Raw genomic sequence first — 72089 nt, 5'->3', positions numbered from 1 at the left:
CATAAAAATATATCACTGGAATCTAATGGCTGTGGGTTTGACGATATTGTTTTGACATTTTTAGTGATACAATGGATATATTTCAGTAGGAATTTATGTTTGAAAAGGAAGTTGTTCTACAGCACTGAGCTGTTCCCTCTTCCTTATCTGATGTGAAACATTCGGAATAGAGTTCAAGGAAGTCTTTTACTGGACTACAGACCCATACATCTAAAGATTTGGGTGAAAAGGTTTGTTATAATAAAACTGTAATACAGCAAAGCTTTCAAAATGAGAGACTGCTTTGTCAAACATAAACAGAAGTGGATGAATTAAGAAACATGGCAGGTTGATTAAGAAGCTTAGCAATATCAAGTCTACCTTTGACTAGCTTCACCAGTCATGTGACTTTCGCCTTGCAGGTTTCGGTGGTCTGTTGAGCACCTTGTTTGTTTGTTACATACAAAATCAAAGTGTAAACATGTTGCGTTATGGTTTTTACGAAGGCAAAGTCACTGTGCCCAGACAAGATTTAATCTGCACATTGACTCACCGTAAATTTTTTTTTCTCACATTTGGACAGAGTTATGCTAGCAGTTTCCATTTTTTAATGCTAAGCTAAGCTAACCTTAGCTATACATATTTTTAGGACAGGCGTGAGAGTGGTATCGCTCTTCTCAGCCAACTCTCAGCAAGAAAGAGAATGTGGTTATTTCCCAAAATGTCACTCTATACCTTTAAGAGTCAAAACTGGAACTGGTTTTACATAGTAATTAAATTCACCTGGTTTTCTCTCTATGTGAACTTGAGCAGCAACTTGTGCGAGTGTGTCATTATGACCCAGAAAGGACACGCAGATGTGAGGAGTCAGGGCTGAGTGAAAAGTGTGAGATTGGAAGGCAAGTGTGATGAATTAGCTATGGGAGGAGGTTAAGTTAATAATATACTAGATGTGGTGTTGGAGAATTAAAACCTGCTGGCTCCTGTGTTCCACTCCAACAGCTAGTGTAAATAAGTCCACAAACATCTGTAAACAATGGTGCACATGTTTTCTATCAAACAAACACATCTGTTTAAAACAGGGCCCTGGAGATCTAACAGGTAAGAGGGCCGGGATCCCGGGACTGAGCAGCTTATTTGGTCGACTTCCAACGCCAGACATGCTGTGTGCATTTATGTAAGGGCGAGGCTAACAGAGGGGAGACAAAGATAGTGAGAGCAGAGAGCGTGAGGACACCAATCACCCTGTAATTATCCCCCTGGTGTGTGAACTGTCCAACTCTCCGTCCTTGATAGATTCACCTGACCCAATAACACAACACACAGCCACAATGGACTGGAGGCGGGATAAAGACAACGCCATAGATCAGCCAGGGATCAGCAATGAGACAAAGACCTAACATCTGGGAGCTGCGGTGAAATTAAAGAACTGAAAGACTGAACCAATCCTGTTACAGCTTTCCATTAATAGCCTGGGAGCTGCTTGAGAAATGGCACAAGTGAGGTAATGCAGGATTCAATTTCATTTGATATTAAAGAAACACCCCTTGGCATCTCTCTCTCTCTCTCATACACTTTCCCTCTGCTGTTCACATCACTCTGTTACCTCAGAGTGATGTATTAAGCCATTTAAATTAACAATGGAATGACTTATTCTAATACGCCCGACCCGAGGAGAGCCTGGGATGATGCTTGCTGGAGTGGGACATCAACACCAGACACCACCTCTGAACCTCAGGCGGGGCAGCGATGCATGTCGCTCTTTCCAGATAGCCCAAACAATCTGGCCAGCCCTCCATCCGAAAGCAGAAATTCATATGATCATTACGATGTGGAGAGGGTGAATAACACCACTGAGCCTGTCATTACTGGACAAAAAAATGACATCACCCAAAGACGAGTAAATACATGTCCTTTCTGAGGTGGAATAGAGAGAAAAACAATCAGTAAATACACCAAAGTCCTATAAAGAAAATGACTTTTTTGGAGTTTGGGGCAGCGAAGCAGGTGCTTTGGTCTTTATGAACTTCAGCAGCAGCTTGTAAAATCTCATATTACTACCTCTCATCCAGTCTATGTCTGATATAGACTTCTAAATCATTCATGCTAAGGCCTTGGTCAGATGAATACAAATGAGGATACAGTGGGTGCTCCATCTGTCCCTGTGGGGGTGTGCAAAAATAGATCTGAGGGAAGCACAGTTTGATTGATGCTACTACACTCTGAATAATGATCGGTTCAGAGGTCAAACTACTTCAGTCAGACGCATTATATCATTAATTACAGACATCAATAAACAATAGGACACTGTCCATATGTGTTAAGTGTGCTTATGACTCCTCTTTTCCCTACTGGGTCATTTCACAATTAGTAACTGTTACGCAGTGACCTTAAAAATACAGAAAAAAAAGACACTCATCAGCTATTGATCGCATTCTCAGAACAGCACACTAGAAAAGTGTGGCGTAGTAATTACAAGTGATGAGAGAAGCACATTTCGATCTCACAGTTACATATGCAATTAAAATATTATTCATTACCTCTTAAATAAAAGCCTGGTTCTGAAATCCCATTAAATTTGGGATAATTGTGTGTGTTTAATTATAAGCCATGGCAGGAAGGAAAGAAGGAAGGAAGGAAGGAAGTTGCAGAGAAAGTAACAGAATGTGCTGTGACCTAGATAGAGGAGGAGACATTTTGTTTTAAAAGTGACCTTGCTGTGAAACCTCAGCTCAGAATAGCTCAGATAGTTTTCCATGGACTCTCAACACACACACACACACACACACACACCTATTTCTTCAGCTTCTGGTTAAACGGAGCTTTAAGCAGTGAACGGGGCCATCAAATCCTCAATGTTTGCTGATTGAAAGCTTATCATTAAAGTGAGAATATGACATTTTTAGGACTGTGATACAGTTAGACTGGTTACACTGCCACTTTTTACAGTTTGATGTGCTTAGAAAGGCAGAATGCCAACTACAGATGCTGGCTTCTTTCATTTGTGTGTAACTAAGTACATTTACTCAAGTAATGTGCTTAAGAGCAACTTAGGTAACATTAAGTAGCATTTTATGCTACTTAACGTCAATTCAGTGGGAAATATTGTACCTTTTAATCCACTAAATTTGTATGACAGCTATAGTTACTAGTTACTTTGCAGAAAAAAGGAACAGTTCGACATTTTGGGAAATGTGCTTGCACATTTTCCTGCTGAGAGTTAGAGGAGAAGATCGAAAACGCTCACATATCTGTCCATTAAATATGAAGCTACGGCTTAGGTTATCTTAACTTAGCATAAGGAGCAAGTTACCATCGCATTGCAAAAATATAAGTAACCGCCTCAGTTTTAGAAATAAAGTTAAATTGTGGCAAACTCAACATCTCAGCTAATTTGTATGTAATTTCCTATATATGAGTGAATGATATAGAGTGATTTTTTATTGTTGATTTTATATCTGATGATACACATTGCATTTGTTATGTATGATCCATAAACCCCTGCATCAGATTGGTGTATTGCTAGTTTTGCTTAAGAAACAGATCTGAATCCTTCCTCTACCACTGCATTTAAAAAAAAAAAATTCTTTAGATCTTTGTCCATAGGTTTACTCCGGCCTGCGTATAAGTTCATGTTTGTGCTGTCTGAAGCCCCAACCCAACATCCCCTGCTGGCTCCCTCAGAGCAGCTTGGCTCGGGCCGGTGGCTTCAACCTGCAGGCAGCCATAGGACAGCCCAAGCGGAGCTGTCTGCCACTCCTGTGCTTCATTAGGAAACAAAATATAAGGTTTCCACTCCATTAGGAATGACTTTAGGAGTGAAAGCACATAAGACGCCGACTCACCTCATCAACAATGCATTGCAATAACGGCTGAGGATGAATGAGAGTGAGCAGAGAGGGGAGAGAGAAAACAGCATTAGCCAGTATACAATGTCTTTACAGCAGAGTGGAAAGGAAAAAAAAATCATTAATGCAATAAAATGTGGCCAGATTAATCAAATGCCTCAAACTCTTATGAAAATATTACAGGGAGAGAATTTTCTATTACATCTAATGGTATCTAATCTAATACTGGCAGTTAAAAGCTTGGGCATCTATTTATTGTGAAACACAATTTAGGAAGTTTAAAGGGAAGCAGTGAAGCATGTGTGGAACATAGCCGACAGGAACATAGGCAGAGATCTTTTCCTGCCATTTTCTTTCCTCCAACTCATAAAAGCTTACCATTAAAGGCTGTAGGTTGCTCTGAGTTTGGGGGAAGAATACACAGAGAGGGAAGGCAATATGTAATTAGCGTGTCATAATCAAAATGACCCACTCGGACACTTTATGATCAGCAAGACAAAATTACTGCACCACTGGTGGCAATCTTTGGGCATGTGTTAACACCATTAACATGATGAAAATACACAAATGTTAATAGCCCACCTCTTCATACGGACGAGGAGCTGAAGCACAATGTTAATTTCACAGTGCATTTTCACTAACCTGCAGGTTGTGGGGAAACGCCAGGCTGAGAATACATACAATCTTTTTGTAAATGGCTTGGAAGCAGGAAAAAAAAAAAAAGTCTCCTTGTCTCTAAAACAATCTGTGAAAAGTATCATTCCCCTGTCGCACATCTCCAGTGAGAGACTCTATGGAAGATCTCATTTTCAATTAAAATCTCATTTGCTTGGAAGTTGAAATGAAATCATGTTGTGAATTAGCACATGAATTTACATACTGGGACTGCTGCCAGTGTGCAGGGAGACTAATTTACCCTAAAGACTGATTTTTTTTTAAAAAAGGATCTCAGTGATGTCGTGAGAGTAATGATGCATAAGTGAGATCTGAGAAAACATTTACCAACATCCAGCAGCAATGAAGAACTGGATTGTAAGATGTAACTAGTGAGGAAAAACACATTTTGCTTGTATTCCTGTACAGCTGAAAAGCTTCTCTTACAGAGGAAAAGTTTCTGCAAACTTTTAAATATGACAAAGAGAAAAAATTCCCTTTGCAAACTTTTGAACCTTCACAAAAATACGGTGGAAGGTTGTTGTTTTACTGTTAACGGCTGCATCGGCATGGAACACTTGAAAATGAAAAGGAGCTGGTCGAACTACCTACTCTTAATCATGGATTTAAAAGACATTTCAAGTTACAATGAGTGGCAAACACACATCAAGTTTTCTTGTTATCATCTAGTGAGAAGAAAAGAAAGCTTTGACAGATTATTTCAGTCTAGTAGTGAAACGAACCATCCATGGAAATGCTTGTCCTTGTCATTTCTTAAGTTTTTAAGATTCCCACCTGCATCTACCTATACTTCATGTTCTTACACCTGGAATACGCGCCTTCAATCAGCTATCCGCTGAGCCTCAGATTGTCCACAGTAAATTACTTGCTCATTTCGCAAGACCCTCTCTGACAAAGCACTATAGTTGTTATTGATTCATTCTTTCAATTAAATAAAGCTTTGCTCTCTCCACTCCTTGTAAATACCTAGAGACCCCCTATCTAACACAATATCCATTCTTTTTACACCGCTAACATTATCAGTCTGCACGCAAAATTAATTCCCCCACTATTGCTGAAATAACTATAATTGCAAACTACATAGAGAGAGAAATTGGAAAGGGGTTTTAATATACATTTCCAGGTGAATTCTCCATTTGTTCAAGTCAATAACATTTTTCATTAACATTTGTAATAAAAAAAAAATAATAAAAGTTCTGTCCCCTGCTCATTTCCTTTTTAATTCAGAGATGAATTCACAGCACACTTTGTAAAGTGCTATGTGCTACACTTTCTCACTTAATTTGGTTTAAGACATCCAAATGAGATTAATGTTGGCTATCAACTATAAAGCATTTTAATTTACATATTTATCAGCTGAATGAGCCGTGACTCACAATAGGTAAGATGTATTAACATGATTGCATGTTGATGCTACATTTTAATATAATAGAAAATCGATATGTGGATGAAAACGGATAGCAACTGTATGAGTGCAATTCTTGTCATTTTAGGTATTTATTCAGTTATTTCTTTGATAAACTAAGGATGCCTTGAAAATTTCATTCTCTGCTTCAAAAGAAGCATGCTGTTATGTGAACAGCTGTATTCTTTAAAGGAGGAACGAAGAATGAAAGCAGACGGACAGTGTGCAAGGACATTCAGGTGTCTCCGTTGACAGGCCAAGAAGAAAGGGAAAGGAGAAGAGAGAGAGAGCCCCGTCCATCCCCACGCCTTCATTGTTATCCCACTGATGATCCTGCAGGTGGGCAGAAATCAGTGTGGCTTGACCTCAGCTGTACTGAGGTCAGCTCTCTGCTCGTCTGTGCTGGAATTATAGGCTAGCCTTTTGCCCGCGGCAGTCAGATTTAGCCGTGACCCTGAACATGGCTTCCCCAGGGGTTGACAATTTTATCACCACATTTTCCCAACTTTGCTCAGAAAATCAACCCGACTCACCAACCCACAGCCAATCCCGCCCCACCAGTAGCTTCCCCTACCCTCATATCTCATCTCAGACATAATGGGAAAATCAGACCTCTGTGAACAGGAATCTTTTAGGATTCATGGAAAATAAGGGCACATGCTGGACTGACGAGGAACACTGAGTACTCACAGCCTTTACTATAGAAAATTAATATTAAGACTTGTAATTACCAAATTGTCACCTCTTTTAGAAAATAATTATTACAAATTTCCTAAATTATTTCAAATAATAATAAATAACGTAAAATAATATTACATTTGATAATAATTAAGGGATCTTTATTTTCTCTTTTGCTAAAAACTTTACACTATATTTTGAATATGCTAAGTAAAATAAAGTATGATTGAGTGGTAAGTCTGTTATTTTAAAAATTATAAACCACTGAAACTTCAATCTCACAATAGACAAACGGTTCGAAAACTACCATAAAATATACAGAATTTGTCTAAATACCGCACAGGAAAGTATACCGTCTGAGCACACTAGGTTTTGTTGTTCTGGAAGGTGAACAGGAAACTACTGTACAGTTCTATTACAAATATATGTCTCAGTTAGGTCTAATCTAGTCTGTAAAACAAAAATCATTACAAATATCCTAGGAGTCCTTACAATGTTTGCACCTGTCCTCTCTCTAAACCGAGAGCTCCTGGTCCGAACCAAAGATACGGAAGAAGGGGGAAAAACGAGCAAACGCACGAGACATAATAAATCAGAAAGCCGTTTGCTAGCGGCTGCATGCACATTAGACCACATCTTCAAGATTTTCAGAGTAAACCATAGAGCAAAACTCCATTACCTCCTGACACAGAATGCAAATGAATCACAACATGGGGTGGGATGGAATTAAAGACCCTTCTCTAATCAATGACAAGCCAGGATGAAACCCTCTCTTCCATGGCTCTGCCATAGGCAAACTTCAAGCCCCCCGAAAACACACACACACTTGTGTGCACACATGCATGCACATACTCAAAGACAGACTGACAGACATACACACGCACACATTTGGCAAGATCTCTCTGGCCATTTCCCAGCTTGTTTTTTGAAAAACTGGTGGGAGTATCTGGGCTTGTTGCATGAAGGGAGTCTTGTCTTAACCTGCTACCATGTTTCCATTTCACAGTATTTCAAAAATAGCATCTGAATTTTTCAGGTGGATGGGGCCGGACTCAGGCTGTGAGGTAAAGGCAAGAGCTGTCTCTGTTCAGTTGTGCTCTGTTCTGCTCAGACAGATGCACAGGCCTGTGTAAATGACAGCCTGAGCCCGAGGATGTCTGCTGGCTGCCGCGCGGCCTGCTACAGCCTGCAGGTGAAGTGTCTGTGGCGCCATATGGCGCAGGGAAAATTAACAACGAGAGGAAATTCTCCACAACAGCGGGAGGTCTTGCTAGTCTCTCCTCCAAACAAAATTTAAAGACGTAGAGAAACAAGAGAGGGGGAGTGATAAAATTAATGGGGTTCAACATTTTAACACAACACCGACGGCAATGTTTGCACAGAAAAACAAGAATTCCCTTTACAGTTTAGTCACATTGCACTCCTCTATTATAAATCAGTGCCCGGCTTAAGTAGTTTGACCTGTTCCATAAATGTACATTAACCCTGCTGGTGCTCCCTCCCAGGTTCTAGTCTGCTCCACAAGCCCAGCACTGTGGCAGTTAGTGCAGGTGAGCTGCCTCTGTCCCTGGTGGCTCCTTATGCTTGCCGCCATCATAGCGGAGGCACCCCATGTGGAGCCTCTCTTGGTTTGGGTCATTGATTACAAAGAGCCTCCTGGTTTTGTCTGACAGATGTGAATCCATGCTATTTAATTTGGAGAGTTAGCCTCAAAGGGACTACCATTAGCTATCCAATCTGACCACAAATAGTGTTCCATTAAGGAAAGAGTTTGAGAAGCTCTGGTGGTGTGTCTCCTGACAGCATGGAGGAAGTCTTGGCATATTACACTGAATGTTAAATGCTTGGTTGTTTAAACAAAAGGGAGATCTTACTTTAAAGAACGTCTTTGTTTTAGAGATACATAAAGAGTCCCCTCAGCGGGATTCTACAGGCATATTAGAGCTGAAACTGTCCTTGTTTAGTGTCTAAAGAGGGTGGGGTTGGTAGTTAAAATGTTAATAAGTGCAATTCAGTTTTAATTTAACAGCCCTCTGCATTCCTAATTACTCCACTAGCTGTGAATAAATGAGGAAGAGAGCTCATCTCTTGCCCTCTGCTTTCAACACAAAACACATTCTTACCATTTCCGATATGGAGCTAAAGAGGACTGTGAGGGAAGTGATCTCAACTCATCGTCTCCTCATGAACAAAGCAGCATGGCTCAGTTAGCGATTTTAGCTATTATTTTCTCAGTAGGCAGAGGCCTTTGTGAGAGCTTTTATGGATTTTGTTGATAAAGTAAAAAGTGTGAAAGTGTGAAAAGTGCAAGAAGCAAAGCAAAACAGTCCAGATTCAAAGAAGTAGAGAAAATAAAAGGAATCTGATGATCACAAATTGTTCTTTTTAAAACATTCAACAATAGGAGCATGCATCCCTGTGCAGCCATGGAATAGAACTGTGCATAAATTACTTTATGTAATCATACAATGTAGATTAGCATGATAATGGTGGGTGTTAATAGATGCCAGGAAGAAGGGAGTGACAGCACTTTGAAATGAGACATGCTTGGGGCAGTGGGCTCACACACACTCATGCATACACACAGCATTGGGGAATAGCCAGTGAGGCTCTCGTGCCATTACGACAAATGTGAGTGACGGGGAAGAAAGCCACATCTAGCCTGCTGCCTGAAGGCTGCTAAAGTATTTCCACAAGTCTATAGGCTCCTGGTCTCTCGGGAGGCCCTATTAATTGTGAACAAAATGGTCCACCATTAGATCTAATGCTTTTAGAGACCAGAGGACATCTTACCCAGCCACCAGGGCCAGATTTAAAAGCTTGCTGAAATGATGCCCTCCTCGATTAGCCCAAACATTTACCTAGAATTTTTAATCTTTTTCCAACACATGAATTAAACCTAGTGGATTTTAAGTGGATGTTTTCATTGAATTTTGGTTTAGTCTAGAGTTGGGCTCTAGAAAGAGGGAAGAACATGTAAGAAAAGTAATAAAAGTGGAAAGGATGTGATCAAAACACCTCTTGTATAGCCATCAGTGAGATGTAAGTGAGCAGATCAGGTGGACTGCTGGTCTAATCTCCTCCTGGAAAGCCAAGGTGAAGAGCAACCCGCTTGATGACAGGGCTTTGAAGACAGCTCTGCAGTCACTGCAAAACCCTGATTTCTAACAACAATGTAGCCATTAGTTAATCAGAATAAATTTAGCCCCTTATGGAGACAAAAGAGGGCTAACAAGGAGACTGGGATAAACCTAAGAATAGGTCAAGGGCACTTATTTAAAAAGCCCCCTTGAACACAGTTGGCACATTCAACAAAAAATAACAAGTCTCACTTCCTTTCATCCTCCAAAGCACTGGCAGACCACAAAGCCCAGTGGGGGTGCAAGGTGGAAACATAAGGACCTATAGATTTACAGAGCAAGCGGGTGTAACCACTCCTGTGGATTAATCCAAATCAGAATGCCTTTAAGAGAACAGCAATTTGATCAACTCTGATCCGGCTTATCCACAGGCCGCCCAGATTTGTACTCGTGCATGGTGAGCAAGAGCGGCACTAAAACTCTTCACTGTGTAGCCTTAATGCAACTTGAGAATGAGACAATATATTATGTCTTTCTACAGCTAAATAGGTTGTTTGCTTTGACGGTTTTTGCATATAACTGATATAGCCAAAACAAAGACAATTACTATGGCAACTGCCAAATTAAGGGCCACATACAACTGAACACTACACAAATCTTTGATATTCAGAAACAATTCTGTGTATCATGTTTAGCATGCGCTTACACAAGTCTGACTGAATCTCCTTACTGACCTCTGACACATACATATTCTCAAACACATGCACTTTACTGGTTAGGACAATGGTCGCAGCCTCCTGAGTCCAGTACGATAGAAAAAGGGGCTCCTGCTCTGGGAGCCTGTACTGCTAACCTTCTGACAGCCAGGGCTGAGGAGAAAGCTACATTCATGAGCAGATCTGGGGGTCAACATCACCACGCAAGCACCCCGAGGAGAGCTGACTGAAAATTAATTAAAAACGCTAGTGTGCGGTGAATGACGGGCCGCTTTTGTTGGTCGTATGCATTGACGGAGGAGGCAGGACGGTCCCGTGTCCCTGGTGCTGGTGAGCCCCTGGTGGCCTCAGCCATTGTCTCGCTGCCAAGCTCTTGCCTTATCAGCGGCAGCAAATCAATGAAGCTGCTGTCTTGTTTGTGCAAATGGTAATTACACCGTCCACATTTTTGTGCATTAAAACAATTGCATCTTAGTCAGGAGTAAGAAGGGTTAGAGGAACATGGTGGACATTTAAACAGACTTTTGGGATATGTGCCAAGGCAAACAAAGAAACCTCATCTTTGTTTCTATCCATGCATTCAGTACAAGAACCAGACACACAAGTTGTTGATAATTGTTAACCCACATATCAACCAAATATAAATTTCAAATGAAACCCAGCCCAACAGTCTGATGGATAAATCTTCGACGGCCGGTGGTCTTCCCTCAGTGATATAGCAGAAAAGATTTAGAGTGCAAAAGCATTTAAGCTCAGGATGAAGCTCAGAGTTTAATGTGGTCCATCAATCCCATTCACATAGGGTTGCAGCCTCTACATCTGTCCTGTGAGACCATCAGAGTAGTTTAGTGGCATGTTGCAGTTTAAAGGTGCAACAGAAGAGTCAGGTAACAAGGGACAAAATAGTCTCGCCAACTCTCAGTTTTAACTACCCAGGTTCCCTTTGGCCCACACTCATTAAATGCAGAATGCATTTGTCCTTGTAGCTTTTCACACACACACACACACACACACACACACACACACACACACACACACACACACACACACACACACACACACACACACACACACACACACACACACACACACACACACAGTTGTTCACAACTCACCACATCCAAAGGCAATGGCCATTAGGTGTAAATGGATGGTGTTCTGTCCAAGTCTCAGCTGAGTGCATGTTTCAGGAGCGAAGCAAATGCAAAGGCCAACAGATCCATTAAACTCCATCCAATAACTCCGGAGCCTGTCTCCACCACAAAGACTCCTACTTTTGCAAAATAACATCAGGCTCAGCCAAAATATCTCAGCAGATGAAGGTAAAAACTGTATTGTACTGTTCTAGAGATTATGAAGTTGTATTTTACACAAAGGGAATAGGCACAAAAGCAAAAGAAAAACTGGATAGACGATAACATTGTCATTATTCCATTGTAGAACCCAAACAGTTAGTGAATGAATCGATTACTCAATCAGCAACTATTAATTAGTCAATCAATCCTTTAAATATTTTTCTTCAGGCAAAAATGCCAGTGATTATCTGGTTTTAGCTTCTCCAGTGAAAATATTTTCTGATTTTCTCCTTTTTATATCATTGTAAATTCAGTATCTTTGGGTTTTAAACTGTTGACTGGGCAAAATATGACATTTGACATCACTTTAGGTTCTTGGAAATATAATGGGCAGGTTTTACTATTTCTTACATTTTGTAGACCAAACAACGAATTGAGGAAATAACCCGAAGATTAAGTGAAAAGGAAAATAATCATTAGTTACAGCCCCTTTTAATTATGCAACTTATACTTTTATAGACAAGATAATACATATTGCGCGATTTCTATGTATGTGTAGTCTGGCGCGTTTTGAATGTGTATATAATCCAATGGATACATTTTAATTCGCAGCCCGATTTTATGATCATATTAATGGTCAAACAAATCCTTGCACCACAGACTGCGATTAAAGACTTATTCTGATGCACAACATCAACAGTTACATTGTTACACTTAAAGATCCATAAACCTTGTCCACACAGCTTTGAAAGGATTGGTTCACATTTTTTCAAGTCGGTTTTAATACCACACTCATGTTGCCCCGAAGTGCACTGAAACTGTTTTTTGTCGCTGCAGTTTTTCCTCCTGTCAACACTGCCCGTAAAGAGATCCCGTTCTCAACACAAGTCCAATGTAAGTGATAGGGAACAAAATCCATAGTCCTCCTTTTGTGAAAAAACACATTGTAATGTTCACCTGAAGTTAATATGAGGCTTCAGTCCGAGGTAACCCAGTCAATTGAGTATCTTTCAACGCTGCAGTATTTTTCGTATCAAATTGCCGTTTTTTTTTGTTTTGTTTTTTTTTAAACAGTCTTTCCACCATAACTCACCATGTTTGGGGAAACACAAAGAGGGAGTCTGGCACTAAAAACACTGGAGCTTCAGAGGATATCCACTTCATTTGGCTAACACATATTATTAGCTTCAACTGAAGTTCTGATGAGAGTGCACTTTTGCACAGAACAAAGACTTTTGGATTTTTTCCTCCATCATATTAATTGGAATTGCATAGAGAGAGATTTGTTCTTGGCCTGTATGGACTTAAAAATATGAAACTACCCTTTAAGATGCACATACATTACATAAAGCAAAGATTTCAGACATACTGCAGCACATGTACGTTATCTTCACGCATATGTTTTCTGGCCAACTTGGAATAGCCTATCAAATAACACATAATATACAGAACTATATTCTGATTATGATAATGCTCATTGATGCAACAGCTCACCAATACCATGGCAAACAAATCCTTGTACTTCAGACTGTTTTTAAAGAGTTATTCTAATAAAAAACAGTGTAGCACTGAGAGTTCCATCAACTTATCTCAGACAACTCAAGATGTGCGGAAAAACAACTAATAAACAAGAGAATAATATCCTTTGGATGGCTGAATAAAAACATAGGTAGGAGAGTGTTCTACAGGGTCAAAAGAGCGGTGGTAAGCTCTATAGCCACAGTCACAGCGACTCAATTACCACATTTGCTCTATGTGTTGACCCCTCAATTAGTGTGGAACTGTAACAATCTGCCCACCAAATACAGTCATTCATCACCAACTGCCCAAACCACCAGCCTGCTTCTCCGAGACACCTCACTAGAGAAGAGGGCAGGCAGAGGTCAAATTAAAGTCTGGCCTTTGTAACTACCTTCCTTAATATCCTCAGCTCAACAGGATAAGCTCTGATAGCTCCACAATCATTACACAAGCAGTGCAACAAGCCACTGGGCAATAAGGTAACAAGGAGCAGACATGACTGCATTAGTCTACCTACAGTGCCGTTTGTCGAAGGTTGGGGATTCAACATCATTCACTATCTGATGGAAATATAACGGCGTATATAGGTTTTAGAAAGTGCAGGTAATCTACAGGTTAATAACTATATTTGCACCCTCCTTCTCAAAGGTAATGAACAATGTTTAAAAAGGAGTGCGGTAAGTAAGGGCAATGTAGGAGTAACTAAGAGAGCGATAGCACAGATATCTAGATAAGGTCTAAGCGGGTGTTTGGGGGGGTGGTTGTCGCCCCCCCAGCTCCTGCCATGCTACACCATTCAGAGAGGCTCTCAGCTCCTGGTTTCACTGTCATCACCGGCCAGCAGAGCCATGCACCCCTTACCCCTCTCCTGCTGTGGTTAGTGTTGCAGGCACAGTAAGAGCGAAGCGGTGATGATTTAATTATGATACTGGTTCAGTCACCAAGGTTGGGTTTCAAGACAAGGGTGAACTGATATAAGCCACATTTGGTTTCGGTTTACAAAAGCACACGTTGGATCCCAAGCAGATAACATTTAATCTCCCAGGGAGATTGGCCAGAGGGTGTGGGGTCTCTGGGGGGAAAATCTCCCATTCTGGAGTAACACTCGCTCTGTGTAGCCAGGTCTGTTGCTCTGCTCTCAGAGACCTAGCTTATGCATGACAGATAACTATCCACTGTCTTGTTATCTGCACCAGTTCATCTCCATCCCAGCAAATTGAGTGACGCACCTTACTCTGGGGGATTCAGTTACTCAGAAAAAACTGCTTCACTGGTTCCCGACTGACTGGCTTGATTAATGGCCAAAATTTGCACCTGAGTGGTAACTAGCATAATTGATATCCAACTCAACCTTGTCAGCTATAGTGCTACTTAACCTTACTTAACTTCATCTCATGTAAGATAAAGCAATGTAGCCACAGCGAGCGGCTGCCTAGCTTTTGTTTGTCAGCGCAAATCCCTCCCCACACGACTCCAGGGTCTTCTCTTCACTTTTTAGTTTGACAGCCTACTCTAAATTTAAACTATAATCAATACCTTTTAAGCAAAAATTGCATTTCTTAATTAAGGCAAGAGGGCGATATCAATCTGGAGCCATTATGCACCAGGCCTTATGGTGTCTGACATTTAGTTGTGATTATACCAGTGCCTGTATACTGTCATGGAAGTCATTAGGCTGCTGTCATCTCAACATGTTTTCCTGGCCTCATTAACACTGCTTTCAGTTTGCAACATGACTTCTATCTATAAACTTAAACTTGTACGAGTGGTTAATTTTTCTATTAGCATTTTTACTGAGGGATTATTTCTGATGGAGAGATTTAAGCCATGCTAGCGTTGTGACTCTCGGGATGGCAATGTTTGTCAGTCCACCACTTTGGTCCAGGCTGAAATAAATCAACAACTTTCGGATGGATTGCCATGAATTTATGCGCAGACATTCATGGTCCCCAGATGATGAATCCTGCAGGTTAACCCGCCATCACCAGGTCATAATTTGTGTACCGTAACACCTGCAAAATGAATGACATTACCATCAGCCTCAGAGGTACTGTGTGTTTAATATAGAAAGTATAGAAAGTTAGCATGCTAATATGCCTAACTTTGATGGTGAACATTTTGAGAATGTTAGCATGTTAACAAAGCACTGTCGTGCCCGAGTACAGCCTCTCAGAGCCGCTAGCAGGGCTGTAGACTCTTAACGGGTGTTCAGAACTAAATCAGCATCACCACTGAGACCTGAAATTTGATCGAGGAAGTCCAGTTTGAGTAACAGTTATAGTTCTTACAGTTCTTAAAGGTCCTACACACACACACACACACACACACACACACACACACACACACACACACACACACACACACACACACACACACACACACACACACACACACACACACAGTTATGTGGGGCACCTGATTCTTATTTACATTCACATCTGGGCCACAGTGAATGATTTTGACATCAGCTATTCATGGTGCTTTCCAATGATGACAGTCATGACCCTTAGTGAGAACAAGGGGTTGTGTTACAAATGCTGACGCTCCAGCTCACTTGGAACAAGACTAGTATCTCATTTTAATTTCAACTTTTTTGCTTTACGTGACCACTGTTGTCATTTTTTTCTTTTGTGAAGCCCTTCGAGGCACGCTTTGCAATATTGGACTATAAATAAATAAAACCTGACTTGTCTTTACTTGAAAGAAACACCATCTGCTAAGCATTTAGAGACCATACACACTATTCTGTTGAACACCACATCCCGAAAAGCTGGGGTCTCACTCTGACCTATGAATGAGAACACAGAAAACATACATCAAGAGTTTGACACAAGTGCCAGACTGGGAAATTATTTTTAAGTAGCATTTTGGTTCCTGAATGATTGCATTTATGTTAACATGGATAAAATTTTCACTTGAAACTAGCTTGTAAAATAAAGCAACATATTTCTTTCATCATCTAAGGTGCAGCCTGCAATATTACATATTCTTCTGCAAGCACTAGTACTCCCTTAGCCTTTTTTTTTGTTGTTGTTTTAATTAAAAAGACAGATGGGTGAGTAAAAAAAGGGTGTGTTTGTGTGTATTCAAACAGTTCTCTTTCACTGCGTAACTGCACGCGATCCTGCCTGACAGATACACGGAGTAAAGCCCAACTGACCACCTGGCAGAATTATTTTCTGGGAAAGCAATCTAATGTAATATCCCCCATGACCTGCTCCACACAAATAACCCACGCGTAGCGGTCAGCCTGGTTGGGTTTTTACAGGAGTTGCTGCATGTACATGAGGTGGAGCACAAAACAAATTATAAAGCAGGGAAATGGCCACAAGGCTCGGCCTCATGCTATACTGAACACAACGTCGCACAAACAGTGGAAACATCCCACACAACATCTATTCTGTGGAGGCTGCTGCAAGCTAAATTATATTGTTGGTGTTAATAATCAATTCTGTGGGATTAGTTAAAAGTGGAGGACAAAACACTAACAAATCAGGTGGCCTCCTCTAAAACAGCGCCATAAAGACACGGAGCAGCAGAGCATATAGATTTTCCACAGGGCTCAATTGTGTGAGAAGTTGTTGGGCTCGCATTATTGACTTTCTCAGTATGGTGGAACCATGGTAGTTAGATGCTTTTCCTCAACTCTAATTATGGTGTCATAAACAGGAGAGACCATTAATGAAACCCACTCATGGCTTTAAAACCACAGATAGGATTTGGAGAGGAGAGAGGAGGGGGGCTAAAAGAGGTCTTAGAGTAGTCATGGTATCAATCATAGCAAACTACTCCTCTGTTGAGTAACGAGCATGAGAGCTGGTCAATAAGTCAGCCAAAGAGCCAACAGACTGTAATAGAGACACAGCGGAGGATGGGAGACAGAGGTATTTGACCTGAGACTGCCTGTCATGTTCACAGGGCCGTGGTCGTGCATCATCGAGGCGAAAAAGTCACTCTGCCACGTGCTTGTCTGCAAAAATCAATATCATACAATATCACAGCATATCATGTATTTCCTATCTTCGTCAGAAAAAATGCCCTCTGAATAATCTGCTTTTAATTTTCTTTTACAGACCTGCAACCTTTTCCCATGCTGCAAATAAACTCTTACAGAAATTAAATGTAACTAACTAACAAAGGAAAGGCGTATGATTGAAATGCCAAGGGCACGTCTCCCCACCTCTAAACATCCGAGCAGCAAAGCAGGTCACCTCAAGTTCAGCTGCTATGAGAGGTGGGAGATCAATATAACATTTGCTGTACAATAAAACCATAATACCAGGGAGAAGAAGCTGATGGACAAATCTAATGACAAATTTGTTTGGCTAGAACTGTTTCGTCTGATTTTGATATAAGCTGTCAGAGGAGAATTGCGAAAACAAGGTCCACATACTGCCATTGTGGGACAAGAAGAATACTCTGATATAGCTCAGAGATAGGGTACCTTATTTTCCTTTACATCATCACATGGTGTTACAGCTTTCACCAAAAGACAGCATCTGTGGTGAGTTTTCAGTCTCTGGTCAAAGCTGTTTTATAAAAAACAGTAATCACTCTCTTGGACATTGACAGAAAGCAGCAAAAAGCATTGGCAGTTATGAATGTACTTTGTCTTTTTCACATATGAAAGAAGATAATACAGGCTCCAATTTAAAAAATGGTCATTTTGCACCCTTCCATGGGGACATTTGCATGACTTACAAAACAACAAGAAATAATTTGTCAATAATATGGTTGACGCGCAATAGAAGTTGTGCGTTAGAATAGAAGAGATTAGCAGAATTACAGTATGGAAAATCAGGATGACAATATTATAGATAGATGAAAAAGAAGAGATGGAAAGAAGATATCTAACAATAGCTAAAGCCAAATTGTATACATTTTTTAAAGAAAGAGCGGTTGCGTATTGAGCGTTTGTAACCCTGTAACTGTTTATAACCAGCAATGTAAAACTGTAACTGTTTTCCTGCAGCTAAATATTGATAAAACAGGAGCAAAACGTTTGGTGCTAACTGTCGCCAGTTAGAAGACGCACTCGTATTTTGGCTGCTCTTTTCCAGCTGCACAAACTTAGTATCTAACCAGTTGTTATGTAACGGTACATGCAATATTATTATGCCTGTATATTTCACACAGTCCACGCATTTTGAACAGTCATGTCTTCAAGCAGTATAAATCAGCAGCCACAGATGTTGTGCTAATTGGGGATGTGTAGCTGGGTGTCGTAAGGGAAAAGCGAGGGTTGGATCTTATGCATTTGCAATAAATATTGCTATTGTTGTAAAGGTCATAGAAAAGTGGCTCGGCCAATAGTGGGGTGCATTCAAACCATACTTGATTCTCTTTAAAGTTATAATTTTTTAACTGTTTTAAATTCAGAGGTGTCTGAAGGCTATTTGCCACATTATATCCCGTAGAAAATCAACTAAAATGCTGGTAAAAATTAAAAGAAAATATTTCACTATGAAAAAGTCATCAGTAGAGCTTTAAGTATAATGTTGAATGCAGGACTGTTACATTAACGGGAGTAATAGTCTATTAAGATATTTCTGTTTTTTCTTATGTTTGAGGGTTTGACTACCTCCTCCAGTGGTGGTGTGACATGTGGCACGTCTACATGCATTTACAATATGATGGCCTCAGTAAAGCTATTTTGATTTTCTAAAGTGAGAGGCTATAAAATATAATTACAACATGTTTTACTATTAACTTCAAGACGGAGTCACAACAGCCAAAGCAATTTCATGCTGCCTGTAAAAAGAGTATCCAACGAGAAGGAGAGGCAGTCATGGTTGAGTGGCATAGGAGCGTGAGCGAGGGGTTGATAGCCCTCCATGGAGTAACCAGAGACCAAAGCAGACACACGCGCTGTATACCTTAACTAGACAAATCTATTTCAGACACATATTAGATAAATATTTATATACCATAAACTGTATCAATGAATCCCTTGGGGAGGGGAAGCTATTCCACAGCATGTCAATAACTGATTTCAGCCGCAGATAATCATTTTTCTCTCAATGGTGGAGCTTGATATGACGTCGATACTTGCTGTCAGAGATCATTTTGGCCGTAGCAGTTAGAAAGAGCGTCACTGAGAGGATATGGCACCCTTCTATTCAGCACCATTGATCGGGAGGCAGTGTGTTAGTGGGGGGAGAAGAGCTGGCTGTCATGTCTAACGTCCTATGTTGTGTGCTGTATTAAGCAGGAGGGAGACCGTGGGCCGTGTGGAAGGTCTACAGCTCCATTTGACCACGGTGTTAGAGGACACAGGGGACTCAGGCCTTTTAATTGTCTCATTGAGACCTGGCTGCACACAAGCAGCCATGAGACACAGGAGGGGGAGTGCAGAGGCGGGTTCATGGGTCTGAAATGGCAATTGCACTACAGTACTCAGATGCGATGAACATACACAAGCAGTCAAGATAAAGATCTCAGCCTCGGCGGCGTGAAAGGGGGAAGTGAGCAGCGTTCAAGAGAAATCAATACGGAACCGCTCATTTTGGAGGGACATGTGTGTCACAGTCAATAGGAGTTAATAGGCTGGGTTGTTCAGTGAAGACAGGCGGCTTGGGAGAGCAGCCCACTCTGACAGCTTAATACATACTGAATGGCAAGATGGTTGCATGTAACAGTCACTACGGACACATCGAGTGTGGAATGGAACCTGATGGGCGCAGGCAAAAGTTAATTATAGAATAGAGCTGAAGTCTTACACACAGAAGTACAGAATTACCCATCCAGTAATCAAAACAGACACATGCAGCTGACCCACAGCAAAGACATACACACCACATACGTCTGTTCTCTGTTATTAACTATGCCTCTACTACGCACTGTGGAGGAAAGTTTGTTTAAAGCTGCCACTCTGACTGATGTTTTGAACCAGTCATTTGGTCACTTTTAAAAACTATTTAAAGATTTTACTGTCATTTAGTCACTAAGGTCTTCCTGTGTATTTGTACTTATTAAGACATTTAAAAGGGAGGATAATGGAGTATAAAAAACAATTAATCAGCCCAGGCTAAAAGAAAACATCAATTCAGAGCATTTTTAGCGAAGAAAAGACATCAAACTCAAAAATGAGTTATCATTATATTAAGAACTGAACTCCTATTTTTTCTCATAATGAGCTGACCGAATGTGTATGAACCTCATAAAACATTTCACATGATAATTTCAAGTTCAGAGCTAAAACTGGTAATGGCGTTTTATTTACAACGATGCTTCAAATGGCAACACAAAAGCTATGAATGTGATTTTATTTCGATTTTTATTTAAGTTTTGGAAATGTTTCATGAATTGGATTACATGCATTGCTTAATAATCATACTTATTTATCTGCCACTCATAAAGGTTTTTGACCAGTTACTGGTTTTAATGTTGTTAACGTTTTTAAATAGCCTTGTGAATGTTTTTAAATAGCCTTCAACAATGGATAGATCTGACATTGTTACCAGAACAAAAAGTAAAAATTCTAAAATATCCACTACATCTGTATCATGACATAAAAGAAAATTTGCCATTCATCCAAGAAGCTTCTTCATTTCTAACCTGCATCATAATTTCTGGATGACTGAGATGAGTCTACACGAACAATTCACTGTGTAGTTCCTTGCGATTCAGTGCACACACTGGGGGGAAAAAGGCAACAGATAACTGCTAAATACTCACGTTTGCTCACCTGAGGGCTTCTCCACAGCATCATGTGTCGATCTCTTCCCTGCTCTAATTAATCAGCGTTGCACCAACAGGCTCATAACAGGTTAATTGGCTCAGAGGACAGGTGAGGGACCTTGTGGCAAAACAAACAGAAACACATTTTCCAGGACTCTGAAACATATTTTGCCTTCAGTTGAACAAGATCCAGATCAGCCAAATACAGGGAAAATGGCTAATAATAACTTAATTAATTGAGGTCTGCAGGTCACACTGTTTGCTTCCATAAAGAAGGATTCTCCTCTTAATTAGTATCCATTAAGACCTAATTTGGATTATTATCATCTCTTAATTTTATCCAGCTAATTAATAATTAATTACAATTTCAGTATACAGTAGAGTCCAAATTATCTGCTACATTTTTATTTTACAAATGACAGGAAAGGTGCAAGTCATGGATTAACTCAGAGGAACATTAAGACGCTACTCTAAACTAGTACTACTCTGTTGAGTTGCTGTGAGATAATGCCTATTAAAAGAGTCATCGCAAGAACACACTGAGTTTAGGATTAAAAATGAGGAAATATCAAATTCAGTTTTACTCCTTTAGCAGTAGTTAGGGCTCAGGGAAGGAAAGGTGAAGCATTCATACTGTACTGAGGAAGAGTGAGAAGAGAAGTAAAAGGGTCTTGGCTCCAATTGACATTTCAATAAGTGGAACAGAGCGTTAGCAATCCATTCCCAACTTTTCTGAAACAATTATTGAGATGGTACCTCCAGGCGATGTATGTTCCTGGTCCCCAGAGTCCTGCTGGCTGAAACAGTAATTGACTAAATTGTAGAACACATCAGGGCCATTTACAAATTTGCCAAAAATGAATCGTTTAAAATGAAATGAGGGTGACTCTCAAATTAGCAAGGAGTATGATTGAGATGTGGCTCTGGGAATTAAGAAACACGATTTAGAGCTCTGCAGAAAGGAGCATCTGTGAATAGTCCAGTGTTACTCACCACCCTGCTCTGACTCGTATTTAAATATCACTGTGGTTTAACAGATGCTCAGTAAAACGCTACAATTTACATTTAAATGTTGGACAATTAATATTTAAATGTTCAAGGTGAGATAGATAGATAGACTGCTACCAATGTGTAATGTAGTCATATACTCATGACATCAAATGCATGATTGACTAGACATTAAAGTGAAAAACAAAGCCAAACAAATAACAAAAACCACTGAGCCAAATAACTGTGAAGAAATCTAACATTCAACCACACAGTAGACTGTATTGTAAGAGGAACTGACTTCAGGCTTGAGCGGAGTAATTTGAGCCCATGAAACAGTTCCTTAGCTAAAAATAATAATTTCTCTGAGAGCAGTGTGATGAATCCTACGACACAAATCTCATTGGCTTAAACATATTGTGCTGCAAGGTGTTTGGGGAAAGTGATCTTAGCTACATTTTACAAGGTGTACTCATTTCTGAAAAACACCAGCAAATTACTCTGACTGTTAAGAGCCTGACAGTTTTGATTGATTGTTGTGCAGACACTGTGTTGATTGTTGCCTGTTGTGCCATTCCTGTGGCTCCCAGCAGCCACTGCTTTCATCTCACCCAGGCTAAACTCTCCCAACCAGTGATGAGTAATTACTAAGTTCATTAGCCACGCTAGTGGCCTAGAGATTTATTAAAACAAGATTTGCCATCAGCTCTCTCCACCACTTTTGAACATCTTAACTGACTACATTTGGCATTTAAACGGGCAATTATTACCTTCTCTGTAAATGACTTTTTAGGTGAAACAGCCTAAAATAGGGGGAAAATAGGCTGAGGGTAAAGGTTAAATTGAAAACATTATAACATAGTGTCAGAGGGCCTGGATGATCCCCAATATTGCCGGCTTTAAAGAGGAAAATGTGTGATAACACTTTTTACTTGGCATGATTTAGTCTTGTCACAAAAAGGATAGTGCAAAAAAGTATCAGGTCAACACATAAACTGCCCTATAAACTCTATGAAATCTGATATCAGGACAACTCATTTTCATATTTGTACTGTAAGTAGTCCCTGTGAAACATGGGCTGGTGTTCAAATGATCTCGTCAGCTCAGGATCAGATTTTAACATACTGTATAAAAGACCTGTTTACCCCTGATTGTGATGTGGAGGTATTAATAATTAGCAGGGCTGCAACAAAACATTATTTTTATTACCAATATCTCTTGAAGTCATAATATTTGTTTTGACATAAAATACAAAAAAAAAACCCAAAACTTATTTTATTAAATACAATGGAAGCCAAGTTCAAGTCCAGGACACCACGTTTTCAAATCATGTGTTAAAAAAAAAAAAAAAAAAAAAAAAGCAAAACAAAAAACCAAACAAACAAAAAACAGAATTATTGCCAAATACTAGAATGAATTACACAAACCTGCGTTCAACAAGAGACCTTTCCACCAGACTTTGGTCTGAAGTGAAAGAGCCACAAGCTATCTTAGTGCAAAGTCCAAGTCATTTTTCTTTAATAGGAAAATTGTTACTTATTGATCTGCACTTTGAAAAAGCCTTCCAGCAATGCTCCAATCACCACAGCTGTCAAAACCATGGAAATACACTCTGTTCCTCTGCGATTTGATGGCACACCGATTCCCATTACTGGCACATTTCCAATGTTAATTACCTTCAACATAATATCATCTCCCTCAAAAGAGTCTCATACAGGCCACTACTGTCCCACCAGAGGACAGCAGGGGGCAAGAGTGATAGGGCAAGTGTGGAGATATCGTGCTTTGCCTGTCTAGAGCCTATGTTGAATCTGTGCACCACTGAGTCTGGCCATTAGGCAGCATGATGGGCTTTTCTTTTCCAGACCATTTCCCATGGTCAAAATAGCATAACAACACCATTTTGGTTCAATAGCAAAGACTTCAACTGAATAATCACAAGGGTGAAACTGTAACTATTACAGAGGCACCTCTGGGATAACCATACATAACAGGGGTGTCAAAAACACTGTAGGTTTTCTGGAGGGCAAAGTGTTTAAAGTGTATGCTGTTGGCTCTTGCTCCAACATCTGCTTTTAATTACTCAATTAGCGCAATCATTTAGTCTCCTTGACATTCATCCAAATGGCAAATCATAGCCGGAAGTTGTTCCGTTTAAACCGAGCGTTAAGAGGAGTCATGAAAAATGCATACGCGATAATGTATATGGATACTTAACTAATTGAACCAATTAAAGGGAGGGAACTGGTTTGTGTGAGAACAGCATCGACATCGCCCTCTGGGAAGAAGCTTTGACACCTCTGATCTACAGCCTCCCTTCTCCCTATTCACAGACCTGGGCCTGAGGTCATATTTCAGCAGACAAAGGTTTTTGACTTCAGTCAAACAGTAATAATGAACCAAAAATTTAAAAACCATGCAGATTGAAGCCTGTATTTCTATACAGGCTTCATCAGATGAGCCATTATAGTACAAAGTAATAGCATGTCCAGATTCCTAAGAAGATTTATATGGTATTTAAAATGCTAAATGTGTCCTCAGACATGGTAGAAAAACACTTGCAAGATTTCTTAATGTAAATATACACATTAAAATTCTGCCTTCATCTCTATGGGATCCAATGCCATTGCTGCCATTGTAGTGAGATATCAAAACTGTGACATGCACATCAAAGTATAAACCTCTCCTTGTTTGTACTTTCAGGACTTTTGTTTGTGCTTTAAGTAACAAAATGAGACCTCTCTGACATGTGGATATGTTTATTTCAGCACAGACATACCAACAGATCAACCTCAGGGTTAAATGAGTATCTGCTTGGTTTCAGACAAGCTAGCTTACCTCCTTCCCAAAGTTAAACCAATGCAATCCCCCCACCACAAAAAAGAATGATTGTACCCCTGCGGTGGTGATTTCCTGCATGCTATGGATGCATAAATAAACATAGGCATAAATACACAGAGGACACTGACTGGGACTAGCTGGCCAAGTGGGGCAGCTGTTATTAAAAGGGCTATTTATCACTGTCACCCCTCTCAGGTTCCATCCCTCTCTGCCCTCCAGCGATGTCACTAGGCCGCACAGGAACAATGTGGATCATCCAACCAAGCCTACCCCCTCTAACATATATTACACAAACCCCTGCAAACACACACACATGCTCATGGTTACAGTTACTTGCACACAAAGTAAATATGTACAGCTTTACCAGCTTGCATATGTATATTGCGTGCAGAAACTTGAATCGACTTCTCTTTGATGACTTGGCTGAAGCAAGCACAAAAACAAGAACCTCGCTCCTTTCGATTTCTGTCAAATATCTACAACACAGCTACGTTGCACACACTGTTCATTTTCTGCTCTGTTACTTTATTGATTGTGGCCACAATTATCCACTTTTCTGAAACACTGCATTAAGTGAATTCCCCCTTTGTTGGACAATAAGTACAGAAGGTTGGCTAAGTCATGCTATTCCTCAGCCTAAGGGGACAGACTACTTCTCCTGCACCCTCATCATCATTAGCAAGCCCAGATAAAAACCCACCTCAATTTGTCCACCTCTGCTGGGGGAGGCACGTCAAGTAAGGTAGACACTTCCAACTGACCTATGCCATAACTTCACTTACGGCAGCGAATGCCAAGTCCAAACTGAAGGCCAAAGATTACATTACTGAACAGTCACCCCTTGGTTAATGGATTCAGCATCCAAAGACAGCCTTTAATTGAATTAAATCCCTAAATTTTCAGTCTGTGTGTTGTAGTAAAAGTTAGAAAACAGTATATGTATACAAAGGTCCCTCAGGTACAGAACTGTAGACCTGGACAGTACACACGACACACAATCAGCACGTTATACTGCAGATCTGCAGTCAGCAAGGCTGGGAAAGAACCTGCTACAATCGTTTTATGTCACCCAGGTCATGGTGTTTCTAAGTGCTATATGAAGGCAACTGGACTTGCTTGAGGTTCTCAAAGACGTTTCACCTCTCATCCGAAAGGTTGACCCTCAAGCAAGTCCAGTTGCCTTTATAGAGCCCTTAGAAACACAAGAGTTTTTCTAAGTAATCTGTCCCTTAAACTGGATCCACACCAAAATTTAATGGGTTCTTCCCTGGCCCATGCCCCATCCCCCATCCCTCCACCAGCTTTGGTGCAAATCGGTTCAGTACTTTTTGCGTAGTCCTGCTGACAAATAAACAAACCAATGGACATGGTTGAACACATAACCTCTTTGGTGGAGGTAATAAAGACACATTAATAAACATTTTCCATAGCATATACAATACATTAGGTCTGCAACTACCCATTATTTCCTTTGTCGAATAATCTGACGATTATTTTTTCAATTTCTGGGTTGGTCTGTTAGGTCTATGAAATGTCAAAAAACACTTCAATCAAAACTTCCAAAAGCCCAATGTGACTTCCTCAAATGTCTTGTCTTGTCTGACCAAAAGCAAATGCTTCCATTTCTGGAACCAGAGGTTGGGTTTTTTTTTTTCATTTTTTAAAACTATTTTTGCTTGATAAATGACTGAGATGATATATCAGTAATCAACATAGTTACCAATAATTTTTCTGTTGATCAACTAATCGATTAATCAACTAGCCTTTCAGCTCTACATTACGTAGCAGAATTGGGATTTCTCATCTACATCTGCTGAGCACCAATCAGCTTTATAATTAGGAAATCTCCCCTTTTCTTTCATCTAAATACTAGCTTTCTACACAACCTATAACCTCTCACACACAGAAATCCAGTCACGATTAATGAAGTGCTTACTTAACCAATTTAAACCCTTAATTCCTATTAATTCAACATAATAGCCACCCTCTCTGCCAGAATTAGCAACACTCTAGCAGAAACCTACAAATCTCTGCAGGCCAGAAAGAGTCAACCCAGCAAATTCCATATTCTTTGATAAATATGTAACAGTATGTATATCGCTGTTAAAATGCATAACCCTCGTGTAAGACCCCTATCAAGTCTGCTTTACACCTGTATTACATTTCCCCCTCAATCAGCAGCTTTTTTGAGACACCGGCCTCCCACGAGGAGCAGAAACCATTACAAGGGACTGCAGCTCATTTGCAGAGAGATTGGAGATCACGCTGCATCAGAAAGTATGTGAAGCATTTCTCAGAGCAAAATTGATTTATTCCATCTATGTGTTTGTATGCAGCATCAGTATCAGTGTATTTAATATAAATCTCCAGTCTTGCATTGAGTTGCTGTGTAGGTTGCTGTTTATCACGCAAGTAAGAAGCAGGGCAATCAAATAACACAAGGGGCCTGTTCTGGTGCAAAATTTGGGTACATGAAGTATTTCTTGATACATAAGATACTGTGTTTTGAAGTGAATGATAAAACATATATGCAATATAACCAATTGTATCAATCAAACAAAACCATGCATTATCACCCTTTTCTGATCCACTGGTGCTGCTTGTTTAAGCTACAAAGACATTAGGCTGTTCTTTGGTGAGAGAAAAGGCATAAACAAATAAATAAATATTTCCGAGCATTTCTATTTTGACTTAGGAAAAACAGATCAAGCAGAGTCTGTGGCTAGAGGAGCCTGACTGCATGCTGGTGGGGGGTAAAAGACAGCCTGGGGTGTTGTGGAGGGTGTCTGTTTTTTAATGAGCTGAAACTTTAAATACTGCATAATATATAATAAAAATGGATAGTTCATTTAACTCTCCCGATAAGTCGTGGAAAAACTATTAAAATCCATTACTCTCTTAATGTCAACAGAGTAAGCATTAAGTATGAATGAAGTGAACATGATACCACATCATCAACAAGAAAGAAAAACAAAGCAATAATCAACTTGAACTGGAAAAAAAAAAAAGGGATTTGGCCATGAAGTTAAGTGCACAAGCGTAAGGGCATCAACTAAGCAAAGAGTTAGCATTGACAGTGATGTATTAAACTATATAAATTCAGATCCACCATAAGAATAAAAACGTAGCATTTTTATCATGCCAGTAAGTATAAGAGACCTTGATGAAATTGTCCGGCATTTCTATGCGTTGCAACTTAGCCCTGATGTCAGTTGGGAGTGGTCTTGAAGCAGAAAAGCCAGAAAAGATGACTGACAGACACTTCAGCCACCCACTGACAGTAGATCTGGCAACACGGTTTGGCACAGCAGGCATACTCTTTCAATTTCCCTTCCCCCTACACTCACATATACACAAGATGTCATAAAGATAAAGCAGGAAAGGGGGATGTAAAGAAAAGAATTATGGTTGCCCTTGTCATCCCATGGGTGAAGAAATACACTATAATAGATTTTTAATGGTATCAGTAAGCTATCCCTTTCCAACAGAAAAAGAAAAGGTAGTATTTCAAGTGTCAATGACAAGAGAACTAATGGAAATATATTTGAACAATTACAAAACAAAATGTTTGATGTATCTCACACTGCTTGAAATAATTAAGTATTACTCTTTTAAAGCTGATCAAAATGTGCATATGCCTGAGACTGGAGATGTTTCTAGTTGAAAAGTAATGAGCTGTATGTTTCAGTTGTCACATTATAATTCAAAAAATGCCATTTTGCAGAGGATGTAGCGGCAATGTTGGCTGACACCTCTGCATTAAGATGTAATACCAGCGTGATCCTTAAAGTGATCTGAGTGATGGCTCTAGTACCTTGGCTGTTCGTGGAGACAGTGCTGGTGGCCGATCCACAGGCTTAATAATGATAACCTCACCAGCATTAGCTGCAGGGGTTGTTCACACAATAATTGTTTCTGCCAAGCCATATATCTATATGACAGAGAAAAAAAACTGGTCTGACTTGCTTGCTAAATAATTGATTTAAGAGTCCGCTGCATCAACTATTTCAAGGAGATCAACATGGTTTGTACTTTTTTTTTTTTTTTTTACACAGGAAAAACTGAGAACTTATTGGCTAATTAGAAGATAATTACAAGTCTCTGCAAGTGGATTAGCAATTTCACTGTTTAACATTAACAATTTACAGCAACACTACACTCAATTTCAGCACTTGTTTTGCTTTACTTACCTAAATTCTAAATTGTACGAGTATTTAAAGATTTCACCTTGAGAAAACTTATTACCAACTCCAGCATGCAATTAAACTTGCCAAACAGGGATTAATTCTTTTTCCATTACCATGTTACACGTGTGTTGGGTGATTTAGACACTTTTAATACAGGACTAGACTTCCACAGCTATTGAAAGGCATCAATCTCACACCAAATGCAGATATGTTTTGTTAATTTACAGAAGTCCATTTGCCGTCCAGATACCCTAAACCTGCACTGTGGTGGTGACAGAGGTTCGATGTGTAATGCTAAGCCTTTCTCCGAGCTGAAGTGGTGCCCTCCCCTGCAGTTTAGAGTGACTCAAAGGTGAAGCCCTGAAAACAAATACAATGTACTCACCTGCTCCACAGTTTAGATTTCACCGACTCACATCATCCTGTAATAGCCACACACAAAGCTGCAGTCAGTTGCGACCCCATGCAATTGTGTCTGGCTGTAAGGTAGTATCAATGCACCTCGTGGGTCAAAGGGTCAATGAGTAATTAAGACATGGTTGCCTGAGCATTCCCCATGCACACTTTCAGTCCTGATGAAAGGATGGAAATGAAAGGAGGGGGATTTAGGTGCAGCCTGATACTATGGATCAGATTTCCATAAGTGTGTCTAAATGTTCCTTGTTCTAGGCAATTAGTATGATTACGAGATAGTGTGTTGCCATCGCACTGTTTAAGGGGATTTTGCACGTGAATTCTGCATGAGATTTAGAAATTTTGTGAATACGAAAAAGGTTATATTGCTTACAATAAAAACATATTTAAAAGAGTCTTCTTTTTGTAATGTAGTTGACAGGATGTGCATTTACTGTACATTCAGGGGCCTTAAAAGTCTGCTAAATATCTGATTTGGTAACTAAAGTGCTCGCTTCAGCAGAGCAGAGCAGTTTTTCTTTCTTTTGGGATAGGTATGCAGATGGATGCAGACTCCCATCTTAAGGCTGCAAGTAAGTAACATTTAACGATTCCTGATATTCTTTTATATGAAATTATCGATCCAATATGTTCTTGCATAGGACGGGCAAGTTTTTACAAAATACGACACTCGTGAAGAATCTGTAGGTCATGAGCAGCATGTAGGTGGATCTCATAGCCTTCAAGTGCAAAGGAGGTCAAAAGGTGCATTGATTTAAATGTACAACAAGAATTATTCGTTCATTTTCATTGTTGCTAAAAATGAAGAGGCCAAGGCTGGAAAATTGGGGTCGCTGATAAATGCTATTAGTAGGAGATGCTGAGGGGTGAAGAAATCAATATGGCAGTTTGTCAACCTGCCTCTCAGAGGGAGCAGGACTCTGCAGCAGAGGTAAGTGTGCCCTGTCAGCAAAGCACATTACCAGAAATCAAAGGCCAGAGAAGGCCTGAAGGAAGGGATGTAGGTGTCTCTATATAAAGGCCACACTTTGGTAATTAAAACCTATTTTATCAGACCTGTCTTGTCACTGTTTTTTCTCTAACACTATTGACTATCTGTTGCATGGAGACTGATCACTAATTTACCTTTACATAAATGAGCTGTGGTTACTTAAGAGTCCTGTATTTGTCACACAAAATGAGGCAAATGAAATGATGGTATCAAATAAATGATGCTACTTGAAAATTTTTGTATTAAGACTTGGGCGTTGAAGAAAATGTTGTCCGTCTTATTTATAATCGCATTTTTTTCAAGAGTCGATCTTGACAATCTTAAGTCAAAGTGGCGTGAACACCATTGCAGTCAAATCATCTCCTGCACTGTCCTTCTGTACACTGATATTTGTTGCAAAAATAAAACTTAAAGTAAAAAGAGGGCTAAAAACCCACAGACATATAGGAAAAGGCGCTGTGTCAAACAGTCTATTCTTAGAGAAATCCTAAACTTTCCATTAAATTTTAATGGAAAGTTAGCTCTCTGAATAAACACTGCCGGTATTGTATGTCAGTGCAATAACATGCACAACTTACTCCTCCATTGCAACTTTAAATCTTTAATAATTAAACACAAATGAACCTGTGCTGTCACACAATAGGAGCGCCAGTGACATAGGATGGCACTTTTGTCAATAGAACATCACCTGGGGAAATGCTGTAAATACAGCAGCTGTGTAGATAATACTTTCTTGAAGATGCATTTTAAATACTGGGATTTCTTGGTTTAATATTGTGCGCCTTCTTCTTCTTTGTAGGCAAAATAGACTGTGACAGGTCCAACACTTGTCTGCACTGTTTCTGTGGCTCCCACCACCATCCAGCAACCAATGCCATAGGCCAGACAAGGGATGCCTGCAATACAAAGTACACAGTGATTATGTGGTGTCTGCAGTGTTTAAAGATAAAGTGTACTTATTATCTGTATCTTATAGGAGTAAGGTAGGACACTAAATGCATTTACTGACCCAGATTAATCACTTTCAACACGGTGAAAAACCTGTCCTCAAAGTCCAGGTTCTGTGGAGGCGCTTTGGTACAGTGATATTTTATAAAGGGGAAGCAGCCTGTCCTCAGTATTTGGTAGTTGGACCCCTGAACCCTCCAGTTAAAGTTGGACAGTCCAAACTGGTCATTGTTGACGGAGCTGTATCGGACACAGTATGAAGTCCACGGCGGGAGTTTACGCTGCAGCAGGTGACAGGTCAGCACCTCCGAGGCGGCTGGCCGAGGGCCTGTCCTGCCGAGTGTGCTTGGGAACAGGGCGATATTTAGAAATGTGCTGTGTATCTTCCTCAAAAACTCCCTCATGACTTGTGGAGAAGGCACACTGATTCGCTACTTCTCTTATTTGATCACCCGGACTACCTGCAAACGACTCTCTGACTTGCCATGGACGAAATGCACCGAAATCTTAAATCAGCTCACGTACAACGCGTTTTTTTAAAAACGGTGCCGCACACTGGATAATGTAAAGAAAACAAACTAACCTGAGCTAAGGTTAGCAAACAAGACCGCCCCTGATTGCGAGCTTTAACAAGAGTTACACAAAACATCCCTCTACACAGGGCTGCACGTCCGGATACACGCGTTGAATACACACGCACGATTTATCCTAACCAGCAAAGAGACCTGAGAAAAAGGGCAGCTCTCCCCCGCCGTCGTGCGCCGGTGCTCCTTGCGCTGACCGGGTACTTCCGCTAAAGTCATCCGGTTGGAAACGCAGCGCTGCGTAGTTGTTCCTCTTAAACAGAATGAACCCCTGCTACCGGCATCTACAGTGTATGTACTCACCTGTTCACCGACCGGATATTCTTCCTTTGTCTTGTGAAGACTGGTCAGACCGGTGTATACTCAGACCAGGCCAGCGTATAAAACGGCAGAATGTGAAAATACAAATTCGCCTCCATCTTTTACAATTTTAAATTTATTCACAAGTGAACTTTCTAACAGAAACCCTGTTGCTGATAAACACGTATTCGTAGTTTTCACGTTGCTGTGTTTCCCTCTGCTTTGACCATTATTTACCACGAAGATACATTTGATAAACTAGTTTACCTGACACTAACTCACATTACTACAAATATTCCCTCTTTAAAAAAAAACGTTAAGCATGCACAGAACCCTGCGGTAATAAATGTGAACAACACCAGCGCATCCTCCTTTGAGTACAAACCAGATCCATTGAAAGAAACTGCAGTTCTTGCTGAATTATTTTCCAATCAGACTTCAGGGGTCTGCTGCAGATCAGAGTCATGGACAGCATGGACTTGCTGCAGCCTGACAACTAAAGCAACATTTCTTCATATCAGCCAGATTCAACCCTGAATATGGGTCACAAAAGGCAACTAAAAGGTTATCGCAAAAGTATGCAAACACATACTGTATATAATGCATGTTCAGATGGTTAAAGGATATACACACGTTTACACAGGTACTTAAATTTATACAGTGAGACATCTTTGATATTAGTTCAAAGCCCATCTGCAGGATCTGTAAATCATTGTCTCAGACATTTAGGACCAATTGTGTATGAATGCAAAAATGTATACAATCATAACTCACCATGTTAAACCAGAGTGTGTGTGTGTGTGAGTAATAATTGAATTTGTTATTTTTCATATATATATATATATATATATATATCTATATAAATATTTATATATATATATATATATATATATATATAAATGAAAAATAACAAATTCAATTATTACTCGAGTTCATGTCCCTTTCTCTGGATGTAGAGTTGCAGGGAGAATCAGTGAAATCACAGCCTTTAGCTTTCCATGCCACCTGAACTTTGCTACCTCACCAGGCCCTGGATGAAGTAAAGGACAGGTGCATCCTTGCTGCAAATGTTATACTAGATGTGTAAATTTATTCTAAAATATTCATATGCAATCTTTACAGTAGTGAATAATATGTGCTAATATATATAAAGCAAGGAACCAGACAATAATTACAAATCACAATGACCTTTGAACAGGCTAAAACACTAGCTAGTTCGCATTTTACTGAATTTTCAACATGATACTGTATTTCAGGAAACATTTTTATTATATTCAAACAATACAAACTATATTAGAGAAGTCAAGAAATAAATATAATCAACTTAACAAACATATCCTTTGAAAATCAGATTATAGCCAACATCAATCACTTTCTTCAGCGGTCCAAAGTAAGATATGGTTTGCAGCTGCAGTGTATTATGGGACTTCTCAGCATATCTAGTATCACTGAACAATATACTGATACTCATCTCTGTGGTATTTATTTGGGCACAAATTCAAGATACTCTAAAGCGCAAGATGAAACTGCTTTTTATGCTGTTAATACATGAATACGTCTATGAAGCCTAATCATTCCCCTGCGGAATTACCAAGCCCACAGTTTACTGTGTTTGTTTTCCAATATTAAAGGACTGTATATTTCGACAGTTTAAAAGGATCACAAAAATAGTTTTTATAAAGCTTCGTGTCACATTCTGACAATGTTTTTCAGGTATTTATTTGGCAATATGTTTTCTCCACATAGATTCATCTCCAAGGTTCACACATTGACAGTGTAATAAGGCCTTAAAGATGGCAAAGACATGATGTCTTAACTTGGTGAGAGTAAAGCCAGCTTATTGGTGAAGCGGCTGTCTAAGCAGCAGGTTTATCCCTCATCGCTTGCAGCTTGTTCTGAACAGTCCTCTGCAGCACATCTTCTATATCCTTGATACGCTCCTGCAACAAAACACAAGAAAAAAGAAGTTAATTTAAATAACTACTCATTATTGTTCTATGCGAACACAATCTTTTATTTGAAATTATATCCTTCTTATTATAATATATTTTCAAAAATTAACCGCTTACACTTAATTCAGCAAAGCATTCCAGCTGAAAACAACTTCACTGAATATGTAGGTTTCAGGATATAATGAGGAGAGATCGTTAAATCATTAACACGGTACCTTGAAATTGGTTTCTCCTTGCATTTTACAAGATGATATTTCCTGATGAATGACTGACAGATTCCGAGCAAAGGTCACTAGAGCTCCCCGGAGATCCTCACAGACCGTTCTATTGACGACACCCCAAACAAATGAGTTTACTAATGATCCCCCTGTTGCCAGCTAAGAAACAATCACCTTGTTCATCTGATGGTGGTGGCTGAATGAAACTTTCAGCAAACATCTTCAGTCTTTAGGGGGATGAGCACAGCTTGATTTAACTGTTACAGCACAGTGTGAACTGAAGGATTTGTTTGATAAATATATTAATAACCCTGTACTAAACAACTTGTAGAGTTTGTAACAACATTTACAAAGCCAGAGGTGGCATCTTAATCCTCTGAAAGAATTGTCTTTACTCTCAGTCTAGAGATATCTTTCATCCAGCTAATCCTCTATTGTTTTTTCAAGTGCTTGTCTATTTGAACAGAGAAATCAAAGCTTTATGTGCTCAGAAGTTTTTTATCCCGGAGATGAACCCCAAATTTAATTAATAAGTTTATGTATATGAATTTGATGCAATAATAAATACTTACATCATTCCAATGCTGCATCGCTCACTGCTGTCGTAAAGAGCGAACACAGTGCCCTGCTTCCTCTGCAATTTAGGAGCCGCAAACACACAGTCAAAAGAGGAGCTCTCATCATGACATAGTGTAATATAAATTAACCATACAGTATACTATGTTGAAAAAAAGAACAAGACATAAGAATGATATAAAGGTGAACAGGTTAACGGTGACAGTTTTTACCTTCATGTTAAATCCTATGCCATGAGCCTTGCACATCTTAAAGAACACATTATGGTACAACATGGAAAGGTTAGAGTGAAACAAGCGGCTCCCAATAACTGCAAAACGATTAACCACAGGAGGCTGTGAAAAGGTAAGAAAACAAGAAAGAGACACAGAATGCACATATATAATTGCTGGCATGAGTCTCTCTGTTAATCATAAACAGGAAAAAATCATTGTATGTTGTGTTATATTTGGGGCTTAAGTATAAGAGTGCAGTGTGTGTACAATGGGAAGAGTAGAGATGGCTGAACCCCATACACATGTCCTTAGGGTCACTGCTGAGTTTGGGGAGTGTGTGTGATTAGTGAACATGATGAGTGTGGGGCACATGCAGTAAACTGTTGGGCCTTTCTTAATTAACTGCAGGGAGGAACAATTAATGTTTAGAAGACATGCCAAACACAAGATGAGCTTAATTGTACGACACCAATCAAAGAAACTACCGATTCTGGACTGCAAATGTTTGCATTCAAGACAAAAAGCAATACAGAATGGACAATAGGACCCCTCAACACACAACACATATCACAACAAAAGAGGGGTTCTGAGTATGTGAGTGTCATAAGTAACACTAGAGAGGTTGATTATTTAAAAGTGGCAGGGCTCAAGAGGATAAAAATGTTCCTGGTTCTCTGGCACCTTTGGGAGACAAAAAGCGCAGGCCTAAGCCCCCGTGAGCTCAGGCGATAGCCCATAACTCGCTTTGATGGCTGTGTGTTTGCAGTTGTCAAACACTGGACCCTCACACAACAATAAAAGTGTCCAACAGGGATTTAATTGTGTTTGTAATATGCAGGCCCCTAATGATGGCCACTGCTAAAGCCATTAACCACTGCAGTGGCTCAACTGCTGTACTGAAGCACCAGGCCACCAACTAAATGAATGTTTGATAAAATAATACAAGTCGCAGATTAACAAGCGTAAACTCAGGCATACTGCTAATAAAAGAAGTCTATTGTTTAAGGCCTGGCACCACGTTGATGAGGTGTTCAAGCATGCATACACATGCATAATGAAAATGGTATGAATTATTAATGTGTTGATTATTTAGGCTCATCTATCAAAATGATAATGAATTCAGCACCTAAACACCAATTGAGCTCAGTGCGTAATTACAGTATTTAGTTGTATTTAACAAAAATGAGGAGCAAAACTTGATCTAGCTTCATGATTACTGTAGTGGTATAATAATATTCCCTCAAGTATCAGCTTGCTTTAGTGGTTTTTTCTTTTTGATGACAGAAATTAACGAAATAACTTGGCGGAAAAAACACTTCAAACCACTTCAAATATAGCATTTAAAATTGATCTTCTACTGTGTACGAAAAATTTAACATGATCAAAACTGTCATTATAAGCAATATAAAATGGTACTTTGGCAGCAATCTGGTGTTCGCAGCGTTTCTCTCTGATTGGCATTGGCACTTCTAAACAGCCTGCGCGGCAATTCAGCGTTCCTCCAGTCATCATCAGAAGCATCTGGGTCATGGCCAGCTGGTCACTGTATGTGAGATCCAGATCAATAGCCCACACCTTTAAACAAGACACCATGAACTCTCTGTCAGTGCAGAGAAAAAGAGACACCGTAAACTTCATAATTCCAATTTAATCATAAAAATGGAACATCAAAGTACTTCACCCACCAATCCTTATAAAGAGAACAGTCAGTACCTTTTAATCCTTCCAGTGTTATCCATGTTGAGAGGCAGCGGAAAGGAAGAAACGGTTAATGGTGTGTGCTCGACAGATTTAGGTAATTCAGTTGTGGAGTGACACGTGCACAAAGTAGATCCTTCCTTGCGTATTTGGATTCAGTCTGCCCTGGGCTAGTTTGTTTGGCTCAGGTCTGATGAGAAGCGAAGTTCAGATATGTATGGTAAATGGCGTCATTATAAGTATATTAAGGGGTCAGGTATGGTCGTAGCCTTCTGCTTAAACAGGGCTAATTTTCCCAATAATAACCTAATAGCTATGCCCTCTCTTCAAAAGTGGCAAATAAATCACTACTGAAGGAGTTGTTAATAACTAAGTGGCAGTCGGCTGCCTCCTTTTGCTGTTCCTATTTGTCAAAGTAAACGCTCCTGCCACTGAATGCAAATCGCTGCCTGTCTGAACCCCGCAGTCTCTGTAACCTGAGCACTTTATCTCCACTAACACATGAATGTCTGACCGTGTACAGTAATTCTTTTATATTTCATTTTGTAATAAATTCAAATATTTTGTGAAACATAAGTCATAGTCTAGGCTTGCAACTAACAATTATGTTCATTACTGATTAATCTGACAATTAATTTCTCGATTAATAATTATTTCAATTAAATGTCAGAAAATGTCCACAATCCCATTTTCCAAGGTGACGCCTTCAAATGTCCTTTGTCCAATCAGCAGTCCAAAACCCAAACATATTCAGTTTACAGTGATATAAGACAAAGTAAATCAGCAAATCTTCAAATTTGAGAAGCTGGAATAAGAGATAGTTTGGTAATTTGTTTTAAAAATAATCAAAATGATTAATCAGTTATCGTAATTCTTGCTGATGAGTTTATTTGTCAATTGAATAAACCATTAAATAGTTTATAAGCTCGGATCATCAAGTTCAAACCATAATGAATGAATTTTAAAGGGGCTGTCGTACAAAAAATCCTTCACAACACTTCTGATGAACCACTTGAAGAAATACTCTAAATAATGTATTAAAATATCATAGTGACAAAAATGTTTTTCTTTATGTTAAAATCATTTTAGGCAACATGTGACCTGATTTATGGGACAGGAGTTATACGATGATGTGTTGCAGTTGGTAATCTGGACCAGCTTGATAAACTGCAGGAGTAAATATTGTAATTTCAACATTTTTAATAAGCTTTAAAATTGCATACAAGCTACCGTACACGAGAATGCCATAAAAGAGAACATAATCACATAAAGTGTTATAAACTATACACGTCAAGACTATCAAAACAATTGCAATCTGTATACATTCGTGTTGAGCAACAGCTCAGCAGTATGTACTACACTCAGTCACCTTTACTGTAGGGGGTACAGTAGCTACCACTGGATAGATGCAAGTCTCTGTGCATCAGATACCTGGGCCTGAGTGATGGACACACTCCTCCGAGCCATTCACTCGACTCACTAAAAATCATACTCCAATGTCCCATTGTCGCTCTTAACAAAGCAGTGGGAAATGTAAGCCTGGATTGCACCTGTTTTCTATTGCCTTGAATTTTCATTAAAAACCCTGATGCTGCAGCTGGGGCCCCACCATTCCACAATGTGAGGAGAGACTGCAAGGGCAAACATATGTGACCCACTTCTTCCCATCAAATAAAGTAGGCAGCTTTTAGCAACAGGTTTGAATCTAAATTGATGTTTAAATCCAGACAGGTTTGCCCATGTGGCTCTCTTCTGTCTGAGCTGTGTGTGTGGGGAGATGGTTAAGAATCTGTCTTTAATGGTTCTGCCTCTATTGAAGCACATGCTGTTTATAGTCTATTCTTAATTATGCTGTCAGTGAATCACATTCAATTTCAGGTCAACATTGAAAATGAAAATTAATTTTAAGGCTGTCACTATGTCACTGTAAACAGTCAAGGAAAAGGGTAACTTCTGTCCCTATTATATACCTGAAATAGAACATTTTCTGATTTGAGTGTCACAGCTTTGTAAATGGAAGGACTATTTCGTTTGACTGTATGAAGTCCTGAAATGTGCCAATTTTTTTTAACCCGAAATCAATGTAATGTGGTGAACTACATAATCCAAATGAGGACTGTTCTGCTTACAAAAATATATTTGGCTGGATTTAAAATCTTAAAAAGGAAACAAAAATAGTAATGTATTAAATAAAAATTCAGTTAATTACAAAATATTTAAAGTTTTAAGACACAAATTGCATTGTCTAAACACTGCTTTGCTCACACTGTGTGTTAACATCTAATCCATAACATACTACCCTCTAGTGGCAAGTGTGCCCTTACCTACTGTCTACTCTACCTCCAGTTTTTTTTATTGGGAATCAATTATGAATGCAAACATAAATAAAGCTTCAACAGTGAAGAGGGAAAAAAAAAAACAACTAATAATAGAGATTTATTGAAATTTCCCGAATAAAACAAATGGTGTATTGCTATTTGGTGGATTTTTTATGAAAGAAAAAAAAATTTGAACACCTTCTCTGACCTTTTTCATACCGTGTGTAAAACTGTGAAGTAGCTCCAGTGCACTCTACACTGTTTTGCAGGTTTAGTATTTTATACACCATATTGTAAACAAAGCATTTAATTTTACAGCTTTGGATCAATAGGCAGTAAATGTAGCCACATGTTAGGAGCACAGCTTAAACCATCATAAACCAGTCCATTTCCAATATCATAAATCAAGGACATTTCAACAGAGAGTAATCCTGACAAATGAGATATGGCTTTTATGGTGTTTTGCTATAATAACGAGTCAAATTTCAGCAGACCACTAAATGTAACCAGGCAGGGGTTAAAACACTGACAGGGCATCCCAGTGAAGCTGCCAAATCACTTTAGAATGACCTATTGTCTGAAAGATAGGTGCCTCTGAGTTTCTCAGCATTGTAAGGTTAAAGGGCAAGCCTTAAATGGTAGAATCAGTGTATCGACAGAATAAGACCTGACAGTTTATTAGATGACCTTGTCAAGAATTTGGTCCCTGTGCCCACTGTTTGCCTTGGCTGTTTTCCAGATCCCTGGGGAGCAGTATGTGAGGCACCTATCTGCTCATATGGATCCTTGATCCAGCCTAAATATTGATCTCTTTCACCAATATGGTGAAATAGAGAGCTTTGTCACAATGTGTTGCAACAGCCCAGGCCATATTTATAGTGGTAGCATGAGTTAAGGCCTTGTCTTGCCCCAGCTGTGTCTCACCTTCTGCTCCATGGTGTTGTGGTTCAAAAAGGTAGCCAGGTCCACGGAGACATAACCTACGATAAGGCGCTGCAGACAAGCCTGGCCCACACACATGCAGATGGAGTGCAAGGTCTCTGGGTGTACAGAGGTCTGAGGAACAGTGGAAACTATAGCTTCCAGTTGACAGGACCCATGAAGCTGGTCTCCACAGGACAGCATGGTCACCTCACCCCCGGGCTCCAGAAGCAGATCTACTGTCAGACAGGTGACACTGTCTGAAGGGGGGTAGGCCTCCACCACACCGCCTGGACACACAGTGAGAGCAGAGGAACAGTAATAACCACAATACGTTAGCCGTGATCTCAAACTGTCCTACCAGCTGTTTAGCAACCAACAAAAGTAACAATTTTTTTTCAATTCGTCAGTTCACATAGGCAACATCTGGGAACTAGGAACAAAATAGGAAATGACTATTAGCATATTCAAACGGCTGTATTAGCAGGTGAATAGCATTCAGTGCCTGACAATAGGTATCTGACCTTGCCTGAGGAAGGTCTTCAGGAAGCAGGCCCAGTTGGGATAGCAGGAGGTTTTAGCAGGTTGGGCGTAACGGGCCAGCCACTCTGGGATCTCATCTGAATATCTGAGCAGCAGAGACTCCTGCAGAAAGAAAGTTAAGGTGCATACATTAGGAATCTACTGAAAATGAGTTGTTGACAGATCTGAAATCATCATGTACATATGTTTGTTAATTCAAACATAAGTCAATAACAAGTCCTGGCTACTTTATTTTGTCCCATTGTCAAAGCTTTCTAGGTGTCGCGAACATTATTGGAAATGCCCTTGTGTTTTCCGGATGACTCAAGTGACTGCTTGTTATCCTTGAGACCTTTGGTGGCTGCTTCAATTTCTGTGGAAGTGTCTGATGGATACTGCGGGAGGGTCTATCTGTGAGTGACAGCCTATTATCAGAAGGCCTCAGGAGTCTAATGGCTTTAACTCACAGCCACAGAGACAGCACCTGCCCTCAATAACAACTCTCTCCACTGGGCAGCTGATGAATACCTAAGCTAAACCCCATCTATCTGGGGATCAATCAGGGCTTGACTTGGATCGATATCACTCTTGTTTCTGTAACTAGGAAATGCCATAATGGTTTCACCACTTAATTATGCTGTTAATTTCTAACTTTTGTTTTAGGTGTCTTGTAAACAGTTTAGCAAGTTTCCTCTGACAACGCTTTTAGGTTTAGGTTTATTGACAAAAATCCAATAAATTTTAAAATACAACATATCAGATTTTGTCTGGGATAGAAGGATAAAGTCCTTGAATTATTTCCATCATTATCCCTGATGTTTTCAAGTTTTGACATGGTTAAAGTAACAACAATGGCTTCACAAACCTTTAGTTGTCATTTTATCCCGTACACTTGTATTATAAAACTATAACTGAATGCTTATGCAGACTGTATGAACCAAGTGCTGAGTTTTATTTTAAACACAGGGTTCTGTATGTAATGATGTCTTTGTATGACTATTAGATAGGAATTTCATTCGGTCATGCACAATAGAATATATGTGAAAACTGAGAGTTGACTAAACTCTGAATGGAATAATATCTTTGTTCTTTCATTGTTCTATCTCGAGCGTTACTTTGTTTTGAGTATATACTGTCTGGCTTCACTGGAGACAGGACTGGAGATTATGCTGTTGATATTCCAGTCATGTAACAGCCATCATCATATTCAAGTACTGTAAGAGGCGAGGTCAAATGCTACACAGTGATTCCCCCTATACAAACCATAAAGCACACAATGGTGCGGCAAAAAGTGTAAGGGAACGGTTGTCATTTTCAACGGAAGAGCAAGCCCACCCCAGGACTTTGCCTATGCAGTTCACAGAAACAGCAGGACAGGAAGAAAAGAAAGAGAGGTATTTTGCAATAAATTATTTGGACTTAAACTGCGCACAGTCCCCTGTGATAGGATTCGAGCTTTGCTTTGTGTCCACATAAAGTCAAGTAATCTGGTCATAAATAAAATAGATGTTGCCCTGCCCCTGTGATTGCCATTTCATCTCCGCATTACATAATGAAACAACTGAATAACTACAGCAAGTCTCAGGAATAGAATGATATAATCTGACTAGTCATATGTTTTGTGTGAAGATTAATTTTCTGTGACACTGACCCACCAAAGCTTCAACCTCAATTTACTACAGTTCGATTAATTGCATGTGTAATATTAAATGAATCATAAAGTTACTCTCTTGATCTCACATAATTCTCATCCCTGGTTGAATTTAGCATCTTAGAACAGGGGTAGCAGCCTTTCTTCTGTTTAAAGATTGCAGAAAAAGCATTTGTGACCTTCAATGAAATGGAGGGAACCACCAAACAATCATACTTAAAAGTGTACCCCAAAAAAAAAGTTAAAATTCTTATTAAGGTAAATTCAGGTTAACTGTGTTAAGGCAGAACATTATTATCTTTAAATCTTCCACAAACACGGACTGCACAATATTTAGACAGAAACTACTGTACAAAATGTCCCTCTGCCTCTTCAGTGGTAGTGATTATCAAATGACCTATTTCGTCGACAAACTTAACGTAAATAAGGGGTTGCTCAAGATCTGTTTGTACACAGCGTGACAAAAAGAAAAACTCCATCTGTTGACGCTATTAGGTGTAATTTTTACCCTCTTGTGCCTAATGATCCATATGCAAGCTGTGTGAGTGCTTAAGTGTGTGTATGGCCCCCTTCAGGCATTGCATGGGTGCAGATCTACATGTCTTTAACCTCTGTGTGTGTAAATGCTAAAAGAGGCCTGGGGGCTTTCTGCAGGCTGAAACAGTGTGCTGGAGGCTTTGGGCCTCATAATATTTAGAAAACCACACTATCTCCTAGACCTCTGTGGAAGCTCCTATAGTGGATGCGAATTAGGGTTTTTTTTTTGCAAAGCCAGAAGGGAGCTGATTGTTGATCTTGTTCTGAAAGACCACATGGTATTCTTGTGAGTCAGGCTTCTTCATGCTGAGCCCTTCAGAACAAGCAATAATTAAAAAAATAAGCTAAGGCCAAGTATACTCTCCAATCCACTCTCTACTTATACAGTGATTATAAAGGCTATGGTACATCCCATTGAACTGTGAAACCTATTTGTATAATATACACTTTAATCATCACGTATCTGTTATTTTTGGGTAAACAATAATCTTGGTAAAGAACTGTTAAATTATGAATTAATAATCAAAATGCTTCATTTGATAATTTGTATTTCATTAATAATTAATTACATTGCTAATATTTCCATAAACATAACTTTGTACATCTATTAACAGAATGCTTAAATGCATGCAAATGTTCAGCACTGTGAGTATCTATCCTATTCACTGGCTGTCATTGCCATTGCAATTAGGTCTACTTCTTTTCAGCAAAGTGCTACATTAATGAGCATTATATCTCAAAATATACTGCCATGTTTAAACAATTATCTACAGTTTCTGCTGTGAGGAGATGACACTGATATAAAATATTCATATGTTTGAATCTAATCACCAACGTGGCTCTGTAATCTTTCAGCATATAGAGTCAAAGTGCTATCTTCAATATAAACTACTACAACAGCAGAAGGACGATGTTATGCGTTTAAGGGGTTAATACAATTTAGAGGAAAACAATGTCATAACAAAAAAAATCATGCAATGAGGAGCACAGGATGTGGGCTTTGCTTTGATTAAAAGAGCAAGGTGTAGAATAAAGGCCAGTTAAAGTGTTGTGTCCATATGGCCCAGAAGCCCTGAGGCTGTCGGCCTTCAGTGGGGGCCTCGGCACTCTTCCCTCTCCATGGGACCCCAGCTGGTGAAACAAACCCCATTTACTTTCCTGTGCTGCATCAGCCACCATTATGGACCTTGGCTGTGGCTCAGCCACTCTCTGCCATAATTAACAGCACCAATGCCACAACAATTACAGCCCCGCACGGCACATACACTATGAATCAAAGAACAAGCTAATAGGAACAAAACAGAGTGAGCCATAAGAAGCTTGAAAGGACTGCTGTTCTTTCAAATGGAATAAAAAGTAAAATCGTTGTGCTCCAAGCCCACAATCATTAGCCTGTAATTAGTTTACACAAAGCTCAGAGTTAAACGGCAAAATACGGTAATTAACACATGACAGAAAATCAAAGGCTACTTTGTAAGCATATGAGAAATAAGAGCCAGGGGCTCAGAAGCTGCGTACAGATTGCATCTCTACTAAATGAATGGCTTACCAATGATTCAGTACATTTTATTTGTTCTGTATATGTCTAAGATTAAATCTGAATTTATTTTTTGAGGAGAAAGCAAATGTTGATACTTTATAGAATAATTACAATGTCACATTTTTAACCCTACACACAGTATTCAGAATTATGTACTATAAAAATTTTTTTGTAAGTGGTTCAGACCCATCAAGTGATTGTTATGGACAGACAAAGAGAGAAAGGTCAATGTTGCAATGCTAGGACAGCAGATCGAAGCATCAACATCAGCTACAATTAAGGATTTACGTATTTAGTGTCATTTGTATTTCAGTATACTTTTTATTTCATTTGTAATACAAATGAACTCAGCTGTGAATCTGTGTGACATTTATTTACAAAATAGTTTTAGAAAAATATATACACAAGAAATGCTCTGTTGACCAGAATGTCTGTATTGTGATTTCACTGTCCCTGCCATATAAGTTAGGGCATTACTACCATTGGACAGGCTTTTGTTCTCCCCAACACCGACACTAGTTGATGTGTGTGCCCCAGAGAATGGATAATGACTGTGTGTATGAACAGATATTTTATGTATTGATTTAATGATCTGTGGCTCTAGGGACAATGCTCAAAATACTGTACTACAGGGACCAGCATTGTGACTATTACATTAAGAAATCCTACTCTAAGCTAAATGATGGCTTCTTTCTGACCCCACTGTGACCTATGCTTTTGTTCATTCAGTGACAGAAGTGATTCTAACCCTTTTTTAGGCTGTTTTAATATCCATCTGTTACTGTAATGTTATCTGTTAAGTATCTAATTGTTACCATGTTAACCTTAAATGACCAATTTCTCATTAGTGGTATTAGTGTGATAATAATAGCAATAAACTTTATTTCTATTGCACTTTTCTAAAACAATTACTCTGGAGGGAGCCAGAACAACAAGACAAAAAAGTAAAAAACATAAATTTAGGGAAAAGTAATAAGGAAAAACATTTTTTTTTAAAACATAAAATAAGGCATAAAAGTGTATAAAATGTGCTTTAAGAAGTGGTCATAGTCATAGTTTATGACAACGCTGACAGGGTATGGCAGGTCATCCTCAAAGTCATATCTTTACCTGAATCCATTTTGTGTTCCATAGCTCAGGACCATAGCGATGGTATTGCTGCAGGGCCCAGTTATAACATCTAAGATGGCATATATCACAGTATGCTGTGCCACGGCCACCGTGCTCTGAGTCTATCTTGAAGAGCCAGCGCTGCACATCAAAGTTTTGAGTCATAAGCTCAGCCAGCGTTTCATGAAGCTAAACCAAAAGAGAGACATTTGAATTACAAACTAAATAATATAATTAACTACAAGTAAAAGTTAAGGTAAAAATGAAAATGTGTTCTTCTGTGTTATCAGTTAATGATGAAGGACCTCAGGCTGTAAAGGAGTCTGTCTATGTATCTGCATTTTTTATCTCTGACCTGGTTTAGTGAATAAATGTCTCCTTGACCAGGGGGTACATCAACCTCTGCCCCGGTGAAGATCCTCCTCCCTCCTGACTTGGTGCTATAGAGCTCTGCAATAGCCGGTTCTGGCCCCAGGATTGGCACTCCCAGCTCATCAGCCACTGCCAGGTCATCCACGTGGGCCACACCACCCACAATATAGGCTTGTTTTCCCTGGATCAAGTTCCTGATGCGCTTCAGCGTGCGTGGACTGTATTTTAGGAGCGTAGACAGGCACATGTTATGGGTCTGGAAGAGAAGAGGGGAGAAAGATTACTGCTGCAGCTAGGAGTTCTCAGTGTCTCTTCCAAGGGTTGTTTCTTGACCTGATTTATCACTGTGTACACACAACAGATCTATTATTGTAATAGCCAGCAGGGTTTTGACCTCTCCTGTATTCCAGCAGGTTGAATTGATAAAAGCTGCCTGTGGGAAGCCTCCCCTATCCTTCACATCTTTAATGTGTGCTAGCAATGAGCTCCTTGGGAATACAACTAATTACTTCACATCTGTATTTATTTGATCCACATGGAATTATCCCTTCTGTCACTGGCAGAATGTGCTGCCAGCCGTAGGATGCAGTGATTCATCTCAGCAACACGTCTGGCACAGTTTAACAACAAAACAGCAGGAAAATCAATAGAAAGAAATGAAGAAGACCATGTCATGTTGCACATTTAATTTAGTGCAAACAGATGTAAAAAGATGAATAGAAAGGCTGGATGTAAAAAGAAAATATAACAAACACCTTGACTTTATTGTATTGCGGTAATGAAAACAATTCAGAATTCCTAAAAATGCAGCAGTTACATTGAATGAATGGAAAATTAAGGAAACTAATATGAAATTTAGTTATTAACTGAGCACCAGCTAGAGACCATTAAATAAAAAAAAGTTAATTAAGTATAGCTTAATGTAGCTCATGTGTTTGTTTAATTTCAAAAGTACTAAAAGGAAATGAAAAATATTAAACAAAGTGTAGCTCTCACAGGACAAGTGAATAGTAACAATCTCCTCTAGTGCCCTCTAGAGGAGAATTCCCAAACTACAGATCCTTTTAGCATCTCTACAGTACAATGTATTTGGTTTGTCTACAGAAAGATCCTGCTGAAAACATGCGTTGTCAAGTTTTTTCTTTAAAGTTTACATTTTTGCAAAAAATGTGAAAGTGATTGACCTTACCGGGAAATAATCTACAGCATCAGGTGTGAGGATGATAAAGCGTCTGAAGCAGGATGAGGCCTTAGTAGTTCCACTATTAGCCCCGTCTGTGGCTCTATCACACTTCAGGAGGCTGGTGTAATAGTGCAAGATGTCCTCCCCCAGATGCCGGGGGCATATGTAGATCACCTCCACATTTTCATCTAAAAAAATACAAAGTGGACTTGACAAATTACATGTTTACAATGAAGCATACAGAGTAAGTGGTGGGTCTGTGAGAAGCTCATACCTCTAATATCACACAGCCTGTTTATTTGGATGTTCTGTAGGATGTCAAATCCCCTCAAGTTCAGTCGCTGGCTCTGAGAGTATCCTGTCAGAACAAGGTTACAAAAACTTGCACAAGACTTTCAATGAGAGAATCAAATCTTCTCTAATTGGCTTTATACAAAATCTGTAGCTCTGTGAAAGTACCCCTCAGATGTGCATGCTACTAGACCTGGGGGTGGGGTAGTTAAGTCTAATCACACAGTAGTGCAATCCGATGATTAATTTAGCTTAATAACTAGCAGGTGCAGTGTCTGTTGTGTGCTGGGACTCCTTTAACACCATGTCCAGCCACCGCTGAGCTACATCCAGTGATACCTCCAGGATTTTACTCTATGTCTGTCTGGATTTCTGCCTGTGAGAGAATCCTCAACTGAATCAAGGTAATTAAATGATTGGATTCATGCTAATTAACAACAATGGGGTTCAACTTTCTAATTATCCTTGCTCACACAGCACTCTCTGTAGCCACCCCAAGTGCAAATAAAGCATTCCATCTGCTAGTAATTAGGCTTAATAATTTTAGACAATCGCTCAATGATTTACAATGCACATGCCTGATTACAGTCTAAATGTGAATGCCATGGTGAAATTAGGACAAGAACGGATCATAGCTTGCACTCCATGTCTAGTGCAAAAAAATAGCAGATTCTTCCTCTTTTGTGTATGCGATTTTTTTTTTTTTTTTTTTTTTTTTTTTTTTTTGCCGAGCAATAAAATAAGACCTTTGTGCCTCTTGCAAATATTCAACATAATGGCTTTTCATTTGCTTAATCTGCAAATTAAATGGCGATTCAGACTAAATTGTTCAGTTCCCTGGCATGGAGACTTTTACCCTCCTGTGAGTGCTTTCCTGCAGAGAGTCATTTAAACGAGACAGAGTGCCTCCACCAGGGCCACAGACTGGGGCAGCAGAGATGGTGAGACATGGGATGACTGCTGCTAGATCAGATGTGTGTGTGTGTTTGTGTGTGTGTGTGTGTGTGTGTGTGTGTGTGTGTGTGTGTGTGCAGCAGGCAGAGAAAGCTACCTAATGAAGGGATGTGGATAATGGTCCTCTTGGAGGACTGGATGTGTTTCCAGTTGTTTGCCAGATGCTGGAGATGGAGAAAAGGAGTGATCAGAGAGGGAACTGCCTGAGCATCTACAGACAGACACACACACACACACACACACACACACACACACACACACACACACACACACACACACACACAAACACACGCACACACAGATCATCACATCACTGCATAGCTAAAACACATCAAGCCAATCTCTCTCTGGGCTAACAGAAGCAAACGAAGCATAAAATACCACTTTAATTAAATTAAGCGTTTACTTTAGAAACATCTTCTCACAATTAATTCAATCGGCAAGGTACATCATGCTACTGCCAGGGGAAGATTAGCGGGCTTAATTAACAGGGTATGAATGTTTATAGAGTAAGAACATACATTTAGTGCATGTATACACACACGGCGATGTATAACTAAATGAACTTGTAGGCACTAATTATTATTGTTGTGTATGTGCTCTAAAAGATGTCCAGCAAAGATGACAGCACTGACATGACATCTACCCTGAATGGGAAAAAATGTACAGAGCGTTCATCTAGAAAAAAATGTGCTGTCATACTGTTCTCTTGAAGAGCTAAATAGAAAGAACATTTTATTTTTTTATCTTAAGATTGTAAGTTTCTGGTATGGAAGAAGGAGGTTAAAACTATTTGCAGATATTGAGCATAAAAGTTGTGATACCCTGGAAAAAACAGTAATGTAGTAAATTGGCCTTAATAGCTTAAGAAGGCATAAACCCCCAAAAATGTAAAATCTATAATTCAATTTTCTAGTTCATTTAAAGCAATGTTAAACTGCATGAAATTAATCAATTTTGGTATGGTTTATATTTTATAAATACCTCACTCAAACCAATAGTTTCTTGTGTCCCACTGTACTACAAAACTCACATTATGTTGCTGTATTCACAGTAATTCCAGTTGCAAAACATAAATTTCCCTTTACAATCAGTTTTCATTTTAAAACCTAATATCACCACAATACATTTTTAACTTTAAATATTTAAACTAGGTATAATATTTAATAGTAGTCATTATATATTTAGTTGCTGTTACATGTATTTTAATAGGCCATCAGGTTCCCCTTTTGCCCTTGACCTTTAGCCCTCACAATCACTGTTTCTACCTTTGTCATCTTTCGCTATCAATGTGGCTGCAGTTTTACTTTTCTGATCTGTCTCTCTCCATCTTTCTTCTGTTCTCTACTGCTCATCTGTCTCACTTGTCTTTGCTGATTTCTTGTTTATGTCTCATTATTTCTTTCTACTGTTCTTCTGTTCATGTATGTTGGCTCAATGTTTTTCTTTTAGTTGTTTCTCTTAATCTCAAACTGAGAGTACTAAATAAACACATTTTAGCTGAAATACACATAATGATTAATGACACTGCATGCATATTGACATGGCATTGCCAGCCTTCTGTCCTTATTCTAATCCTTGCAAATAACTTCAGTTTGATTTAAAAAAAAATCAGATGGAATCATGTACATCCAAAATTGATTTGTCTTATCTAATTTAATTTAGAAATCATGAATAAATCTCTGACTCTGAAAGTGAGAAAAAAGAGAAACAAAGGCAAGGTTTGAAAAGGTGAGAGAGCAATATTAAGTAAGAGAGCGACAGAGAGAAAGCAGTATTTGGATATAATCAACATCACCTGTGCTCTGCTGCGGTAATTCTCCAGCTGTCTAAAACGCCGGGCCTGCAAGGCCTTCCTGACACGACGGATCTGAGTGTGCATCAACCATGAGATGCTGATGGTCCCTGCCGCCCACTTGCGCCGGCAGTGGCGCAGGTAGGCTGTCCGGGCTACGTAGCATCTCCAGCAGGACTGGATGTGGATGGCAGCCGCCTCAAGGCCTCCCTCTCCTTTGTAGCGCTGACCTGGGCGTAAGACCAGACCCGATACCTCCTCCCAGTTTTCAAGCACTGAGAGGAGGCCAATCACTGGAGGAGCCTTTCTCCAACCATTATCCCAACCATGGGCGAACTCCACTAGCCGTTCCCCACTCACGTTGGCTACAGGCACAGCAAAGTCCCTGAGCAGCTTTTTTAGGCCCTCCAGAGTATATACCACACTGCTCCAGCACAAGCTAAAGCTCTGCTTGAAGTGACAGAAATCAGCTGCCATGGGGTTGATCCTTCCCTCTGTTATTGTAAAGGGGTATTTGCTGATGTTTACTGGGACTGGCACAGGTAGATTCTACAGAACAACAGTGAAACTAGTGAGAGGCAACCTAAACTTTGAATACAGTCAAAAGAATTTAAATACTGTTCGCACCTCTGGGCTTTTAGGGATAAGATCGTTGGTGCCTTGCATCATACTCCCATGGTCCATGCTCTTGGAGGTTGCTGAGGGAGGCTGTGTCTTGGTTTTCCTGAGTGGTGTGCATTTGCTGCCTGTTTTTTCGTAGGTGGATCCAGGTTCTGTTTCCCATTTCAAATGCCTATGACACATGGACTTCGAGCCTATCAGACCTAAAGTCACAAACAAACAGGCTCAACGGTACTCTGTAAGCAATTAATCATAGGCAACCAATCATCACTGTCAAATCAAGTGGTAGCTGTACCTACTACAGAGTCAGTTAGGGGTTTAAACCAAAAGACAAATAAATCAGAAACAGCAAGGGAGCAAAACTGAACTGAAAAAACTAAATTTATAAACAAAAGTTGGGAGACATAGAATCAGGTAAAATGTATTATCTTTTGTAGAGTCTTTGGAGAAGCACTGACCTATCTTAGAAGAATATGAATCCTCTCTGGGGTGAAGAGAGGCAACCTTGTGCTGGATCGACATACAAAACAAACTTGTATCTGGCGCTGAAGAAAATAAAATAATAATAATAATAAAGAAAACTTTCAAAACATTGTGTGTGTCTTATTTATAAAAATTTCAGGCTTGGAAAGATTTTAAAAATACAAGCTAATAATAGATTTTAAAAAGTAATTTAATAATGTAAATTACAATTAGTAGTTTGTCAATGAATAGAAGGTAGTAGTCTGATTAAAATTAAAATGTGATTAAAATTAAAATGACACAAACAACAAACTACCACACACAATCAATGAGCATTTGTCTGGAGTGTGCAAGAAGTGAGGGAGTTTACCTGTCCCTGTGTCTTGTTCAGTTATTGCCAGGCTGTTACGGCCCTTTGATCCAAAGGCTTGAAGTCTCAACCGTGGGGCAGTGATTATTCTGTGATGTTTTGCCTGAACCTAACATGTTTATAAGATCAGAGGTTGTCCATGCGATAGAAATAAAATGCTACCAGATCCTTTTCCTGTATTTCCTGGTCCTGCCCTAAAAAGTTGTTGCCCACAGTGAAAGAAGCCTGGCCTCTAGCTTTATCAAATTAAATGCATCAATTACTACAAAGATTTTTGTAACTATCAGACTCATTCCAGCTTGGCAGCGTTAACAAAATATAACTCTCTAGCAGAATGACTATTAAGGAGAGGCCTGATACATAATTACAAACAATACATTTTCTGAATTCATTAAGAATTTAGAAGAGCCATAAAAATATCCCCGGCAAAGTTGTAAACTGTCCTTTACCCACTTCTTTTAGTAATTAATCCCAAAGTAGCCAAGATTAAAGACTGATCTTAAAAAACTACAACTCAGAGCAGTTCTGTTCCGGTAATTTATTCATTTTAATGCATGCTACTGTATCATAATTTTAAGATTAAAGGTAGATTTAATGGCCTAATTTAGGATAAACAGATTGATGCATTGAGTAACCTCAACTTTTTTATTCATGGCTAGATTCAAATGTCTCATTACTCATAAAAGTTTGTGCTGCTGATCCTCCAGACTTGTCACCTAATGTCCTCTCCTTCATTCTCCTCAGACCACTGAGCTCTCTGACAGACGATAGGTAGTAACCGGATGCTGTGAGGATCTTTCCTCACAGGCACACATCTGTTTCAGATAGGGTTGGGAAAAGGTGGCATCTTTTGTAAAATTGTTAAAATGCAAAAGCTCATTCCCTGGCACGGGTACGGATTGGAGAAGAGCACGCCTGTGTTGCAGGGGGGGAGACAGCAGGCAGAAAGCCAGTGGTTAGCAGTTGGGGAAGGTATGGCTCTCTTATTGGCATGCAGGACCGGCACCCCCACCCACTCTTGAGACAGCTGTAAACCAGTAGCCCATAGCACAGCAATCAGGCACCTGTTTCTTTAGAAGACTGCTGATGTGCTGCAATCTGCTGCTTTCTGCAGCCAGTTCTTCCATCTCTCCTATATCAGAGTGACAGTCTTGGCCTCTATTTCTTATGTCATTTATAGATTCCCAAAAACTTATTGGAAAAGAAAGTGTGTAAAATATATCTAAAAACTAATGCCGACCTTTGCAAAGATTAATTTGTTTTCTGTGATGTGAAGTGTTGGCTGTCATCCCTAATCCAAGTGACCTTTATGTCCTTGTCCCTCTGAGCATGAGAAATCTTTTAATGCAAACCTGTACCATTACTCTTCACTTCAGCATAAACTGTCTATTCTGGGGATTAAGGGAGACAGTATCAAGGAAAGGAACAATGTTATCCAATTCATCTTAGCTGTAGCAGAACCTCTTGTAATACTTCCTAATCAAATCTTTCCTGAGGCATGTGCTGTATGTTGCAATTAATATCAACAAAGACTCAGGACACAGGAATCAATTACTCACTGCACAAAGCAAATAACTTGAGGACATGATAGTTTAAGACTTCATGCACTAATTGGTGTCTTTTCCAGCAGTAAGACTGATGTATAATGAGAAAAATCTTCTCCATAACTAACAAGGCCATTATACCAAATGTGGCCTGTTTCCTTAACAAATAAGAAGTTCTGAGTCTCCTAGGTGTTTAGCTTTACAAAGCCACATTTGAATCAACTCTCATCCACTCAATGATTGTCATATAGACTACTCAATCTGACATTAAATTGCAGTACATGATAATGGGAGAAAAAAAATCCACCTTCACTTCAGTTACACAAAGAGTGTGAATGGATCTAGTGCTGACCTGAGTTAAGTAGCATTTTTTAAGTTCATAGTGTTTCTTTTAAACCCACCTGGAGTACATAGTGCATCACGGTGAGAACAGCAAATGTATGAAAATCAAAGACTGACATGACAGTCAAAAACATTATTTCTAGCATCAGTAAGTGTAACAACACTTATCGTGATACAGATGGCCCAAAAACCATGCTTTTTTTTGGAAGTACTTTTATAAATTTTATTTAATCCTTTATTTAACCAGATAGTCTCAGTGAGATCATGATCTCTTTTTCAAGAGAGACCTGTGTACAAGAATAAACATATACAGTTTAAATATAGACAGACACACAAAAAAGGTGCTGCAATCCGCAATACTTAATCAAAGCTTTCTGTAAAGTGTCATTTCTATAGAAAGCATGAATGGCATGAAAAAACATAATACTCCCAATTTACAACTAAAACTAAATGAACCTAAATTAATAGTCAGATTACTTACTGCATTTGTGCTCCTCTTGTGGATATCAGGCAGTGATAGCCCACATTTCTGGTACATAATGGCTCTGTTGTTTGGGTGAGCAGGATTACACAGCAAACGCATGGCTAACGGTGACTTGTGCTTAATGGGCAGAGGAAGTTTAAAAACTTTAATTATAATAAGATGTACTATAGAAACAGTAATAGCAATATTAAAGATTTAAATGCATATATTCACTCAGTTGACAGTTTATTGGTATACTTTGCGAAAATGAATGAACTCTACAATACAGCAGTCCTGCAATGAATCCTACCTTCACAGCAGTTATAATGTCCAGTTTTTATTGAAACTGTTTTAGAGACTGGTGTTGATTCAACTGTATGATAATTTTAGAGGCTGTAGTTTGTGGTGCTGTGGAACTGTATTGCGTTATACAGAGAGGTGTTTCTGTTATTTAACCTGCCCTAATTGATAAAATAGGGGGGACAAAATAATAGAAAGACCTGTCTCTTTAACAAAATACAATCCAACAGCAGGGCAAACGGCAGCCTCCAAAATGACCATAAAGTTAAAAAATTGCCATGAAGGTAGGATTTATTGCAGAACTGGTGTATTGTAGAGTGCATTAGTATTAGCTACACATACCTAATAAACTGCCAACTGAGTGTATTTCTGCTAAGCAGGAAAGTCTTAATGTGTTTTCTTTTTTCTTGTGCTCTTCTATCACATTGTGTACTTTTGTTTGTCTTGCCTGTTTTAATGTCTAATACTACAGAATAGTTGAATTTCTTACTTACCTACCTTCAGGTTATATTTTACCTTTATATTATCAAGTAAAAAAGGAGTATTCAATTGTGAATGTGAATAGTAATCTACCTTTTCCCCAGGTGAAGCCCCTGGAGGGTCTTCCTTTGTGGACACACATCTGGGAAACTCACCAGAGCAGGTTTCCTGTGTAAAGTCTTTCTTTTAGGCTCACAATATCCATCACCCGACTTTATGCAATTCTAAACATATTTCTTCAAAGGTGAGAGGGTTATGGAAGGTTTCCCCACTGTAGGCAGTTATTTAGTAAAAACACATGTAAGCTTCTCGTTACTTACCATTTGGGAAGCTGCACAGTCTTTTTTTGTAAGTCTTCAATTCTTGGAAGAACCAGCAGTTGCTCAGTCACTGTTTTCAGATAATCCTCTGCATGTTTCTATTTACAATTAAAGAACATAGAAATGGTCAGCCACCTTTGTCTGATGAGTATTTAATATTACTGTTATCAGTGCTCATTTTGCATGAAACATCCTTACCCTGATACTGCTCTCTGTCTTACGAATGGCATTGTCCAGGGCTTGAATGTTCAGTGTTTTGCCCCTCTCACTAACACTGAGTTTCTCAAGACTACATCTGAGTTGTCTCAAATCATCTTGAACCTGTAATATACAGCTCTGTCAGTGTACATACTGTGAATGACTGCCCTAAAAACAGCCAACAACCATGACTTTAACTTTTAGTTTAACGCTTGTTCTTGCATATAGGGACTTTAGCTAAATTCCTGTCTAGAGGTTTAAAAATAAAGACAAATGTTAATAATTTATGTAACATTTAACTATTGTCGTTAATTAATTAAGAACTGTGGTTATAATGCAGCAAACATTAACTTGAGCTAACTTTAAAAAAAAAAAACTTCTAGCTAAAGTCATTAGCAAGCGTTACATATTGTCTAGGAAATTTAAAATTGTTAGCTGAGGTAAGTTTGTCAACATTACCTGAACCAAAACTGCTCCCAACTCATCTTCGTTTTCAAGCGTGTCAGACATTTTTTTGAATATGGGGTTTAATAATATTACTTAAACATTTGTAACGATATCATATTGACGACTTGTAATAGCTAACTACCGTTACAAATCCATTTAGCTAGCTAGTCATAAATGAAAACAGTACTGGTAATCATGACAACGAGAGGCCAGAAAACATTTCTATCTTCCCCCGAGTTAGACTGTCAGGCACCCCCTCGCTACAATTGTAAAATTAGCAGGTTAAAAAAAATAAAAATAAAAATACAACCATGGCCCTATTTTTACCTTATTTTATTCATTAACGTAAACGTGCATTATTCATGTAGTTGGACTTTCGGTGGAGACACTGCTTTGCCTGAAAGACGAAACTCAGGGCTTCAAATCAGATGACTTCATACTCACAAGAAGCACATTTAGCGTCAACGTCAATATCGCCATAAACAGAGATAACATTTAATATCTATAATATATTTGTAGAAATAATTAGCTAATCGACACGCACAAAAATGTATCGAAAAGCGTTATTAAAAGAGGATGGGAGCCCGTTTTTTTTCGTTAAGGAACGTTGCACCGGAAGAGACCATCGCAGCGGCTCAGTAAGGGTTGAAAGGTTGTTGACGTTGGTTAACGTCTAAGCTAGCAGCTTGAGAAGCTTGCCCTAAAAATTATCAAAAAATGTCAGATACAGAAGAAACCTCAGAAGTGACTATTCCCTGTGTGCTCATCACTAGCTGTGACAGTGGTTTTAAAGAAGAAGAGCTTATAAAACGTAAGTTTAGCTGTGGTTAACGTGCATGATTTGGCAACCAGGCTAACGTTAAACAAAGCTAACTTACTCTTAGGCTGCATGTCGCTAATACAGGTTAATAACACGTTTGTCTTAGGTTATCAAGCTAGTTAGTTATGTCATTTACTACTGGGGCTAATATAAAAACGGCAATGCTAAGATTCTTGTGATTATTGTATGTTGTTTCTACAGTTAGCACGCTTAGCAACGTAGCCTGACGTAATGTCTCGATTTGTTTGTGTGATTTTTAACGAATGTGTTTTGCTTCAGAGATCCTCAGTACGCAGACTTTGCCCGAGCCCACCAAGCGGGAAGAAACAGTAGCCTGGTATCCTTGGACAATCAACAACAAATATTATACGGCAGATGTCAGGCTATGTGTTGTGCCAAGCACTTTTCAAATGTCGTCAGAGATTGCCCAGTCCATGCAGGCTTTCATCGCTTATTTTGACAGTACAGTGGTACGTAACTTAAGAATTAGGTATCTCAGAAGTATATCAGCTGATACAAATGTAACGTTTATCATGGGTGCGTGGTTTTTGCAGAAGGATGGTTTGGAAAAACTACATCCTTGGATATCAGTGGTGGAAGATCTTGCTCCAGAGGTGCTCATTCTGGTGTGTGACAGAGTCTGTGAAAATGGTTAGTTCTAGAGCACTGTGAGGTGACTGTTGGTTTGCAGAAAGCACCGGAATACAAATCTGAAATTTTATAATTTTATAAATTTTTTTTATTTTAATTTTTTTTTTATAATTCGTATTCTAGGGGTCACCAGACATGAAGCACAGCAGTGGTGTTTGGCTCATGCCTTTGAACTGGTGGAGCTCAATCCACAGGAGCTGCCAGATGAAGATGGTGAGTTTTACAGGCAGCAGAAATTGCGATGACACTGCATTCATTTATATTTGTATTCTTCATGTTTTGCTAATATATGTACTCTCATTCATACTTTCTTTGTTTCCTTTATCAGATGACTTTCCAGAATCCACTGGAGTAAAGAGAATTGTCCAGGCTCTCAATGCTAACGTGTGGTCCAGTGTGGAGATGAAGGATGGTGAGATGAAATCACCAATACAATTACCTATTGCCATTGACCCCACAATTTAATTTATTGCTGTATGTATGGAATGTGACAGTTTGCGTCTCTGTCTGACAGGGCACAATCAGGGGTTTGGTCTGATGAGCACTTTGGTGGCCTCCAGACACAACAATCCACGGAACTGCCAAGATCCACCAGTCAGTAGCCTTTTTTTTTTTTTTTTTTTTTTCTTGTAACCATTTTCATTTACTTTAGCTGTAATTTCATTTACATCTGTAATTGTTTTTTTATGTGCTTTCTCTTTCTTTGTTACATATATCAATCCATTTTCATTTAAATAGGAGTTTAAATCTGTCGAGGAGGTGTGCTAACCCTAGCTCCTTTTCTGTGGCAGTCTTCCAGCGTGCCAGTAGAGGGCACACTTGTTAACGAAGAGGCCAGCCATACAGAAAGTAGTACAAACACAGACACACAAGAGGACCCAGTAGTTGGTAAGTGAATACCTCCTGATGGAATCTGTTTGTGACGACTAAAGTGATTTTCTCCTCCAAAACTGATGTTAATCCTGCTGGCACATTGAAGATATATAGCATTACATGTGAAGTTATTAATATTCACTTTCGTTGATACTCTCAGATGCAATGACTGATTTGGACATTCAGGAGCTCGCTAATCTGACAGCTGGAGATGCAGATGTGGATAACTTTGAACGACTCTTTACAAAATTAAAAGAGATGAAAGGTAATGGCGAAATGGAAAGCAAATGCACAACTTTGTCATCACAAAACAAAAATAGCCACAGCCTGTGTTTTTCCTTTTTAAAACTTACAGGATTTTGTTTGCATGTTTGCTTTTGCTTTCATTGCTCATATGGAGGTCAAAATGTGAACATCTGATATCATCTATGATGATTTGGTCTCTGATTTTCCACCTGCAGATAAAGCTTCTTCATTACCTCATGAGCAGAGAAAGGTTCATGCAGAGAAGGTAAGCAACCGTATTCACCACAAGACAGCAGGCTTGGACCTGTTCATTTCCATTGTTTGTGATCATGGATGCATGTTTGGCTATGCTGATGTTATCAAAAAAAAATTCTCAGCATGTGCATCAGTGGAGTAGGACACTACCATGGAATTGTGTTGAACAGTGTATCAGAAACTGATAATAAACTAGTATTTGCATAACCTCACACCATTATCAGACTATTCATTCCATGCTTAAGATAATAATGTGATGTTAATCAGTTTAAGTAACATTGGTAATATTAATAATATGACATAAAAATGTTGCCTAATAAACACATCGTTAGGGATTTCATGAGTACCTCTGGTACATTTCAATAGAAATCCTTGATTGGATCAATCAGTTAAGTAAACATGTTCATGCAAAATCTGATTATTTACATTACACTAAATGTCCTTTCCAGGTAGCAAAAGCGTTTTGGATGGCTATCGGTGGCGATGTAGATGAGATAGATGGGTTATCATCGGGTGAGGAGAGCTAAAAGTTTCCTTTCTCCTGATCCTTCACCTTTCTTTTTCCTGGGACTCCCACAAGATCCGGTGCCCTTTGACCTGCTTCTTGCACTTGGAAAGTGCAGATGCTTACAGATTGTACTGTAGGCACAGTCATGTTTAGAAACTTTTGATTATTAAAATGAAATGATTGCAGTACTGGTGTATAGTGAGAAGCAGATGGAAATCCTTAATAGGGAGACAAGATTGCCAGTGAAGGGCCCTGACCCTCAATCTTCTCTCCTTGGTCCCTTCACTATGCTTAATACCCTGTGAACCTCAGCACAAGATGGTGTTGAAGGTGGGAAAACATGAAATTAAATTATGTGGGCTTTGATTTATGTATTTGTCCTTTTAGGTACAGTTGTCACATATATTTTCAAGTGACATGACGTGCCTTATCCTTATAAGAGTTGTAGGAGATGTAATCCACATTCTGTTGAGTCAACATAAAGACTTGTGATTTTAATTTTGTCTGCTCTTTAGTGTGTGGCTTATTTATTGTGTAGACAAGACTTCCACACCACATGGGTGAATACAGTTCAACTCATTCTTATCCAGAAAAATATGCAGAACAGAAAAATAGGAACACCCGTATGATGCAACAGAGTACCTCTGCACTAAATAAATGTAATATGTAATAAATGTGTAGTTGAGTCATGGTGCTGCATTGGACAGCATTATACTGAAGTGTGTTTCTGATATTGTCTCATTTACATTTGTGGAGGAAATATTAAAAACGCCATACAATATTCTGTCCAACAACATACCACCACAAACTACAACCTCTAAAGTTGTCCTGGGGTTGAATCTGAGAGTTTCTCGATGGTAGCATTTATAACAGTACAGTAATACTAGATTGATTGATTGATTGGATATTAGTGTACAGGGGTTTTTGTTTTTAAATTTTTTTTTATAGTCATTAACAAGCCATTGGCTCTTTAATTTGTTTTACCCAGTTGCAATTTATTAAATTTTCACAGATAACAAAACAATGGTCATTTGAGAACAAATATTAGGCTACATGAAATAAACATGTACATAAGACTTGGAACAGAAAACCACCAATTGAGAATATCGAGGAACACAAGTACTGATACAGATCTACCAACTACCTAATGCACTGCAGTACACAGTATGTCAGTTTAGCACCATGTAACGTTTTAAATAGATAACATGGTGACTTAGTCTTATGTACTGCAAGTATGTGCAAGATTAACATGGTGGCTTCATAGACAATGACCAAGGACAGTGAGCATATTACACATGCCTTATACTGTAGCAATGTACATGTAATATACAGTATTTATTGGACAAGCAAATTACCACTAGAACTAAAGCTTTACACTGATCAACACATTAAACTTGAAGTGCATCATTTACCCACAAGGAGAATAGTGTACTACTGGCTAACAGTTGTTAATATGTGAAAAGACCTGCATTTATGTTTTCACTTCTCATTTTCGTAGATGGAGGAACCACTGCTACTGAGTACCCTTCACACTGAATTCACACGGTGCCTAAATTCAATCAGTCCACTATGATGACTAATACTGTATGTCATATGTCCCCATTATGCAATAACAGTAAGAGCTGGTACAATAATCCTATGTGTTACACTTAAGAACCAGTTGACCCGGGTTAGAAAAGCCTGCATTTAAGCAGGCCAAGTTTTGGATCATTAAAGTCTTTTTGTGAATCTACTCATGCCAGAGGTCAGTCAGGTACACTGTTTCAAGCAATGCATGACTACAAGAAATCACAAGCTATAAATATTTATGTACAATCATATTGAGGCAATAATAAAAATATATTCCCATGCAGGACAGTATGCAAAAATAACTTATAAAATGTCTCTTTCACTGAGCAAAATAGTTTTCATACAAGGGTTCTTGTCAAGAAACAATGGTGCTAATGTCTATATTTTGTTTAAAATAGATAAAATACCAATTAAATGATCAATCAGATAATTGATGCTTTCATTAATACAGATAAATCAATATGGGCAAAGTACCTTGTACTTAAAATATTAATTAAATATATTCTATTTAATCACTACTCAGAATTACATTTTTCATGTTAATTCATGGTCCAATTGACATATAAGCCTCCCAATTCAGTGATTACAAAGAGTGGTTCTGGGACACTGACACACCAGTGCTGGTATCATAATTTTAGCTAATTCATAGAATCAAAAATGTTTTAAAACATGTAGATGATGACCAAGGTGAAACTGTGCCATAACTTCAACTTGGAAAACAAACATTTCAATCCCCTTTATATATATTTAAAAAAAAGCATAGACATGATGTCTGAATGAATAATGAAGAAAATGTGTTTATTCTTTTGAAACCTACTGCAAATACCCTGTGGTTGCCTGTTGAACTAATGAAAAGAAAACAATGTGCAAGTCCTAAAATAACCATCAAATGGAGAAAGGGGTACTAAGGAAAGTGCTGTACATCTGAGGTGAAACGTTAGAGACAGCTAGGGAGCAGAGTGAATTGACAATTTGATAAATGGCGTCTCTTTCCTTATTATCACTGACAGACGCTTGAGTTTTCCTATGTGGTTTGTGTTTAAGTGTGTGGATGGGACGGAGGACTGCTCCTATGACACACTGGAGCAATGGATGCTGGGAGAGCCCATCTGTGTGAGGACTTTGTCCAGCCACTGCAAAGGGCCATTGAGATGCAGCTCTATCCAACACGGGGTGCTGGTCACTGTCTGACGTCTGCAGGGTACAGACAAGGAGAGGGACAAAAGTTTGTCTTTACTGATAGCTTTTCGCAATATATCATATTTCCAAACAATTAAAATCACTGTGAGGCATCTCATTGTTAATATAACTTCATTACAGTCACTGCAGAAATACAGTCTGCTCAAGTATTTGTTGAATTGGCATCATCAGCCAAGCCAACTCAACTGGCTATTTCTGAAGTCATTCAAGTTTCTACCAGAGGTGTTTTTCTCCAAGGTGTTTGGTGCCAGAAATATAACACACACCACTCATAGTCCACTGGGAATCCCCTTTGCACAGGGTGTCTCAAATGGGTTCACCTCCCACTCCATGTCCCTAGACCATTGCATGCCTGCTGCATTCTTCCTGTGTTACTCAACCCTCTCTTGCCTGCTCACAGCTGCAGCCTCCCCCATCTCCCTCTTTTTCCTTTACAAGTCCACTTTCATCTATGTGCAACACCCCTTCATCGTTCTTTTTCACCCCCAAACTGAATTGAATTATCCTTACCATAAACATCAAGGTCCTCATACCTGTTCTTCTTAAGTTTGGGTACGCAACTTATTGAAATGTTTGTGTCCTGAACATGTTCAGTGCAAGAGACTCAAGGAAAACAAAAGGGGTGATGAGCCCTTAAAACTGTATGTTTACTTCAAACAGTCAGACAAATACAGTAGCATATGGTCTGTGTGTTAAGGCAGGTGCTTTATTCATTTATTGAAATAAGAAGCTAACTGACTCAACTATGGAGTGTGTTTTTATACAAGAAGCAAGAAACGCGAAGGGAGAAAGTAAGGTGTAGCCATGAGAAGAGAGGGCCCACTTCAGACCTCCATAAACTCTCTGTCCCCCTCCCACAAACTGGGCATTGCTCAGAACTTACAGCCTCTTTCAACATCCAAACTGTGTTTATCCAAGTAGTAAATATGAGAGAAAAGCAATGTGACAGTAAGAGACTGTATTCATTTGCTGGGTCAGTTAAATATTACTTTTCAGGTTTTTTGCTCTTTTATAAGTCTAGTATCTGCCAGTCAAATTCTGTGTTGGCAATTTTGGTCGAATCCCAAGCTCTAAACTGTAAAAATAAGGCATACTTCAAACTGAACTGAGAAATGTCGCCTCCGTTTTATTATGCTGTAAATTACCTCAGTGGAATATAGTTAAATATACTTTAATCACTCTAAAATGGCATCTGTAACCACAGCATTTGTACTTATCTTAACTTATGCCTGCACTTAGTCATATGTACATGAACTGGTTGACCTTTCCAGTGCTTTATAAAGTAACCTTTGTCGTTTTTAAGCCTTTACCTGTTATATATAACACATATTTCAGTCGATAACATGTAAATATTAGAAACAAATGTAATGCATTTATCAATTACTAGATATTATAAATATAATCCAATTATTATGGATATTCAGTATTAAGCAGATTCATTTGATTTAAAATTTTATTTACCTGTACTCAGCTCCCCAACCCTTGACAAAACTCATGCGAATGGTACACATCCTTGTGAGTTGGTAGACAGCCTCAAAGCCCTGATTGACTGACTGGGCGAGCAGGGCAGCAAACTCCTGATTGTTGAAGATCTTCAGGTTGCAGCCTGACAAATGAAAGATTTATTATTAGGCTTACTAGCAACCATGTAGATGTTGGTGTCAGTGGGTCATTAGAAATCAGTTATGCTTGGGTCACTTTGCCTCTGATGGCTTCATGTGTTTGCAAATATCCTCTCATGCCAACCTGGAGGGATTTTGCAGACAGTGGCAGGATGCCAGCCGTAGCGCTGGTTGCAGTTGGGACTCTGAACAAAGATGGCACTGTCACTGAGACACTCTGCAAACACCTCTCCCCCAATGTAGTACAACCTCACACCCCGTCCTGGAAAGGGAAGAGAGAAGATTGTAGCTCAGTGCAAAGAAACCTCCTGATTATGTTGAGCACAAATATTAAACGCAAATTAGATCAGAGCTTATGTGGTACCTGTGAAATAAAATGAGTACCTATGTGTCTGCGTGTGAGCTCTACTGCTGAGTTGCGGTTGACGTTGGACAGCAAGCCCAGACAGAAGCGCTCAGAGTTGGAGGGGTCTGTGAATCCATCTACTGTGAGGGAGGGCTGGGAAGCATGAAAGGTCTCTCCTACACGTTGGTTCAGCTCATAGTACGAGATAGAGCACCAGAAGGCAGATTCGCAGTACGTCACAGGTTGCAAGTCTGTGAGCAGAGAGTGGGAGTTGGCCATGAAAAAAGAATGCAAAAGTTAATGACAACAGGTAAAGTGCTACAACCATTCGACTGTGAAAATGCACACTGATAATGTTCTCTTTGATTTCGCTTCAATAGCTCTTTCCCACGACCCTCATGGCCCCAGCCAGGAATAGCCAAGACATGACGTGCGTATTTATTTATTTTTTTAAACAATGACCTCCTGGTGGCTTTCCACATAGATAGAATAACCTGGCAACCGGATGTTATTATTATTGTATTACCTTGAGCTGTCTGTAGCTAGCTTTTCCACAGACAAGGACAGACCATAGACAAAGACTCCATTCATACCATACTTAATCTGTTAGCCCTGAGGCTAAGCCTCCCAGACATAGTCCACTGCTTCTGTATATTGCTCATCTGTTTCTCACACACAGGCTCACCCCTACAAAGATGTACTAATCTAACGGTCTGTGGACTTCATACAGTATGAACAGCAACTTCACTAAGACATCAGCAGTTTTCGGTTTACTGACTTTTTCAGTAAACTGAACAAGGAAAAAAAAAAATCTAAGTGTGCTGATGAGTTGTAATGTCCATGATCAAAGTCAGAAGAATATTATACTACTGCAGATTAAATCCCATTTAGTAAGGATGAGGCATTTTATAGAGATATCAAATATGACAGGACAGGGCATGTACACTTCTGTACAATCATTGGGTACAGTGAGGTTTGGATGGAGGCGGGGGTGGGTCCCTTGTTGTGCAGTGACTCAGGTTAAAAGGTCTGGAAAAAACTGGCCACAGATGTATGCACTTATTGTCACACCTACAGCGTACACAACCTAAAACCATAAGGGGGAAAATTTATATTTGCTGATTTCATGATGGTGCCCCCTAGTTTTGCATTAATTTGAAGGAATACTATGCAGCTAGAGACCTTATTTGCATACAACTTATTAAACCTTCCATAAAACCATGATACCAGTGTTCTATCATCGGCAAAGCAGACAGTCAAACTGAGCCAGACAGCAGCTTGCACAGACTTTGAACACCATCCTGCATTAGCTTTCCTAAAGTCTCTTTCTTATCTAACTTACAAACATGCACACACGTCTTGTCCTGCATCTTGGCTTTCTGAACCAGCAACCAAACAGACATTTACCACAGAAAGGTGCACTGCTAACACCAGTGCACATTAAACAGTATGTTAACATATCTGATGTGGTCCTTACACTTAAAAATCACAACTATGAACAAGCTTCTCTAACCATTACTTGTAGCTACAGCTCAACTTTATTTACATTGTCTCTTATTTTCTATGGTGAACTCTTGCACTCCTGCAGCCTGCCGCTGCTGTAACTCAAAAACTGACACTGACAGGCCCCTCCAGCCGGCTGAGAGGAAAAGGAGCATTTCTGATATTTCCCCAAATACCTTCTTTCTTCCTTTTAATGATACAAAATTATTAACAATACATTAAAAAAAAAAAAAAAAAAAAAAATTGACGTTATTTTACATTGCAAAAAGGATGATTAAATATCATATCAGTTGGACTTTAAATCATGGCTACCAACCATATGAGTGCACATAATGAATGATATGCTCTGAAAGTAAACCTAACCCCCTCGGTTTCCTTACCAAGATTACTGTTTGCGGGTGACACAGGATTGGGCGACAGGCTGGGTGAACCTGAAACAGAGCGGTAATACAGGACTGGGTCATGATCACGATAAGGCATAATTAGAACAGTATGGGCTTCAATTGTGTGTATGTTCACATGTCACACCTGTGTCCATGCTGTGGTTGAGCTGGTGATCATTTGTCTCACCATCCTCGCTCAGATACCCTGGTGGGGGAGTTTCTGTAAAAAATAAAAAAAACGTGAGATGATATTACACACACCCTTCACCCTCACCCTTCAAGTTTGATATATTTTACAATTACCGAAATGAAAAATGTTTTGTGACTTTCTTAAATGCTTTTAAAATATATTTTAAACCCATCTTGTATCATTAGAGGCAAAAACTGCAGTACAACCATCATTTACTGTTCGTACAATAACTAGTATTAATCGTAAACGCTGGATTCAGGGGTATAACCACATTGGACAGTGCCCTCCAAAATAAGCACACACTAAACAATAAATGATGAGAATAAGAGTTTACGGACTTCCAAGTTCTGCCTTCAGAATGAGAGGCACAGTTTTTCTCACCAGGAATATAGTTACTCTGGGGCTCGATGCCAGCAGGGAAGTTGGTGTTCTCAGGAATGGATGGGCTGTAGTCATCCAACGGTGGAAACACTGCGGGGATATCTGTATGTCGTGGCACTAGGACAGGAGGCAAAACTAGAGACACAAAGATATATTGATTAAGGACATATTCAGTTCTGTATACTTTATGGCAAAAGCATTATTTTAAATACAGTAATTTGGAACATGTAGCAATTTACTGTACTCACTTGGTGTCTCCACCCTCTGGTAGTGGTAGGGGTTGACGCAGACTTCATCCTTCTTGGTGTGGAAGGCAAATTCACAGTGGTCGACCGCTCTCAACTCATGGTGGGACTGCAGATCTGGCCAGCGCCACAAGCGGCAGTATATCACATGAGGAAGACCTTTTCTGTGGGAGACTTGAAGACGCCCATCTAAAGACCTGGAAGATACCATCAAAGAGACTGTCATGACACATGCAGATTAAATGTAATCACTCTGTGTTCTATGCTCTGACTATTACTTAAATCATGTTTTTGAATTATAAGATAAAACATTTAATATATGACCTAGTTCTGAATAGACCAACATTAACAGAGGGCAGAACACCAAAGCATTTTAGTAATGTCGGACCAGTTCATAATACATTTTTTCCAATACTGCTTACACGCTGTTTGTCTTTTTATTTACTGTATTAACATAGGTATGAAAGACACTATTTTATGCCAACCATTCTCTCTATCCTTCCCACATAGCAGCACCAGTCAAGGAAACCTGTAAAGTGTAGGACCCTATATATTGCCAATGAAACTCAAATTACTAAAAAAGGAAACATATCCTTGATCTCTGTCCTCACAGAGACTCCAGTGTGGTGACAGCTTTTTTCCAGTTGAACTCACAACAGTCCAGCTCATCGTCAGACAAGAAACATATGGTTCTCATTCTTTACTATGGCTTGGCCTCCCATGAAGTGCTGTATGTCAGAAAGGACTCAGGTTCAAGGAAAATAAAACTTGGTGGTAGTTTTAAGGTAACCAAAAAACACCTTATTAATACTATTAATTTAAACTGAAATATACATATATATATTCCAATAAACAGTTAGACTATTTTGATGACAAAAAAAAAAAAAACAGACGACTTGAGGCAACATTAGGTTTAGGCTTAATGACAACAGATTGCTGGACTGATTCAAATAAATCGTCTATCTTTACTATTAAGATAGGCATGTGTTCGCTGACAGGGTGCTTGTAATAAAATGTTTCTGTAAGCCTTAAGGGCAGCAGACTACAACACGCAACCATTAACATCTCCTCTCAGTTCACGTGACTGCAAGTCAGTCAGATTTTTCTGGGTAATGATTCACTACCTGTCTGTCTGACTGCAAAAACTACATTTAAATTAAGCACTTTCTGCCATTTTTGTAATTTCATGTATTGAACTCAACAGCCACATAAAGAAGCAGTTAACCTCTTAACTTTTAACTAGTCTGTTTAAATGAACAGGCTTTGACACAGTTTTCACCAGTCACAAAAAAAATGCATGTTTCAAACACAGAAGCTAAATCAGACTGAGACAGACACTGTTCCCATGAGTTGGACATAGTTGGACACATCCTCCAAACACACACTACAGACCACCACCTCTGCCTGCTTAACAGGCAATTCAGTGCAAGGTTTCAGTACATCAGTGCCCACCGCAAAAGAGATGGCTTCACACTCATTTTCCAGCATTGCCTCCTGCACAGAGGGTGTATTTGTTGGGTCAGCTGAGGTCAGCATTCCCATGCCTTTGTTGAGACAGGCCTGGGCTGTTTTCTGTCTCCCTGATTTGTCACTCTGACATGATGACCAATCTGACACACAGCTGGAGTGAGGCCACCCTCAGACGAAACAACACCTGTAAAGCTGCAAGCCAGGAATTCACGTGCATCCCAACACCAATCCAGCACCTCTTATCCTAAGAAAATCCTGAGTGGGAGAGAAACCACTCTCTATCAAAGAGTTTGACTCTAGAAGCAACATCAACTATCACTTTTGATGATGCTACACAAACAAGTAGGTGTGTACTGCCCAGTGCCTCCATATTTAAAAACACATAAAGAATGGCAACAACAATGAAACATATCACTTAAATGCATCACAATAATTTTACACCAAAGATAACAACAGGCAGTTATGATGGTCTAACCTAATTGCTTCATGATATTCTGTTTAAATAAACTACAACACTTGTTTAAATTAAAAGTTAAAATTCTACAATTAAGAAGCCAAAAATATGCATTTTTGCCTCTTTACCAAACAAATCCAAAACATTAAGTTCATGGTTGTGTTATAAATCTCTCGACATACTACATTGATCTGCTCTAAGCTAACACAATGCAGATTTATTAGTACATAATAATTTCCTGATGGCCAAGTCCACTTTAGGTGCAAGCACCTCAGAGCTGAATTTGAACACCTAAATGCTGACAACCCCCTTCGACCTAAGCTACATTAGAGGAGGTGATGAAAGTACAGCACAAAGTAGGCCTGCTGTAGTGCAGAATCACTGAATCCCAGTATCCCCAGCAGATAGCAAGACAGCTGTTATTCTGTAAACCTAAAGTCTCTGGACCTACCGAGATTGAACCACAATCCAAACAGTGGCCCACGCCCTCCCTAGAGCCTGGAGCACATTCCGAAGAACTGAGAAAAGGTTTTTAATGTAGGTTACCACCCACACTCTGGTCTCTATACACATTAGGATGGGGGACTCCCAGATTCATTAACAATGAATCCTACAAGCTACTTGGTGAAATACTGCAAAAAAATGAAGAATGAATAACAATTAAAGGAGTTACTGAAGGGTGTGTTCAAGCTCCCTTGACACTGCCTATTATCGGTAGCGCCAGGATGTGGACCTGCCTTATTTTCCTTATATAGGAAAAAAAATGGTAGAGAGACAAAGAAATCCATATTAAAAGAGGAAAAATTTAAAATGTAGTTAGTTTACACTGAAGAAATGATGTAATGTATTTAAAGTCTACTCTGTGATGTTATGTCACTTTATGTCTTCCTGGCTGAGTTAAAGTTGTGGGTTTGGGTAAACAATTTTCATTTGATTTAAGATTACAGTTTCACCTCAGGCCAGGACAACAGGTGGAAGTAAGGATTCAAGGCTAACACTGTCTCATTTACCGTGTTATTGCTGATTGAAAAAAGTTTCCAGTGAGTAAACTAATTGAACTGCACAATATTTTTGCTTTAACATGCAGCCAAGTGAAGCCATATGTCATCAGCATCTCTTAACTCGTTCAGACCACTGACAATACAACTTTATGAATGCACACAGTTCTTGCATCACACCCAAAAAAAAAAAATCTACTTCATATGACAGACAAACTATCCTGCTGTTGGACAGATGGGTATCCCATATGGGAAGTCCCACACCGAGCACTTATTCCAGCTTTCCCACAGTACACACTCTCCAGTCTAAACATCCTCCATGAGTCAGAGTCCTGCCTCGCCAAACCACCCCTTCTCCTGTTCATCACACGTGTGAAATGTGGACACACTTGTTTATGCAGCACTAGATGTACCACAGGCTACGATGTCAGCAGGCGAAACTTTCTCAGACATTTGAGAAACACTACTGTCCGTCACATTCCTTCACAGGTGTGACATTTTAGCTCTACTTGGGAAGGTTATCGCTGGTCTAACGGTCATGCCAGTGCTGCAAACTAACGCCGGAGTATGACATAACAGACTTAAATGTGTGGGGTTGTGCGTCTTAGCGCAGCAACGCTAGCTGTAACTCCTAACAATAACTCAACCACCCATAGACGTACCAGTTTTGCCATTGATCGGTATTTCACACTGACAAAATGCAACAAAATAGAAAATGTTAAGCCGAAACAGAGGGTTAAGTTTGCATTGATCGGCTAATGTTACCTCTAGCTACTACGTGGGGTTGTTTTTACTGTGGCAGCTGCAGGAAAAATGTGTGTGCAATCAAAACCCACTGCAATAATTACTTTTTAAAAAATCCTTTAATCCATTACTTTGGTAACTAACCTGTTTAGCGTTACGTTATCACGTTATCAAAGAAAACTGCTCAAGCTAACTAGCCAGCTAATCGGCTAACATTAGCTGTCATCAGCACTAGCTTGCTAGCTTAGCTAACGACGAGGAAGCTAGTTAGCGCTGTCTGAGTGCTTACCTGGGTATGGTTATGCATTTCGTGTTGACATTCTGTGTTGTGATGGCTTTTTCCAACTCGTCCAACTGTCCAGTCTTTTTCAACTTCTTCACAAGACTTTTCACAGCCTTTTCGCACCATTTCTCCTCTTGCCCGTTCTGCTCTCCTTTCTTCCAGCCGAGGAGCCTCTTCACAATTGGAGGAGTGAACGGTAATATAGACATTTTAAATTGCAACTAAAACAACTAGTTACAGTACTCTGGTTTAATTCTGCCGTCCAGAATTGCAAACAGCCCAGTTTGTTGTTCCTATGATAACGACTTAGTCAGCTAGTTAGCTTGGCTCGCTAAACTCCCAGACAGACGAATGGCTGAGCCGGGGGGCTCAGCAGCAGTAGCGGCGGCGGCGGCGGCGGTTTGCGTCGCGGGTTCACTCCGTGCAAGTTGGTTATCTGTCGGAGTGGAGCAGCTCTTCCACCAGCCAGGCTTTCTATCTGCCCCTCCTCCTCCTGCTCCTTCTCCTGCTGCTCTTCAGTCAGCTGGTCTGTCCTCCACCTGAATCAAGAGAGTGTTTTCTCAGCATATGCACCTTAACTCTAATTTTCTTCTCGTTACAATACCACTATTGGATTAAACACTGTTACACAGGAGGACGAAATGCTTCGGTTAGTCCCCATCCCCGCTTAGACTTTCAAATTCGGGGTAAAACAATTAAACAACTAAACTAAAAAGCATTAAAGAAATTATTCCCTCTGATAAACTCCTTTTACACCACTGGGTTTTGGTCATTTGCTTTTATTACCAATTCAGATACTTTCTATCTCTCATTTTCAGAAGCATATTTCCTCTTAACTCAGTTTTCATTTATTCTTTTATGCGACCCCCCCCCCCCCCATTTAAACCCTGTTGTATGTATCTATTCAAAATATGTCAAACTTAAAATGTTGTAATCGTGGATATGTGGACACTGAAAGGGATCGAGCTTTTGCATTTACTGTGACATGGAATAGAAGACCCTTAGTAATGGCTTTGATCCCCTCATACTGTAAAAGTGATTTGATTTCACCTCAGATGCATCATTCCAGAAATGGACGAGAGACGTGACTGTGCATTCAGTGGTATTTGGGGTTTTCATGGTGGTATTGATAACTGCACCCCTTGCTGCTGCCTCCAGTAAACAGCAGCGTGCCTGTGCTATAAATATCTCCATCCAGGACCGGCCCCTTTTCCTTCTCACTATTTATAACCTCCATCAATGACTTCTCTCTATTTTTAAGCAAGTATTTGGCACGCCTTCTTTCTTCCGTCTTCTTAAATAAATATTATAGCTATCTTGGCAGTGGCACCTGAAAAATAATATTAAAGGACACTTCATGACTCTCCGTAGAACAGTCAGTTGGTAACTATGTGTATCTAAAAATATACCCTATTCATTATAATAACCATTGATAAGCACTGAAAGGGCTTACACACAATCATTTGTTGTATGAAATGTCAGAAACTTGCCCATCACAATGTCCTGAAGCCGAAGGCGATGTCCTCAAATGTCTTGTTTTTCTGAATAAGTCTGAAACCCAAAAATGTTCAGTTTACACAAAGTAAAGCAAGAATTTCTCACAATTGTGAAGTGGGAACAACAGAATATTTGTTCGTGATACATATAGAATATTACAATGCTGTGTTTCTCAGTCTGTTGATAGTGGAAGATCTAAGATGTTGCATGCAGTACATGGTATCTAGACTTTCTACTGCACAATCTGGATCAGCTGTTTGTGTGGACATGTAGTGTATTTAAATAATACTGCTCAAATTAAATAAAAGCTGGTAAGGGCTTA

The 72089-nt window shown here is 39.3% G+C and overlaps 4 protein-coding genes across 7 annotated transcripts; 1 reads left to right on the top strand and 3 right to left on the bottom strand.

Annotated features, from left to right (window-relative positions):
- Positions 1–28305: 28305 nt before the first annotated feature.
- c8h15orf61 (chromosome 8 C15orf61 homolog) lies at positions 28306–32075 on the bottom strand. 2 transcript variants are annotated; one of them, XR_005707999.1, is made up of 4 exons: positions 31307–32075; positions 30986–31193; positions 29278–29314; positions 28306–28636 (listed from the first exon to the last, which is right to left on the bottom strand). XR_005707999.1 is itself a non-coding variant. In XM_040133799.1 (2 exons), exons 1-2 carry the CDS (start codon positions 31647–31649, stop codon positions 31066–31068), a joined length of 471 nt encoding a protein of 156 aa, XP_039989733.1. In that variant the 5' UTR covers positions 31650–32075; the 3' UTR covers positions 30895–31065. The 2 variants fall into 2 exon arrangements, 1 of the variants encoding a protein (XP_039989733.1); XM_040133799.1 differs by lacking the exons at positions 28306–28636; positions 29278–29314 and having other exon boundaries at positions 30895–31193.
- Positions 32076–33448: 1373 nt separating this feature from the next.
- iqch (IQ motif containing H) lies at positions 33449–55682 on the bottom strand. The gene is given in 22 exon segments (XM_040133806.1): positions 33449–34069; positions 34297–34405; positions 34872–34933; positions 35088–35210; positions 36507–36665; positions 40031–40317; positions 40552–40672; positions 45388–45576; positions 45743–46015; positions 46949–47130; positions 47217–47300; positions 48285–48351; positions 49986–50531; positions 50610–50806; positions 51062–51148; positions 51436–51544; positions 53803–53922; positions 54658–54720; positions 54723–54732; positions 54885–54982; positions 55083–55205; positions 55542–55682. Coding segments are annotated over 22 exon segments (3144 nt in total). The 5' UTR covers positions 55593–55682; the 3' UTR covers positions 33449–33985.
- aagab (alpha and gamma adaptin binding protein) lies at positions 47510–59380 on the top strand. Of its 2 annotated transcripts, none has more exons than XM_040133784.1 (10): positions 47510–47637; positions 56629–56819; positions 56904–57000; positions 57124–57213; positions 57329–57412; positions 57515–57594; positions 57792–57888; positions 58034–58138; positions 58335–58384; positions 58824–59380. In XM_040133784.1, exons 2-10 carry the CDS (start codon positions 56760–56762, stop codon positions 58899–58901), a joined length of 741 nt encoding a protein of 246 aa, XP_039989718.1. In that variant the 5' UTR covers positions 47510–47637; positions 56629–56759; the 3' UTR covers positions 58902–59380. The 2 variants fall into 2 exon arrangements, with proteins under 2 accessions (XP_039989718.1, XP_039989717.1); XM_040133783.1 differs by lacking the exon at positions 47510–47637 and adding an exon at positions 56022–56340.
- A 491-nt stretch (positions 59381–59871) lies between these two features.
- Positions 59872–70774, bottom strand: smad3b (SMAD family member 3b). Of its 2 annotated transcripts, XM_040133763.1 has the most exons (10): positions 70600–70774; positions 70277–70565; positions 66325–66518; positions 66077–66211; positions 65651–65725; positions 65503–65553; positions 63658–63870; positions 63398–63535; positions 63113–63257; positions 59872–61645 (listed from the first exon to the last, which is right to left on the bottom strand). In XM_040133763.1, the coding sequence occupies exons 2-10, from the start codon at positions 70477–70479 to the stop codon at positions 61522–61524; spliced, it is 1278 nt and encodes a 425-aa protein (XP_039989697.1). In that variant the 5' UTR covers positions 70480–70565; positions 70600–70774; the 3' UTR covers positions 59872–61521. The 2 variants fall into 2 exon arrangements, with proteins under 2 accessions (XP_039989697.1, XP_039989695.1); XM_040133761.1 differs by having other exon boundaries at positions 70277–70774.
- Between the last annotated feature and the right edge of the window lie 1315 nt (positions 70775–72089).

The sequence above is a fragment of the Xiphias gladius genome, chromosome 8 (assembly GCF_016859285.1).
Source record: "Xiphias gladius isolate SHS-SW01 ecotype Sanya breed wild chromosome 8, ASM1685928v1, whole genome shotgun sequence".
NCBI classification, from domain to species: domain Eukaryota; kingdom Metazoa; phylum Chordata; class Actinopteri; order Istiophoriformes; family Xiphiidae; genus Xiphias; species Xiphias gladius.
This window is presented reverse-complemented; position numbering and strand designations above follow the sequence as displayed.

Excerpts from the sequence above, each read along its gene's own strand:
- aagab (XM_040133783.1), top strand. The coding sequence starts at position 56,247 with ATGTCAGATACAGAAGAAACCTCAGAAGTGACTATTCCCTGTGTGCTC. Across the intron at positions 56,820-56,903 it reads CTTATTTTGACAGTACAGTG|AAGGATGGTTTGGAAAAACT; the intron begins GTACGTAACTTA and ends TGGTTTTTGCAG. Across the intron at positions 57,214-57,328 it reads GGAGCTGCCAGATGAAGATG|ATGACTTTCCAGAATCCACT; the intron begins GTGAGTTTTACA and ends TTCCTTTATCAG.
- c8h15orf61 (XM_040133799.1), bottom strand. The coding sequence starts at position 31,649 with ATGAGGGAGTTTTTGAGGAAGATACACAGCACATTTCTAAATATCGCC. Across the intron at positions 31,194-31,306 it reads GTTGAAAGTGATTAATCTGG|GCATCCCTTGTCTGGCCTAT; the intron begins GTCAGTAAATGC and ends TTTGTATTGCAG.
- smad3b (XM_040133761.1), bottom strand. The coding sequence starts at position 70,479 with ATGTCTATATTACCGTTCACTCCTCCAATTGTGAAGAGGCTCCTCGGC. Across the intron at positions 66,519-70,276 it reads AAATGCATAACCATACCCAG|GTCTTTAGATGGGCGTCTTC; the intron begins GTAAGCACTCAG and ends GGTATCTTCCAG. Across the intron at positions 63,871-65,502 it reads ACCCGCAAACAGTAATCTTG|ACTTGCAACCTGTGACGTAC; the intron begins GTAAGGAAACCG and ends CTCTGCTCACAG.